Source organism: Amia ocellicauda, unplaced genomic scaffold (genome assembly GCF_036373705.1).
Source record: "Amia ocellicauda isolate fAmiCal2 unplaced genomic scaffold, fAmiCal2.hap1 HAP1_SCAFFOLD_26, whole genome shotgun sequence".
Lineage (NCBI taxonomy): Eukaryota > Metazoa > Chordata > Actinopteri > Amiiformes > Amiidae > Amia > Amia ocellicauda.
The window spans coordinates 1,102,178-1,174,266 of record NW_027102823.1 but is presented as its reverse complement, the minus strand read 5'-3'; the positions used below and the strand labels follow the sequence as shown (position 1 = coordinate 1,174,266).

Sequence of the window (72,089 nt, the reverse complement as noted above, 5' to 3'; positions counted from 1 at the left end):
ACGTAAAAAGCTTGCAGCACCTGGTATTTCTAGGAGGTCTCCCATCCAAGTACTGACCAGGCCCTGCCCCGTTTAGCTTCCGAGATCTGACGAGATCGGGCGCATTCAGGACGGTGTGGCCACAAGCCGAAAGGCCTGGCTGCATGATGTCTCTTAAAGGTTGGCGGGTATTGACGGAACTTCCAGCAAAAAAAAAAAAAAAAAAAAATAGAAAAATGGAGGGAAAAATATCAGTGCAGGAAAGGGTGTTGAAAGTAGCCGGGTACGTGTACAATTCTTCAATTATATCTCCTGCAGACTGAAAGAGAGTATTAAGAGCTACGATAAAGTTACCCAGGAGACGTAAAAGCTTGCAGCACCTGGTATTTCCAGGAGGTCTCACATTCAAGTACTGACCAGGTCCTGCCCCGTTTAGCTTCCGAGATCTGACGATATCATGCGCGTTCAGGACGGTGTGGCCGAAAGCCGAGAGGCCCGGCTGCATGATGTCTCTTTAAGGCTGGCGGGTATTGATGGAACTTCCAGCAAAAAAAAAAAGAAAAAAGAAAAATGGAGGGAAAAATATCAGTGCAGCAAAGGGTTTTGAAAGTAGCCGGGTACGTGTACAATTCTTCAATAATATCTCCTACAGACTGAAAGAGAGTATTAAGAGCTATGATGAAGTTACCCAGGAGACGTAAAAAGCTTGCAGCACCTGGTATTTCCAGGAGGTCACCCATCCAAGTACTGACCAGGCCCTGCCCCGTTAGCTCCCGAGATCTTACGAGATCGGGCGCGTTCAGGACGGTGTGGCCGCAAGCCAAGAGGCCTGGCTGCATGATGTCTCTTAAAGGCTGGCGGGTATTGACGGAACTTCCAGCAAAAAAAAAAAAAAAAAAAAAAAAAATGGAGGGAAAAATATCAGTGCAGCAAAGGGTGTTGAAAGTAGCCGGGTACGTGTACAATACTTCAATTATATCTCCTCCAGACAGAAAGAGAGTATTAAGAGCTACGATGAACTCACCTAAAGGATTATTAGGAACACCATACTAATACTGTGTTTGACCCCCTTTCGCCTTCAGAACTGCTTTAATTCTACGTGGCATTGATTCAACAAGGTGCTGAAAGCATTCTTTAGAAATGTTGGCCCATATTGATAGGATAGCATCTTGCAGTTGATGGAGATTTGTGGGATGCACATCCAGGGCACGAAGCTCCCGTTCCACCACATCCCAAAGATGCTCTATTGGGTTGAGATCTGGTGACTGTGGGGGCCAGTTTAGTACAGTGAACTCATTGTCATGTTCGAGAAACCAATTTGAAATGATTCGACCTTTGTGACATGGTGCATTATCCTGCTGGAAGTAGCCATCAGAGGATGGGTACATGGTGGTCAAAAAGGGATGGACATGGTCAGAAACAATGCTCAGGTAGGCCGTAGCATTTAAACGATGCCCAATTGGCACTAAGGGGCCTAAAGTGTGCCAAGAAGACATCCCCCACACCATTACACCACCACCACCAGCCTGCACAGTGGTAACAAGACATGATGGATCCATGTTCTCATTCTGTTTACGCCAAATTCTGACTCTACCATCTGAATGTCTCACCTCTTTTTCCTATTTGTAGTGGAGATGAGTGGTACCCAGTGGGGTCTTCTGCTGTTGTAGCCCATCCGCCTCAAGGTTGTACGTGTTGTGGCATCACAAATGCTTTGCTGCATACCTCGGTTGTAGCGAGTGGTTATTTCAGTCAAAGTTGCTCTTCTATCAGCTTGAATCGAGTCGGCCCATTCTCCTCTGAGCTCTAGCATCAACAAGGCATTTTCGCCCACAGGACTGCCGCATACTGGATGTTTTTCCCTTTTCACACCATTCTTTGTAAACCCTAGAAATGGTTGTGCGTGAAAATCCCAGTAACTGAGCAGATTGTGAAATACTCAGACCGGCCCGTCTGGCACCAACAACCATGCCACGCTCAAAATTGCTTAAATCACCTTTCATTCCCATTCAGACATTCAGTTTGGAGTTCAGGAGATTGTCTTGACCAGGACCACACCCCTAAATGCATTGAAGCAACTGCCATGTGATTGGTTGATTAGATCATTGCATTAATGTGAAATTGAACAGGTGTTCCTAATAATCCTTTAGGTGAGTGTATATGTATGTATGTGTATGTATGTCCAATTGCTTTGACAATACAAATGAAATGAATTGAGAGAGAGAGAGAGAGAGAGAGAGAGAGAGAGAGAGAGAGGGAGGAATATGAGCTCCTAAAAAACATTTGTTTTTATACATAAGCGGATTTAATTTGTGATTTACAAATGAATATATAGCACTATAAACATACACAGAAGACATGGAATAGAAATTCAGAAGAAAAAGTATTCAAAAAATAATAATTTTAAGAGAAACACAAAAAGAAGAAAGCAGAGAGACAGTTCAGGAAGAAAAGTCAGAAAAGAAAAGCTGAAGACAAGAATTGGAGGTAAGAGACAAATAATTAAACAAAAAAATATGTATTAATAAAATAAATAAGCATTCTCAGTAGTTGACTCAGCCAATGTAAATGCAGAGCTCCGATTTGAATAGAGTGACAGTAGGAGAGAGCCCAACTGCCACTGAGACTGATACAAATCTATCGAACAGCAGTCTGACTGCAGAGCTGCCCTTTGAAATCCGATACCCTGAAGACATTCGCTCTGCACAGGCTAAGAAGGACTACAAACAAGCTGTGATGAGAGCATCTCCTGAGACCCTCATCCTAGACTACACCGGTAAAGGAGAAAACAGGGTCAAGAACAATCTACTGTTCTACAGCGCCTTTCACAAAACCCTGTGCCAGACATACCCCAATAACAACAAGAGTGGCATTAGCAGAGGCAGGCAGATCTCAGTGCTGGTAGAGAAAGACACAGACAGTGTGATGCTCACTTTTAATGTATACCACAACGGGACCATCATGGTGCAGGGCAGCGAGAGCAGCCTGGACCAATTAGCTCTCGGCTTCCACACCTCAAAGCAGCAGACTGAGGTAGAGAAACAAGAGCCAGAGCCGGCCACCCTGCAGTCTGCCCCCAGCCACACGGAGCCAGACAGTGCCCCATCTCCCACAGACTGCCCCCCTGTCTCCCCAAAACTCTCCAGCAACATTAAAACACTAAAGGAATGCCTATCAGTGCTGGAGCTGGAGTTTGCGGAGTTCAGGGAGCAGACCTTGAGCACCCTGGCCCAGACCTCCTTGTGCGATCAGCTCCGGGATGAGATGCACAGACTAAAGATGCAGCACAAGGCTGAGATCCATGAGCTGAGAGCAGCAGTGAGAGACCTGGAGGAGCAGAGCCAAACCCTGAGGACGGAGCTGCGCAGAGCGAGGGAGGAGCTGACCAGGACACCCCAGCACAGCCAGCTAAGGAGCCTGCAGAGCCAGCTGGAGGAGCTAAGAGAGGAGCTACACATCACTGGAGCACAGAGACTGCACTGCACTGACCCCACAACACCTCCAACCCCTGACGCACCCACTGATCCACCCACACTCCCCACCACTCCTGACACACCCACTATCACCAGACCTGCCACTAATACACAACCCCCTGAAACGCCACTCCCCCAAAACACACCCGCTGCCCCCACCACTCCCGACGCAAACCCGGAGTGGCAGGTCAACGCAGAGGTGGTCATTCTGAGCGAATCCAATGGGAAGTTCCTGGTTGAGAGGCGCCTCTTCCCTGGGCGAAAAGTGAAAAAGCTTTGGTGCTCCACAGCACAGAGAGCCCTGGAGCTGCTCTCCAAGAGGAGGCTTTGCCAAGTCAAACACATCCTCATCCACACCGGCACTAACGACCTGAGTGCCCGCAGGGGCGATGTGGCCTCAGCCCTGAGACAGGTAGCAACGAAAGCCACAGAGGAATTCCCAACTGCCAAAATTTCCATCTCCACACTGCTGCCCCGCACAGACGTGCCCCTGCACATCATCCAGGCCATCAACGCAGAAGTGTCCCGAAGATGTGCCCTCCTCCCCAACGTCCACCTGGCACACCACTGAGACATCCAGCCACATCACCTGTATGACCACGTCCACCTCAACAAGACGGGTGTGAGGATCATCTCAAAGGTCCTCAAGGACACAACCCTGGGCCGAAACCCCACACACCCCCACCTCGAGACCAGGAGCAAACCCCCCAGCCCCCGGCCACATCCCCAGCCACCGGCTCCACCCCAGCCCCAGCCCCTGAGACCCCGCGGCCCCATTCCCCACCCCCCCATCCCCAGAGGGCCCGTCCAGCACAGCAGAGCGGACAGCCGGGGACCAGCACAGCCACACAGCCACGCAGCAGCGGCTTCCAGAGCCTGGAGGCCCGATGCTGCCCAGCTGGCCCAGATAAGGCAACTCCTCAGTGTCATCTGTACCACACTGCTGAGTTAACTGAGCCTCAACACACATATATATGGTTGTGGAGATGGAGAGTAAGAAAAAATGTGATTTAATTATTCTGATATTTTGATGCAAAGATAAAATCTGTGAGTGATTATTATGTATATCCATATATAATTATTAATAGTAATATAATATCAGTTGTAGACCACAAATTAAACTTTCTTATGTAGAAGAGACAAGTATAATAAAATATATTAACATGTCCTTTAAAATAAGCAGTTGGAATATGCAGGGTTTACGCTCCTCAACTTTTGGAATGAAGAGCACAGGCCCTGAACTGATCAACACTGTAAATAGTTCAGATGTTTTCATTCTTGTAGAGACTTGGTGCTGTGCAGATATGTCTATACACTGGATGGATACAATGGATACAGGGAGCTGATTGTGCCCTCCTATAAAAAACCCAAAGTCAGGTGTGGCAGGGCCTCGTGGGGGATTATCGTGTGGTACAGGGAGGAGCTCCGAGCAGCCCTATGCCCAGTACAGAGAGGAGACACACACCTGTGGATGAAAATCAGAAAAGACACCCTACAAAATAACACAGATATATACCTATGTGCAATTTATATGCCACCCGCAGACTCCCCCTACTATAATGAGGAAGGCTTTCATGAGCTTCAAAACGAAATCTGCCACTTCCAGACCCTGGGCTCTGTACTGCTGTGTGGCGATCTCAATGCCAGGACTGGCAGAGAGATGGACTACATCAATACAGAGGGGAACACACACCTGTTCGGAGACTCCCCGCTGTGCCACACACACACCTCCACACTGACACAGCCACGACAGCGTGGTAAACAAGAGCAGGAAGCAGGTAGTGCGCCTATGTAAAAGCCTGGGTCTATATATCATCAATGGCAGGACCAGGGGGTACTCTCTGGGGAGATTCACATACTGCTCGGCTCTGGGCAGCAGTGTGGTGGACTACGCCATAACTGACCTGGACCCACAAGCCAACAATGCGTTTATAGTCAGACAACAATCTCCACTATCAGACCACAGCCAAATAACACTTTACCTAAAAAGATCAGCGCAGCCACAAGTCAGAGCCAAACTTCCCACAAAACTGGTCTCCCTGCCACCCAGTTAGAGATGGTCAGAGCCCAGCACAGAGAACTACACAAGAGCCCTGAATAGTGATGAGATTGAAAACATGTTAGACAGATATCAATCCTCACACTATCAAATAAACCAAAACGGAATAAACTCAGCCACCAAAACACTGAATGAAATATTTGAGAGACTGGCTTTAAAATCAAACATTAAAACAATTAAAAACCAAAATATGAAATTGTCTAAAAGAAAAAAAGAACAGTGGTGTGACCAGGAGTGTGAAACTTCTAGGAAACACCTGAGACATCTCTCCAACACTAAACACAGAGAGCCCGACAACCAGGAGGCTCGCCTCAGCTACTGCCAGGCCCTGCGGCACTACAAGCAACTCCTCAGTAAGAAAAAAGACCACTATATGGGCAGAATAAATACCCCAAAAACAAAAAATGAAATACCAATTCAAAATGGAGAAATCTGGAAAACACACTTTGAAAAACTTTACCAAAATGTTGAAAACAATCCAAAGCCAGAACAGGTTAAAATATTAAAAAACCTAAATAAATTGGAAGAAATCATTAAGAATAACCAAAATCCCTTAGATAACCCATTTACAATACAGGAACTAAAACATCAACTCAAAATCCTCAAACCCAGGAAAGCCAGCGGCCCCGACAGCATCAGCCCTGAGATGCTGAAGCACAGCAGCCCGCAGCTGCAGGAGGCTCTGCTCAAACTCTTTAACCTGGTGCTGAGAGCCGGGTGTTTCCCTGAGGTCGGGAATCAAGGATTGATCACCCCGATTTTTAAAAGTGGAGACAAATTAGACCCCAATAACTACTGGGGCAGCTGTGTGAGCAGTAACCTGGGGAAGGTGTTCTGCAGTATCATCAACGCCCAGATACTGGCCTTCCTTACCAAGCACAGTGTCCTGAATAAGAGTCAGATTGGCTTCCTACCAAAACACCGCACAACCGATCATATTTACACTCTACACACCCTCATAAATAAATATACCCAAAACAATAAAGGAAAAATATTTGCCTGTTTTGTAGACTTTAGAAAGGCATTTGACTCAATCTGGCACAAGGGATTATTTTATAAACTTCTACAGAGTGGTGTAGGGGGTAAAGTTTATGACATCATTAAATCAATGTATTCTGAAAACAAATGCGGAGTTCAAATTGGCAACTCAAGAACAGAGTTCTTCACTCAGGGGCGGGGAGTGAGACAGGGCTGCAGTCTGAGTCCAACACTGTTCAACATCTACATCATCGAGTTGGCCACAGTGTTGGAGCAGTCTGACGCCCGCAGCCTAACTCTCCATGACACAGAGATCAAGTTCCTGCTCTATGCAGACGACCTGGTGCTGCTGTCGCCCACAGAGCAGGGGCTTCAGCAGAACCTGGCGCTGCTAGAGCAGTACTGTCAGAAATGGGCCCTGGCAGTCAATCTGGACAAGACCAGAGTTATGGTTTTCCAGAAAAAAGCCCCATCTCAGGGAAACAGGTACCGCTTCACTCTGGGCAGCACTGGATTAGAGCACTGCACCAGATACAACTACCTTGGCCTGACCATCAGTGCGTCAGGGAGCTTCAGCCTGGCTATAAACGCATTAAAAGACAAGGCACGCCGGGCATTTTATGCCATAAAGACACAATTTGGGAAAACAACAATACCAATAACTATTTGGATTAAAATATTAAACTCCATCATCCAACCAATCCTGCTATATGGGAGCGAAGTGTGGGGTCCCCTCATGAACCTCAATAACAGCAATTGGGACAAAAGCCCCATGGAAATATTCCACCTAGAATTTAATAAAAACATCTTACACGTACACAGAAACGCCCCCACGGCTCTGAGGCTCACAGAGCCCGAACACACAATGAGCAAAACAACAACAATTGGGAAAATTGACATGTACCTGAAAAGCAAATACACAAAAGATTAGAGACACGAATTAGAATTACAAAACAAATTGGAATGCTACCGGGCCCTGAATAGAAACATTACATTGGCTGAATACTTAAAAATCCAAAATATAAAAGAGAGACAAAATCTAACTAAATACAGGCTCAGTGACCACAGCCTCGCCATTGAAAAAGGCCGCTACAGAAAATTCTGGGTTGCCAGAGAAGAGCGGCTGTGCAGCCAGTGTGACCTAGGGGAGGTCGAAACACAGGCGCATTTCCTGCTGTCCTGCCCTAAATACACAAAAATCAGGGAGACATACTTTAAAATATTAAAAATGCATATCCCTGAGTTCAGCATGATCCCCGATTGCTGCAAACTCCCCGTCCTGCTGGGAGAGGAGGAGCGCACTGCCTTCTTAGCAGCGCAATATGTATCCACCTGCCACAGCCTGCGAGACAGTGTGTAGACACCAGCCTGTGGCACTCCATTTGCAAAACAAAATAAAAACAGTGATTTTTCTGATGTCATGACACAAATTTTGATACAAACAACAAATATGGTTTATATCCTACTTAATTTTATTTCAATGTGTACTATATTTGTTCCACTGAATCTTGTATTGCAATGTTTTGTCTTGATTGATAGAACATTTGTATCTGCTTTGGCAATATTGTGATAGATCATGCCAATAAAGCACCTTTGAATTGAATTGAAATGAATTGACAGACAGACAGACACACGCACACACACACACACACACACACACACACACACACACAGAGCCAGCCAGCCAGACAGCCAGCCAGCTCAGCCATGACATCACGAGCCTCTCTCAGCTGACTGCTATGACATCACAGAGCACGTACATTCCGTTGCTTGCCGTCTGTCAACCACTCAGTCACTGCCAGCCAGACTGGCTGGCTGGCTGGATGGGGGGGCTGCTTGCTGCTGCTGCGTACCTTAGCAAGCTTATTTGCTTGACCGGCCTTCCTACTCCTCTGCCCACATGCCCACCTATGCCCGATCTGCTGTTCACCTGGATCACAGCTCCGCCCCAACAAGGCAGAGCCCCCCAAGAATGGTACAAACTCACCCACGTTCCCCTCCACAGAAAGCTTTAGCCCAAAATAAGGGACACATTCTGCCCAATATGTCAGCGCCAACCACAGCCTGAGGGACACAGTGACACACGAGCACCGGCTGTAAATATAATGTAAATACTCGTTTGTAATGCATGTCATTGTATTTCAAAAAAGGAATCTGGAAATGGTATACCTATTTTCTTTATTTGTATGTATTAAAGATCACATTTTATTACATTTTCTTTTTCTGTACTTCATTACATCTTATTGTGATTCATAATTCTATTATTTATTTTCCGTGTATATGTATGTATGTATTTATTGTGACAAACCAAGGGGCAGGGTCATACATGGCAGATATGTCAGGCCAGGTCTGCTGCAAGGTGTGTACTCTAGGGTAGAATACCGACCCTAGGCAACTACACTCCCCAGAAACCCTCAGGCAGCCATTCTAGCACCTAATGTGGTCACTTGGTGTTACTTCCTCAATTATTCACCAGGTATATAAGGCGGGCCTGAGAGAGAGAGAAGTGAGAGACAATAGGGTGAGTTATCTGGAAAACAGAGGTAGCTCATAAGGAGAAAGCCAAGACTTATTTATTCCAGACTTTGTTTAAAATAGAATGATTATGTAAGATTAGTTACAACTCCAGTGTGAGTTAGGTTTTGTTTTCAGATTTGTTTTGTTTGAAGTAAACATACAGGCACAGCCCTGTATTTGCAACCTCCTCCCTGGGTCATGACTGGTTTTTACTCCTAAGAAGATCACAGAGAAGACCCGCACATGTGTACAGCCAAGGCGTTTTGTCACATTTGGTGTAGAATGCGGGCAGCACCTCATGAAACCCAGACTGGCTGAGTGAATTTTTTTATCCAAAAAAAAAAAAACTACAGGCTGTAATAGCCCAACAGGAAGCGACCAGGGTGCAGCAGGTGGCTCACCAGGATGCTATGCGGATGCATCAGGAAGCACTGCAGGTCCAGCATGATACAAATAAAATGTTTAGAGAAGAGCAGGAAAAGGTGACTAAAGAGCTGAAAGAGAGTGTTGAAGCACTTGCAACCAGGATTGGGCCACAGGGGGCTGCAACCCATTCCACTCCCCGCACCAATCACTTTCTGCAGAAAATGACAAAACAGGACGATGTTGAGGCCTTCCTTATGACCTTTGAGAGGACAGCAGAGAGAGGGATGGCCAAAAGATTCCTGGGCAGGGCTTGTGGCACCTTATCTGGCAGGGGATGCACAGAAAGCGTACTTTGATCTGGAGCTGAAGGACGCCCAGGACTATGATAAATTGAAAGCGGAGATAATGACCCGATTGGGCGTGACCACCGCAGTGAGGGCACATCGGTTTCAGCAGTGGGCCTACCAACCAGGACAACCAATCCGAACGCAGATGTTTGATCTGATCCATCTGGCCAGGAAATGGCTACAGCCAGAGGTCCATTCATCAGCCGAGGTGGTGGAGGCCATAGTCCTTGACAACTACCAACGCTGTTTGCCCAAGGACGTTCGACGCTGGGTTGGCCAGAATGAGGTGCTGTCCGCTGACACCTTGGTGGCCATTGTAGAGCGGTTCTATACAGCCGGAGCAGCAGAGCATGTACCGGAGGTTAAAAACTCGTTCCCCAGGCCATGACGAACCAGCGGACCGGGTAAGATGGTTCCAAAGTACTCTGGGAAACATGACGCGCTGGATTGGAAGAAAAGAGCAAGACTGGGGGGGGCAAAGGTGGGGCCTAAAGCCGAGACTAAGGGTTATAGGGGGTCACCATCACAACCAATTGTCTGCTACAATTGTGACAAAGTAGGACATATTGCGGCCCACTGCCCAGGTAGAGAGGAACCAATGCAATGTAATGTGTGTGATATGGGGAAAGAGAAACCGGTATTTTATGCCTGCCCTGTTGGGACGGATGTTTTCATAGGCGGAGTACCTAATCCAAAACACATGTGTACAGTGATAGTCGATGAGAAAGAAGTGGCTGCTCTACTCGACTCTGGCAGTATGGTTACACTGGTCACAGAAAAATTAGTAGCGACCAACAAGCTGGATAGACATCAGGAGCTCAGTATCACATGCACACATGGTGACACACGCCCCTATCCCACAGCCCTTGTAAACATACAGACAGAGGCCGGGAAACTAGATTACGAAGTCGGTGTGGTACCCAACATGCCATATGATGTGATACTGGGACGATATTTTCCTAATTTTGGAAAACTAGATAGAAAACATAGTAAATTGGAAATGCACACTGAAAACTGTAAGCCAGAAGTTGCCTCGATCCCACAACTAGAGCTAAAAGTAGACCTGGTTCCAGTTGAGTCGACAGTGAAGGTTTTGGTTGGGGAAAATTAAACTGAAAACATAGGGGTGGAATGTAGTGACGTAGATGACCCTATGGAGGGTGAGGAACCCAGCACTAGCAGGGTGGGTGAGAATCCATTCATAGAGACCCCTGAAGCTGACAATGTAGAAGTGTCAGTGTTAGAGGGACTCCCCACTGATTTTGGCAGCGCACAGGTGCGAGATCTCACTCTACACTATGCTAAAGAAAATGTGAAGGTAGTAAATGGGACCCCTATGACTACTGCAGACCCGCCAACAGCTTATCCTTATTTTATGGTAAAAAATGACCTATTGTACTGTGTAAATAAGATAGGGGTGGACATTGTGGAGCAATTGCTAGTTCCCACCCCATTCAGACGAACAGTTCTCAATCTGGCACATGGGCATATCCTGGGGGGACATCTGGGGATGGACAAAACCAAGGATAGACTCCTGAGGAGGTTTTACTGGCCAGGCGTACATGCAGACGTGACAGAACATTGTAGCTCATGTCCTGAATGTCAACTACATGCTCCTAAACCAGCCTTCAGAAGCCCACTGGTCCCTTTGCCCATCATAGAGACCCCCTTTGCTAGGATAGCTATGGATGTGGTGGGACCTCTCCCGAAATCAGCCAGAGGGCATCAGTATATACTGGTTATTTTGGATTATGCCACCAGGTACCCAGAAGCCATTCCACTGCGGACCATGGCTTCAAAAGGTATTGCAAAAGAGCTAATGTTGATGTGTAGTAGGGTGGGGATACTGAGGGAGATATTAACAGATCAGGGCACACCCTTTATGTCTAAGGTTATGACCGATCTGTGTAAATTGTTGCAGGTTAAGCAGTTGAGAACATCAGTCTACCACCCACAAACAGATGGGTTGGTTGAGAGATTTAATAGGACCCTGAAGTCCATGCTAAGGAAGGTAATCGATAAGGATGGGAAAAATTGGGAATTCATGCTGCCCTACTTGATGTCTGCCATTAGGGAAGTCCCACAGGCTTCCCTGGGCTTTTCGCCTTTTGAACTGTTATATGGGAGGCACCCCAGGGGGATATTAGACATAGCCCGTGAAACGTGGGAACACGAGTCCACTCCTTTCCGGAGTGTAGTCGAGCACATCAATGCTATGCAAGAGAGAATAGCCACAGTCACTCCCATTGTGAGAGAGCACCTAAGGCAGGCACAGGAACACCAACAATTCGCCTATAATCGTCAGGCTACACTGAGGGTGTTCCAGCCTGGTGATAGGGTGTTGGTGTTGGTTCCCACTGTAGAATGTAAATTTCTGGCTACGTGGATGGGACCTTATGAGATTATAGAGCGAATACGGGAAGTGAACTATAAGGTTCAGCAACCCGGCCGCCGACCCCCAGAACAAATATATCATGTCAACTTAATAAAAGCCTGGAAGGACAGGGAAGTGTTGATGTTGACTTACCCCCCTCAGCCACTAGGGACACCGAAGGTGAATATTGCAGCTGCCTTGTCACCTGACCAGTTGAAGGAGGTGAACGACTTGATAATACGTAATAGGGAAGTTTTCTCAGGCATACCGGGGCGTACCCATTTAGTCTCTCACAACATTCTCATTCTCAGCTCCAAGCGGTATTGGATTCAATACATGCAGCAGGCCTGATGGCTAATCCAACCAAATGCAATTTGGGGTTGGAAGAGGCCAAATACTTGGGCTATACAGTAGGGAGGGGTATGGTGAAACCCCAAATATCCAAGGTTGAAGCCATAAACTCTTGGCCTAGGCCTGTCAATAAAAAGCAGGTTAGGGCATTTTTAGGGTTAACTGGGTATTACCGGAGGTTTATTCCCAACTATGCTACCTTAGCGGCCCCTCTGACTGATATGACTAAGGCTACAGAACCCAATATGGTTAGATGGGGTGATACAGCAAACCGGGCTTTCCGGAGCCTACAGGAGGCGCTCTGCCGCAACCCCGTTTTAATGGTACCTGACTTTCAGAAAGAATTTATAGTCCAGACGGACGCCTCTGAGGTGGGGATCGGAGTGGTTTCGTCCCAAAGAATGGGTGATCACGAACACCCGGTGTTGTTCCTTAGCAGAAAGTTGGAATCCAATGAAATAAATTATTTGGTAGTTGAAAAAGAATGTTTGGCAGTGAAGTGGGCTTTGGACAGTCTTCGATACTATTTGTTGGGCAGGCACTTCACCCTGATCACTGACCATGCCCCCCTCACTTGGATGCATCGTTCGAAAGACAGGAATGCCCGTGTGATGAGGTGGTTTTTGAGTCTCCAACATTTTCATTTCACCCTGCAGCACAGGCCAGGGAAGGCCATGGGGAATGTTGATGGGCTGTCCCGGGTGCATGCTTTTTTGCGGCTGTCGCTCGACCTATGGGGTCGCAGCTGGGGGGGAGGATGTGGGACAAACCAAGGGGCAGGGTCATACATGGCAGACATGTCAGGCCAGGTCTGCTGCAAGGTCTGCACTCTAGGGAAGAAAACCGACCCTAGACAACTACACTCCCCAGAAACCCTCAGGCAGCCTAATGTGGTCACTTGGTGCTACTTCCTCAATTATTCACCAAGTATATAAGGCGGAAAGATAGAGTCAAGCTAGAAGGTCAGGCCAGAAGCTAGTTTGATTTCTGTTTGTTATTTACGATGAGAACCTTGGAAACAATGTCAAACGGTATGACCTACGTGCCTGTTCCCTAAAACCATGTGTAGACCTATGGACTCTGTTCTATAATGATATATGTTCTGCTTAGTTAGCCTTTAAGATAACATAGTAATGACTTTCTAGCATGTATGCATGTATGTATGTCCAATTGCTTTGACAATACAAATGAATTGAATTGAGAGGGAGAGAGAGAGAGAGAGAGAGAGAGAGAGAGACAGACAGACTGAAAAACAGACAAACAGACACACACACACACACACAGACATACACACACACACACAGAGCCAGCCAGCCAGCCAGCTCAGCGATGACATCACGAGCCTCTCTCAGCTGACTGCTATGACATCACAGAGCACGTACATTCCGTTGCTTGCCGTCTGACAACCACTCAGTCACCGCCAGCCAGACTGGCTGGCTGGCTGGATGTGGGGGATGCTTGCTGCTGCTGCGTACCTTAGCAAGCTTATTTGCTTGACCGGCCTTCCAACTCCTCTGCCCACATGCCCACCTATGCCCGATCTGCTGTTCACCTGGTCACAGCTCCGCCCCAACAAGGCAGATTCTCCCAAAAATGGTACAAACTGATCCACGTTCCCCTCCACGGAAAGCTTTAGCCCAAAATAAGGGACAAATTCTGTAACAACATAATGGATGCCCACCCAACCTGTGACAAAACTGAGAAAAAAGAAAAACGCCAGTCCTCCTGGGGGAGGGACACACAGCCACCCTGGCTGCCCAATATGTCAGCGCCTACCACAGCCTGAGGGACACAGTGACACACGAGCACCGGCTGTAAATATAATGTAAATACTTGTTTGTTATGCATGTCATTGTATTTCAAAAAAGGAATCTGGAAATAGTAAACCTATTTTCTTTATTTGTATGTATTAAAGATCACATTTTTTTACATTTTCATTTTCTGAACTTCATTACATCTTATTGTGATTCATAATTCTATTATTTATTTTCCGTGTAGATGTATGTATGTATGTATGTATGTATGTATGTATGTATATGTATGTATGTCCAATTGCTTTGACAATACAAATGAATTGAATTGAGAGGGAGAGAGAGAAAGAGAGAGAGAGAGAGAGAGAGAGAGAGAGAGAGGAATATGAGCTCCTAAAAAACTTTTGTTTTTATACATAAGCGGATTTAATTTGTCATTTACAAATGAATATATAGCACTATAAACATACACAGAAGACATGGAATAGAAATTCAGAAGAAAAAGTATTCAAAAAATAATAATTTTAAGAGAAACACAAAAAGAAGAAAGCAGAGAGACAGTTCAGGAAGAAAAGTCAGAAAAGAAAAGCTGAAGACAAGAATTGGAGGTAAGACCTTTCACCTATAGAGACAAATAATTAAACAAAAAAATGTGTATTAATAAAATAAATAAGCATTCTCAGTAGTTGACTCAGCCAATGAAAATGCAGAGCTCCAATTTGAATAGAGTGACAGTAGGAGAGAGCCCAACTGCCACTGAGACTGATACAAATCTATCGAACAGCAGTCTGACTGCAGAGCTGCCTTTTGAAATCCGATACCCTGAAGACATTCGCTCTGCACAGGCTAAGAAGGACTACAAACAAGCTGTGATGAGAGCATCTCCTGAGACCCTCATCCTAGACTACACCGGTAAAGGAGAAAACAGGGTCAAGAACAATCTACTGTTCTACACCGCCTTTCACAAAACCCTGTGCCAGACATACGCCAATAACAACAAGAGGGGCATTAGCAGAGGCAGGCAGATCTCAGTGCTGGTAGAGAAAGACACAGACAGTGTGATGCTCACTTTTAATGTATACCACAAAGGGACCATCATGGTGCAGGACAACGAGAGCAGCCTGGACCAATTAGCTCTCGGCTTCCACACCTCAAAGCAGGAGACTGAGGTAGAGAAACACGAGCCAGAGCCGGCCACCCTGCAGTCTGCCCCCAGCCACACGGAGCCAGACAGTGCCCCATCTCCCACAGACTGCCCCCCTGTCTCCCCAAAACTCTCCAGCAACATTAAAACACTAAAGGAATGCCTATCAGTGCTGGAGCTGAAGTTTGCGGAGTTCAGGGACTAAAGATGCACCACAAGGCTGAGATCCATGAGCTGAGAGCAGCAGTGAGAGACCAGGAGGAGCAGAGCCAAACCCTGAGGACGGAGCTGCACAGAGCGAGGGAGGAGCTGACCAGGACACCCCAGCACAGCCAGCTGAGGAGCCTGCAGAGCCAGCTGGAGAAGCTAAGAGAGGAACACAGAGACTGCACTGCACTGACCCCACAACACCTACAACCCCTGACGCACCCACTGACGCACCCACTGATCCACCCACACTCCCCACCACTCCTGACACCCCCACTATCACCAGACCTGCCACTAATACACAAACCCCTGAAACGCCACTCCCCTAAAACACACCCGCTGCCCCCACCACTCCCGACGCAAAACCCGGAGTGGCAGGTCAACACAGAGGTGGTCATTCTGAGCGACTCCAATGGGAAGTTCCTGGATGAGAGGCGCCTCTTCCCTGGGCGAAAAGTGAAAAAGCTTTGGTGCCCGACAGCACAGAGAGCCCTGGAGCTGCTCTCCAAGAGGAGGCTGTGCCAGGTCAAACACATCCTCATCCACACCGGCACTAACGACCTGAGTGCCCGCAGGGGCGATGTGGCCTCAGCCCTGAGACAGGTGGCAAAGAAAGCCACAGAGGAATTCCAAACTGCCAAAATCACCATCTCCACACTGCTGCCCCGCACAGACGTGCCCCTGCACATCATCCAGGCCATCAACGCAGAAGTATCCCGAAGATGTGCCCTCCTCCCCAACGTCCACCTGGCACACCACTGAGACATCCAGCCACATCACCTGTATGACCACGTCCACCTCAACAAGACGGGTGTGAGGAAGGTCCGTTTTTAGTGTTTCTCTGAACACATCCAAGCTTACCTAGGCGCTACATATTATTTTCAATTACCCGTAATTCTGATCTGTATTTTGGCTTGTTAATAGAAGTTATTGAAGTTGGACTCCTAATTCAAAATAACCAATATGTATCTCAACGTAATTTACTGACAGACATCACTCTTTATCACTTTCACTTTTGAAGGAACTGCTTTGTATTCTGTGTATTGTTTTATTGTAGTGCTGCTTCCTTTCTTGGCCAGGTTTTACTTGCAAAAGTGATTTTATTCTCAATGTAAGCTCAAAGTCAAATAGTTTAAATAAGAAAACAATGTATTGAAATGAGAACATCATGAACCTGTGTAATTGTGCTGAAGGACAAGCACTGAAAGCAGAGAGAATTTTGTGTTTGGCATTGAATAGCCTTAAAGAAAACTATGCCGTTTTTGGAAACTTTCATATTTAAGTTGAATGTAGGCAAAAACATTCCCGTCACTCTGAAGAGAGAATACAGTTTACTGTTCGAATAAGTAGCCCCTGAATTGAAGATAAAAATCAAAAGTGCTGTTCGTAATTAGTTTACACTTTTACATCAGATGTCTTGTTTTTGCGTTCCAAATTGAGGAGTTGTGGCATATAATGTAAATGAAGTTACTTCACTAGTAGTGCGATTTCTACGTTGTGTATGTGTGTTTGTATATATGAACTCATACATTTTTTAAAGATTGTATTTGGAAAACAAATTCAGGTATAGCACGTGTCCCCCTTTTGAATGGGTTCTATATATAACATTTTAAAACGAATGGTTCTGTGTAGAACGCTATGTTTGGGGGTTCTTCATGTAACCCCTTTGAAGGGGTTCTACATAGAACCATAAAGGGATCCACCAGAGCGATTACTCGAGGAACCCTTTATGGTTCTGTGCAGAACAATTTCTTCTAAGAGTGTGGAGTGTCGCCACACAATTTCTCTCAGAGGGCTTTTGACCAATGGCAATCCAATCCTGAATGACGTCACCACTATCCTGTTGTACTTTATGGGAGAGATGTATTAAGTAGTTTATAATGAGAAGAATAACAATAATCACCTGTTTTTCATAGGTTTTGTATCCATGGTCTCCTTCATATTAGGAAAGGAAGTTGATCCATAGCCTACTCAGAGACAACTGAGAGTTGGTCTCTGAGCAGCAGCACAAAGGGGTCGAGTCTCTCAATGTCCGTGTGTTGGAGATATTCCACCATATTGGTCCCAGCCTTTAAAACAATGTTAAAGAAGATGTTAAAGATATTGTAGAAATATATTGCAGAAGAGCAGAACTACAATCACACTTTTTCAATGCTATTGCTGTTTTCTACCTCCCTGGTGAGGTACCAATGCGGGAAGTTTGAGAGAGTATTTCTAAAATGTGTATGATCCAATACACACAGTTATTTAAAAAGCTGACGTCTTGTACATGCTCACCAGAACCAAGCCTAATTAAATAACACATTTAATATTAAATAAGTACATGTGCAGTAGCCACTTGGACAATTACAGATCCCCAGGTCAAAACACAACAGAAAGACATGGAAGATCGTATTTTCAAATCACATCTGTGGCCCCCATAACTGTAATTTGGTATTAGTGGGTCAAAGGATTTATTTGGTTCAAGTGATAATAAGATCATATTTTGAAAACAAACACTACAGGATGTCATATTTAAAATGACTGTGAGTACCTTTCTTTAGTGACGGTTCTGAGGGGGGCAGGGATTAGTTGAGTGTGCTAATTGGAGCTGTGAAGTGTGCAGAGAAAATACAAATGTTTTCTTTTAATATGAAAACAAAGAACTTTTTTTTAACACCGACCTGGGATTGTGTTTCTTTCCAAGTTTCCTTATTGTTTCTGAGAAGAGACTGTTCACTTGCAAAGTGAACTGGACCCGTGTGACTCGCAGGTAAGGAGAGCCCGTGTTGAACTAAGATGGCTACAGTGAGTTTTCCTGGACAAAGCTCGGGCAAAGGATAGCGCAGAGTGCACCTGCACCTGAGATTGTGTTGAGAAGCTTTGTGATAAGAGCAGGTAAAGAGGGAAAAGAAACACAAGTATTTTCTTTGTTTGAAGAACACATTTTGTTTTAACTGAAACGGGACTACAACTTTTGAAAGGGAAATAGTTGCTAGTGCACTGTATTTTTATTGAGTTTATTAGAAGAAAAAAGCTTATATTTTGGACAGAACGAACTCGTTTGGCATGCAACTAGCAGCAAACGATGTGAAGCAAACAAAACAGTTAGCAAGTTAGCAAGTTAGCAAGTTACAGTCTGTCCTAGGTCCGGGGGTGCTTATGGTTGTTTATGGGTTCCCTTACCTTAGCCAGTGTCATGTACGGGTGTCCGTACCTTACTGGAGTGTTTGTTTTTATTATAATATATATACATAATATAATATATAATAATGTAATATTTCAGATAAATCGTCACAGTGAGTGACACCAGCATTATTGGTTTTTTGAGAAATAAAAAAACAGAATGTAGAGAAGAAAATGTTGGAAGGAAGTTGGGAGAAAGACTGGTCTCCGAAGGAGCACCGGGACTGGTGGAAGCAACAACAACCAGATAAGACAGAGAAAGGAATTGTGATATTGTGTCAGGTTGGTGAGAATCAAGAAAAGAAAATAACAGAAATGGAAGATCATCATAAACAGTAATGTGAATTGAGAAAAGAAGTTGTGAAAAATACGATAGAATTAATAGAACTACAAGGCAAATTAGAAGGGCAAGAAAAGTGGTCAGAAAAGGTGAAGGTGTAGGTGCACGATGTGCTGCCGTGTTAGGAGCGCGTCGCGACACAGATCACTCCGAGGACGACAGGCCCGATTGGGATGATTTAGATCGCAAAGCATGGGAATATGAAAAAGGAGGTTTTGCTAGCGCTCCTCCCCCATATAATCCGGAATATAAATCAATCACTGATTTTGGTTATAATAATACATTGTATCCAGATCTGACCGCTCTGAAAACGGTCCCAGCTGCACCCATGCAAGTCAAAACTAGACAGAGTAAAGAGGAAGGTCAATCAATAGTCTATACGACTAAAACCCATGTCCCCTTCTCCCCAGGAGAAAAAGAAATGATATGGGCGTCCCTCCCAAAATTAAAACCAAACCAGGGTAACACAACTTTTTGGGATATTCTAGATGAAAAGATGGTTATTCACCTCCTTCACCCGCACGATGTACACATCATCGTGAAGGCTAAATGTCCGCCCAACATTTGGATACAGTTACTACGAGAATATCAGACCGGGGAGTGGGCTAATGTAGCCTCTACAGATGAGGAGGAAATAACAGAACTTTTTCACAATGGATCAAGAAAACTGAGATAGTGAAATAATGAAATAATCGAGTGGGATTATTTGACATTTTATTCTAAATAATCATAAGCTTAAATAATAAGTTATAAGGGCTGTTTGAGACACTGCAGGGTCAATAAAACATGCCACAGATCGGATATCTGAATTATCTTTAGATATCAATGTGTATGTGCTTTGTGTGTTTATGAATATGTATAGTTTGAAGGTGATATAAGGTAAATGTCTATGTTTTGGCAATCATTTTAGAATTATATTTAAAAATGTAACAACAGATTTATCATATTCATGAGGATCTTTGGCTCTATACAGAGTGCCTCAAGCATCAGAAATCAGAAAGAAAGACTATTATAAGAAAAGTAATCCAAAATATACATTGAATAAACAGATGGATAATAATAGTAATACATAAATAGTCATGGTGTCTCCACAAGAAGAACCAGAATTTGTTTGTTAAACATCATGTTATGGACAAGCTCTGTCAAAAGTCAAATTCAAGGAAACGAAAGGCTAGAAGAGAGCCTGGTGCAGCCCTGACAGCCTGTGAAAGCAGGAGAATGTAAACAGTCTGGTGACATGTTACAGTCTTTCAGAAAATGTTTGGTTATTGGTGCCTAGCATATAATACCTGAAATGAAAGTCAAAGTAGACCATGGTTTTAAGATGAGTGATGTAGGAAAAGGGTAAGATACCGCAGAAGTATAAGATTACAACTATAGAATAAGTAAGCTCAAGTAATATAAAATGCTTTACAGGAGAAAAGTAAGAATGGAAAGGAAGAGTAAAAGAGAAGGTGTCCTAGGATTATGGGAATCATTATTGAGATCAATGGCCTATTGGCTAATATTTTGTTAGGTACATATATGACTTCAATAAACGAATAATGGAGTGACATCTGTATAAATATAAATAAAACATATTGATAAAAAAACCTGAATACATTTCTTGTAAGAAATTAAGAATAGGAGAAAGAATAGCTGTTAGAATGCAGAGCAATGTTAACCAATGTTGAAGAGCGTTTGAGTAAGTTGACGAGGGTCTGAGTAAGTTGATAAGGCTTGGGAAGCAGGAAAAGGCGAGTTTGATGTGTGTGAGACAAATGTGCTGCCACTTTTAGCACAGAGAGCTTCTGATGGTGATTGAATGAAACGTGGGAAAATAAATAAACTTGATGTAGGATAAATGAATAAATAATTGAATGAGATATGAGCCGCAGAGACCTCCCACATTGGAAAGTGGACTACAGCAGATAATCCTCTCCTCTCCCAGGGCAGGGTGATTAAGTGGGGACGCGTGTGAAGAGTGCAGGTGGACCCAGGTGAGTTGTGAAAGAAAGAAGAAACAAAAATAATAAGGCACGCGTGCAAACAATCAAAATAATACTAAGTGAATAACAAATTAAACAATAAAGTGAAAGATAATCAACACACAAAATAATGGCAATATAGAACCAAACAAAATACACAAGCCATATTGCATAAAGTGAAGTGAAATATAAATATAATAAGTAATGGTGATTAAGGAGCTAATTAACACCGTCCGTGACATTTACATTGGTTGGGTGTGTGGATACCAGTAATAATTTTTGTTTTATTGAAATACAAAATAATTCTATTTTTCCGAAGTGCTGAACTTTAATACAGTCTAGAAAGATTAATATTTTTTGTCTTGGGCTATATTATTATTACCATAGTTTTTCTATTGTATAAGTATCTTGGAGTAGAGGCATAGGTGGGCATGTGGGCAGAGGAGTAGGAAGGCCGGTCAAGCAAATAAGCTTGCTAAGGTACGCAGCAGCAGCAAGCAGCCCCCACATCCAGCCAGCCAGCCAGTCTGGCTGGCAGTGACTGAGTGGTTGACAGACGGCAAGCAACGGAATGTACGTGCTCTGTGATGTCATAGCAGTCAGCTGAGAGAGGCTCGTGATGTCATCGCTGAGCTGGCTGGCTGGCTGGCTGGCTGGCGGACTGGCTGGCTCTGTGTGTGTGTGTGTTTGTGTGTGTGTCTGTTTTTCTGTTTGTCAGTCTGTCTGTCTGTCTCTCTCTCTCTCTCTCTCCCTCTCAATTCATTTGTATTGTCAAAAGCAATTGGACATACATACATTCATACATATATATATATATATATATATATACATACATACATACATGCTAGAAAGTCATTACTATGTTATCTTAAAGGCTAACTAAGCAGAACATATATCATTATCGAACAGAGTTCATAGGTCTATACATGGTATTAGGGAACAGGCACGTAGGTCATTCTGTTTGACATTGTCTCCAAGGTTCTCATTGTAAATAACAAAGAGAAATCAAACTACCTTATGGCCTCCTGACCTTCTAGCTTGACCTTATCTTTCTTAAGTATACAAGAGAGAAAAACAGTTGTGAGAAAAGAATTTCTAACTTTCCTTCCACACATACATACATACATACATACATACATACAAACCAGAGGCATGCAAAAAAATATAAAGAGGAAGAAAATGTTGTATAGCACATTCAAAAGGGATGGTGATGAAACAAAATACATAGAATATGTTGAGCTGCAAAGAGATCTTAAGAAAGGGATCAGGAAAGCAAAGAGGGAAATAGAAAGAAACATAGCTCTTGGAGCTACAACCAATGCAATGAGCTTTTTTCAAAATTACAACAGCAAGCGGTCAATTAAGGAGGAGGTGAAACAGATAAAGGGCAAAAATGGAGGTATCTTGGAAAACGAACAAGATGTGGCAAATATTCTAAATGAGTATTTCACAGAGGTTTGTACAAAAGAAAAAACAGATGACATGCCACAGGTTGACAATCAATCCAGTCAAACCCTAAGAGAGATCAGGATAAATGAGGAGGAGGTACTAAAGGGACTAGCAGAATTAAAATCAAACAAATCACCTGGGCCAGATGGGATATTTCCAACAGTACTTAAAGAAATGAGGGAAATTATGTATAGGCCGTTAACTCGATTATTTCAAATGACACTTAGAACAGGGGATGTTCCCACTGACTGGAAGACAGCAAATTTCATACCAATCCACAAGAAAGGGGACAAAACTGAGCCAGGAAATTACAGACCAATCAGTCTCACCTGCATCACCTGTAAAATGTTGGAAAAAATGATTAGACAGAAAATAGAGGAGCATCTCAATGAAAACCATATTCTTGGAGATAGTCAACATGGGTTTAGACGAGGCAGATCATGTCTTACTAACTTAATACATTTTTTTGAACATGCAACTGCAGCTGTAGATCACGTGAAAGCATATGATATGATATACTTAGATTTCCAAAAAGCTTTTGATAAGGTTCCACACCAAAGACTGATCCTCAAATTGGAAGCTGTAGGCATTCAGGGTCATGTAAGTAGATGGATTATGAACTGGTTGATGTATAGGAAACAGATTAGAGGAGTCACTTCTAACTGGAGTGAGGTTGTTAGTGGAGTTCCACAGGGATCAGTACTAGGGCCTTTGCTTTTTCTAATCTATATTAATGATCTGGACTCTGGGATACTTAGCAACCTTGTCAAATTTGCAGATGATACTAAAATAGGTGGCTTAGCAGATACAATCTTGGCAGCACATGCTATTCAGAGGAACTTAGATAAATTCAGTTGTGGGCTGACACCTGGCAAATGAAATTCAATGTGGACAAGTGCAAGGTAATACATGCAGTAAAACAAAAATGTCCACTATAATTACACTATGGGAGGTACAGATCTAGATGAAGTAATGCATGAGAAAGACCTAGGAATCTATGTGGATTCACTTTCTCCATCCAAACAATGTGGGGAAGCAATACAAAAGGCATACAGAATGCTAGGGTATATCGTCAAAAGTGTAGAATTTAAGTAATGTTAAGACTGTACAATGCGCTAGACCTCATCTGGAATACTGTGTACAGTTCTGGGCACCACACTTCAAGAAGGATATTGCTGCTTTAGAGACAGTTCAGAGGAGAGCAACCAGACTTATTCCAGGTCTGAAGGGAAAGTCCTACTCGGAGAGACTGAGGGAACTGAACCTTTTCACCCTGGAACAGAGGAGATTACGTGGGGACTTGATCCAAGTCTTCAAAATCATGAAAGGTTCCTCAAACCAGAGGAGCTTTTCCAGATCAGCAGGGACACACGCACCAGGGGACAACAAATGGAAATTGGGCTTCAAGGCATTCAAGATGGAAAGTGGTAGAAGCTGAAAGTTTGGGAACATTTAAAAATAGACTGGATAGGATCCATGGATCACTTAGATATTAATGGACACCAAACGAGCATGATGGGTCGAATGGCCTCCTCTCGTGTGTAAACTTTCTTATGTTCTTATGTTCCTATGTTCTTATGAATGTTCCCTAAGCATGTTTCAAATGTTCCCTAATTTATGTTACAAATGTGCCTTAGCACCTCTCTCTCTCTCTCTCTCTCTCTCTCTCTCTCTCTCTCTGTCTCAATTCAGTGCATTTGTATTGTCAAAGCAATTGGACATGCATACATACATACATACATATATATGGAAAATAAACAATATGTGTACATCTCTGCATTAATGGTGCCCTAACAGATGTGCAAGTTACATGACAGACAGACAGACAGACACTCACACACACTTTCACACACACACACACACACACTTTCACAGACAGACAGACAGACAGACACACACACACACACACACACACACTTGTATACCTGACACGTATAGAAGACTGGATAGGGAGATATAAATAGCAATGGGGAGACTCTTGTACTTGGTGTGGCTCTATCCATATAGTGGGGCCAGCAGCCACTTAGCAGGTGTAGCAATAGAAGCTCAGCCTGGGGAGACTGGATTTAGCATTTCCTCTCCATTTTGATAAGTATCCATAATCATTTCTGCAAAATACTTCTATGATACCTATGTATGTTTTTTACTTGTACTATATTATACTATCAAGTATCAGTGTACACATACAATGTGACCTGTTACATTAATACAGAGGCCACGGAAGGCCAGATCAGTAATAGCCACTGTCCCCTGATATTACACTTTTTTACAATCACTTTGGCACTCATTTCAGAACCTTGATGTCATTTTTCAAAACTCTAGACACAAAACTCACACCCGATGATCAAAATGCACATTTTTCAATTGCTTGGATACAATACACATCAACCTTAGATCATTTGTTCATTGAACTAAAATGATACAACTTAACGTCAAAGTATTACCATTTCAAAATGCAATTCACACATTACATCTGAGATCACTGTCTATTCATTTCATTACAAAGATCTAACTATCAATTGATACAGCTGCTCAAAATGATAAGTGACTGTTGCATTACTCTTAATTCATAGTTTTATGGAAACTGACGAACAGTATTCCATGTTTCGATCATGAAAGTTTCAGGATAATGAGATCCATTGACACCAATAACCGAGGAGCATGAACCAGTTGGACTACATTATCTATGGATGTAATATTTCATCATCATTCATCATCATGTAGCACTTTTCCACACCATGTTTTCAGTGTGGAAGGAAAGTTAGAAATTCTTTCTCTAATACCTGTTTTTCTCTCTTGTATACTTAAGAAAGATAAGGTCAAGCTAGAAGGTCAGGCCAGTAGGTAGTTTGATTTCTGCTTGTTATTTACGATGAGAATCTTGGAGACAATGTCAAACAGTATGATTGAAGTGCCTGCTCCCTAATCCATGTGTTGATCTATGAACTCTGTCCTATAATGATATAAATTCTGCTTAGCTAACTTTTAAGATAACATAGTAATGACTTTCTGATTATAACCAGCTCTTTGATTTTTGTGTATAAAAGCTCTGACTGTTAAAATGAAGGCAGAGCGACTTTGGGATCTTCTTGAGTCACTGTTCCTCTCCACGCTGCGTGTATTAAAGGCATTGCAACTAACGCTCCAACCTGGTTGAAGATGATTGTTCTTCCACATCAGATTTGACATTACTGTATGTATGCAGGCCCTTGTAATTGCTTTTCCAATACTGCCAACTGGTTATTGATGATTGATTTCACATTGTGGTACGAGTATCGAGTGAAATGAGTGCTATCCACCCCAGCAACACAGTGATAACATGGAGCCGGCAAGTCATCCAGGTCACAATAGAGGTCAAGTAGTGGGAGGAGGAAGACGTGGTGGTCAAAGGAATGGAAGGGGACATGCACCCCTTCTGAGAGGTGGTCGTGGGCCTCATCATAGAGGAGGGCTTAGGCCTCACCAGAGAGGCAGCCATGGGCCTCATTTGAGAGGTGTTGGGGGAACGTGGTAGAGGACAAGGCCACGGACCAGACAGCGGCAGCAACAGCAAATAGTGTCCAGTGAAATCCGAGAAATAGTTGTAGAACATGTTGTAAATCATGGCATGACCATGACTGAGGCAGCTACAATGATTCAATCAAACCTCAGAATCAACTCAGGATCAACTGTGGCCTCAATCATCAGAAATGTCCGTACTGAGAAGCGGCAAGTCTTCAGCATGCACTAAACATTAGGCTACTCTCAATTGTCAAATGACTGTATACTGCATACCAATGTGTAGCACAGAGTATAGTGTGCCTTTTGAAAGAAATGCAGACAGAGTGAAGCAGCTGATGACTGAGTATGTTCAGGTATGTTCAGTTTCAAGATGCCTCTTGTGAAAAATGGTTGTGAGAACCTGAACCTGAACACAGGGCTGATGGAAATTTAGAAGTACAGTAATCAATCCTTTGTTTTGCTTTTTACACTAAGCCAGGTGAGGAACACTGCAGTTGACATTTTACTGTAGTTTTGTTCTTTTTTGTAGCTAATTATTGTTGCATGGATTCAAAGAAACCTATGGTGTGATTTGATTGTATTGCATCAATACATTTCAGATTTTGTTCAATGATTCCACTGTGTCTGTAGTATTCTCTCTACTAGTCCTTTTACAGTGATGTATTTATGTGTAGTACCATAATGAAACATGTATCACATATTTTGTACTACAATATTTAATGATTGTACGAACAACTACACAGTGAAACTATCGGTATCTTCTGTGTTACTATGTTACTATGGTATTTCATGATAAATGAGTTATTTGAACCAACAAGTCTGCAAGTGCTAGGTTTCTTTAAAGATATGAATGCACAATGCAATGTTTTGAACATTGGACAGCCTGTGTTACAAGTGATGACCGTTTTGAGTTTTGTGTCTAGAGTTTTGAAAAATGACATCAAGGTTCTGAAATTAGTGACAAAGTGATTGTAAAAAACTGTATATTCATCCTATTTAATGTGCTCTTTTAAAATGTACTTTTCTTTTTTATGTTGCCATTTCTGTTCTACCAATGTTTCAGTTGTTAGCCAAAGATTGACAGAGTACATCTCATACACACAGGCCAGACAGCAAGGATTTCTTTTTGAAATTCAATTACAAATGCTGCATGAACTCATCAATACGATTAGAGCTCCTGAAAGCAATATAACTAACTCACTCTACAGCATCTCATTAGCAGTGAAAAGAAACCAAGAAAGTTGGGACAGTCGACTGTTTACCACTATGTAACATCACCTTTTCTTTTAATAACACTTATTAAGCACTTGGGCACTGAAGACACCACTTGGTTAAGTTTAGCAAGCGGGATTTTCCCCCATTCATCCATTATGCATTTCCTCAGCTGCGCAACTGCACAGGGCCTTCGTTGTCTTAATTTGCACTTCATAGTGCGCCACACATTCTCAATTCGGAGACAGGTCAGGACTGCAGGCAGGCCATGCTAGCACCCGCACTCTCTGCCTATGCAACCATGCGCTTGAAATCTGGGCAGAATGTGGTTTGGCGTTATCCTGCTGAAAAATGCAGGTACGTCCCTGGAAAAGACGATGTCTGGATGGCAGCATATGTTGCTCCAAAATGTGTACATCTCTTTCTGCAAAAATGGTGCCCTCACAGATGTGCGAGTTACATGACAGACACTCATACACACTGTCACACCCATACACACACAAACACACACTTTCACAGACAGACACACGCACACACTCACACACACACACACACTTTCACAGACAGACAGACAGACACACACACTTTCACACACAATCACTTTCACAGACAGACACACACACACACTTTCACACAGAGACAGACACACACACACTTACATACATACATACATACATACATACAGTGAGGGAAAAAAGTATTTGATCCCCTGCTGATTTTGTACGTTTGCCCACTGACAAAGAAATGATCAGTCTATAATTTTAATGGTAGGTGTATTTTAGCAGTGAGAGACAGAATAACAACAAGAAAATCCAGAAAAACGCATTTCAAAAAAGTTATAAATTGATTTGCATGTTAATGAGGGAAATAAGTATTTGATCCCCTATCAATCAGCAAGATTTCTGGCTCCCAGGTGTCTTTCATACAGGTAACGAGCTGAGATTAGGAGCACTCTCTTAAAGGGAGTGCTCCTAATCTCAGCTCGTTACCTGTATAAAAGACACTTGTCCACAGAAGCAATCAATCAATCAGATTCCAAACTCTCCACCATGGCCAAAGAGCTGTCCAAGGATGTCAGGGACAAGATTGTAGACCTACACAAGGCTGGAATGGGCTACAAGACCATCACCAAGCAGCTTGGTGAGAAGGTGACAACAGTTGGTGCGATTATTTGCAAATGGAAGAAACACAAAATAACTGTCAGTCTCCCTCAGTCTGGGGCTCCATGCAAGATCTCACCTCGTGGAGTTTCAATGATCATGAGAACGGTGAGGAATCAGCCCAGAACTACATGGGAGGATCTTGTTAATGATCTCAAGGTAGCTGGGACCATAGTCACCAAGAAAACAATTGGTAACACACTATGCCGTGAAGGACTGAAATCCTGCAGCGCCCGCAAGGTCCCACTGCTCAAGAAAGCACATGTACAGACCCGTCTGAAGTTTGCCAATGAACATCTGAATGATTCAGAGGAGAACTGGGTGAAAGTGGTCTCAGATGAGACCAAAATCAAGCTCTTTGCCATCAACTCAACTCGCCGTGTTTGGAGGAGGAGGAATGACCCCAAGAACACCATTCCCACCATCAAACATGGAGGTGGAAACATTATGCTTTGGGGCTGTTTTTCTGCTAAGGGGACAGGACAACTGCACCGCATCAAAGGGACGATGGACGGGGCCATGTACCGTCAAATCATGGGTGAGAACCCTAAGCCAGGGCATTGAAAATGGGTCAAATACTTATTTCCCTCATTAACATGCAAATCAATTTATAACTTTTTTGAAATGCGTTTTTCTGGATTTTCTTGTTGTTATTCTGTCTCTCACTGCTAAAATACACCTACCATTAAAATTATAGACTGATCATTTCTTTGTCAGTGGACAAACGTACAAAATCAGCAGGGGATCAATTACTTTTTTCCCCCACTGTACATACATATATATGGAAAAGAAACATTACAAGTATAAATCACAATAAGATGTAATAAAATACAGATAAACAAAGTGTAATAAAATGTGATCTGTTTGAAAATGCAGGGACGTCACTGGAAAAGATGATGTCTGGATGGCAGCATATGTTGCTCCAAAATGTGTACATCTCTTCTGCAAAAATGGTGCCCTCACAGATGTGCGAGTTACATGACAGACAGACAGACAGACACTCACACACACTGTCACACACACACACACACTTTCACAGAGAGACATATACACACACACACACACACACACACACACACACACTTTCACACAGAGACAGGCACACACACGTACAGACACACACACTAACTTTCACACAGAGACAGACACACACACACACACACACACATACATACATACATATGGAAAAGAAACAATACTTTTATAAATCACAATAAGATGTAATAAAGTACAGAAAAACTAAATGTAAGAAAATGTGATCTTTAATACACACAAATATGTATGGCTGGTCGGATGCGTCTTGGACTCGGGTTCCTCTTCATTACGTATAACGCTTTTGCCTTTTGCTAAAGCTTTCCGTGGAGGGGATCGTGGGTGAGTTTGTACCATTCTTGGGGGGCTCTGCCTTGTTGGGGCGGAGCTGTGATCCAGGTGAACAGCAGATCGGGCATAGGTGGGCATGTGGGCAGAGGAGTAGGAAGGCCGGTCAAGCAAATAAGCTTGCTAAGGTACGCAGCAGCAGCAAGCAGCCCCCCCATCCAGCCAGCCAGCCAGTCTGGCTGGCAGTGACTGAGTGGTTGACAGACGGCAAGCAACGGAATGTACGTGCTCTGTGATGTCATAGCAGTCAGCTGAGAGAGGCTCGTGATGTCATCGCTGAGCTGGCTGGCTGGCTGGCTCTGTGTGTGTGTGTGTCTGTGTCTGTCTGTTTTTCTGTTTGTCAGTCTGTCTGTCTGTCTCTCTCTCTCTCTCTCTCTCTCTCTCTCTCTCTCTCTCCCTCTCAATTCAATTCATTTGTATTGTCAAAGCAATTGGACATACATACATACATACATACATACATACATATATGTAGCGTAAGGTACACTTATACATTTCAATTAAAGAAGTGAATTCATAGTATCACCTTATCACGAATCCTGGAGTCTTGTAGAACTCAATTTCTGTAATAATTGGACGCAGACACCAATTCCAAAGATATAAATTGTCAAATTTATTTAAAAACAAAGACTAAATGTAGCACTACACTAATTATACAAAAGGGAAAAACTAATTAAAATTCAACTCTAGATCAACAAATCAAAGACAAATCACTTCCGTGACCAAATCAAAGACCATGGGATCCCATAGGATAACACACAAATCGTTAAACAAAAAAGGTTATAAACACATTGACTACAATACCGGTTAGTAATTCTAGGAATCACTAAGAAACAGTTGAAAGTGCTAAATTGCAGTTTCAGAAGATGAAAAAAAACTGTAACTGATGGGATATGTAGTACTTTATACTCGAGTGGTCTATGCGATTACACCCTGTTGGTGTTATTAAGAACGCCAAGTACCAGAATGCAGAGCGGGACTGTTTTTTGTGCCGTGACTTGTCGGGGGAAAAAGGCGCAGAAAAAACGGACGAGAAGGTGAAGGTAGTATGGCGGTGATGCACGCGTTGGTGAAGTGGGAAAGCGGGGTCGACAAAGACTCTTACAGCGTGATTCCCACTGCTTGCTTTCGCAATTTTGATTTATTCAGCATTGCTGATGATGACGAAGAGACGACTCGAAACTTCAGAGCAGAGTGGAGAGACACGAACAAACCTCCAAAAGGTGGATGGCCTGTCCATGAAGCGCAGATCATTATGACTGGTAACAATGTTTATTTAAAAAAAAAAACATTAAAGTCTTTACATGCTATTTGATATATACAATCACAGTATATTTGAAATGAATGTTTAAGTTATTAATGTGTTGTACTTCTAACATACTCTTATAACATGGTAGGTGGTGGTGAGGGCGCTAAAAACTCGTCATACTTGACTGGCATTTGTAAGAACGATTTATTGTGTGTTGTGCTTTACAATAAAATCCCCCAAATCACAAAATAAATTAAACCAGATATAATTTAACTTCAGTTTTGATTCAGTGTTGGCTGTTCATCTTAATTTGTATGGTCAAAGCACAGTATTTTTATGACAAATAAATATAATCCCCAAATATCTGTGGACATAATGCAGGGTTTTATTTATTTTATTTTTATTTTAGGAAAAGAAGGCGAACTAAGAAGAAAACTTAATGACCTAACAAAAATGCCCTGTCCTAAAATGAAGACAGTACCTAAACCAAACAAAAAACTTCAAATTTCAGATGATAGTGACCTTGATGAACCACAGTTACCGGTGAGATAATTACTGCAAATATTAAATAAATGTATTGCAGGATTGTTTTTTTTTAATCATATTCATATATATATATATTTTCATTTTAAACTCTTTTCCTCTCTGAATACAGCACAAAATAAGAAAGAAAACCGATGGAGCTTCAAGAATTAGATCCCGTCATATTCTACAGACATTTAAAGAGTCCAGTGAAGTTGAGCTACAGCAAAAAGTTAAGCAGCTCGAAAAGGAAAACACAAGACTTAAAAATGAAAACCAATGTCTTCGAAACCGTATGGTTGATGGTAAGTTTTTTTATTTATAGCAAATAATTCCTTACCTTGATAAATGTTATTCTTCAGTAATTTAGATTCCAGAGTAATGTATTATAGTTGATCATACTGAAGTAATCTAGAACCACAATACAGACTCTTAATGTGCACTGTCTAATAGTTTAATAATACTGATTATTAAATAAAGTTTTTCAACATAACTTCATAATCCTACATTAATGACTATATGCATTACATTAGACCTGGTAATTCTTGTATTTTATCTTTTTTATTTTTTTCGTAGCTAATGTTAATGACCCACAAAAAGGTCAGTTTGCCAATAACATAGAGCAAGTCTCTCAAGTATAATTGCAGGCATTGATGGTTTTGTTTTCACTTTGTATTAAATATATTACTAGAAATGATTATCATTTAATACTAAGGTTTTTTTCTCCAGAGATTCCAGACCTTTTGGACAATCTGAAAAAAATTGTAACAAAAGCCACATTTATCAGCAATGAAGACAAAAGTGTGTCACCATCAAGTGGTTCTGACAGCCCCACAGCAAATTGTTCTGAATCTGACAAAGAATCACCAAAACAGGTATAACACTCTTGGTCTACAATATTACAAAGACAAGGTAAAAATATATATATTGAAAACAAATATTGGTTGTAAACAATCTAATGATGCTACATTATCAGTTATATTCATAGTTATAGTTGATAATAAGAATGTAATTGAATTATGGGTGTCACAGATTCACTGACTTTATTATGTCTGTAAATTAATAAACTTAGAATTGAGACATACTGTGGTCTTTAATAACACATTTCTGTAACAAAATCACAGCCTTTCTGATAATGTATTCCACTTAACATAATATAAGAATAGTTTGGGGATAAACTTGTTTTTTATTTACCATTGTCTTTTAGGTGGAAAAGTTCCCAGGCACTGGAGTTTACATTGACAAACTGTCCTGGATCCTTGCAGAGAGGTGCAGCACGAATACGTCATATGCAAGAACCCTGACGGTTGCTGTCTTTGACTTTCCAACATTACTAAAGAGCAATCTTCGTGGTGGTGGCAGCAAGAGAGATCCAACTTCGGAGACATTAAGATCCTCATTGATGTTATTGAGGATCATATACAGCTGCCTTCGGAAGGACACGACGTGTTTCAGTTGCGGGGCTTTGCAGCCCAGCGGGACCCTCTTAATGCCGGACATCAGCTGCCCGAGCCGGTGCGGATGAACGGATGGACGTTAGACAGCGTTACCTTCCGGGCAGGAGCAGCGAGCGGCAACACCGGGGTGAAAGTGTCGTCTAACACTGTGCCATTAGCCACTAGCTGATTGAGCAGATCAGTGGTTTTTAAGAAGATAACAATGGCAGCAGACTTGATATTTTCACACCCTGCTACCTCCCCAACCGCTAACACACACTGCTCTAGGGGGCAGAACTGCACCGGAGCGATCTTGACTCCATGGCGTCGGGTCAGTTTTTCAAAAGACGCATTCAGGGGGTCCGACCCCCCGACCCGGGAAGAACTACCGGTACTCCCCCCTCCCCTCCCCTGTTCCCCCACAATAAGAAAAGCACTGAAAACAGAAGACAAAATAAACAAACTGAAAAAAGTAAAGCAACAAAAAAACGCAGCCAAAGGACAGAGCTCTCAGCAGCACTCCCGCTCACTGCAGACCCCTCCCACACACTCCCAGCTGAGAGAGAGAGAGAGAGAGAGAGAGAGAGAGAGAGAGTTAGTGTCTGTCTGTCTCTCTCTCTCTCTGTAGATGCATCATAGGGAACATATGTAACAATCTCTCTTTTTGTTTACCAAAAATGAGAATGAACGTATTTCAAGTGGGTGTTGCCTTGGTTGGAAACGTTTTAAGATTATTTATGAAGTGTAAAGTGGATTTGTCTCAGTTCTCCGTAGTTTTCAATGTATGTGCCATTCAGTAGCGTTCATGTTACAGATGTGCCCTATGCAGTGGTAGGGTCAATAAAATGTCAGTAAAACTTTATTTTAGCAATTATGGAGGGGAAGAACTGCAAATAGCGGGTCCCCACTAATTATCTAACTTACCAACAACGTTTAAAATTAGGTCTTGCGAAGCTGCCAAATAATGCTGTATAATCGTATGTGTCTTCATACACCGGCTGCTATAGTCTGATAGCTTTGATTATATATATATATATTTTCTCGTGAACCACAAATGCTATTTGCTTGATTTTTACAGAGTATGTTATAAATACCATTCTTATGAAGCCTGACAAATTGTATGCTGTAATTATGAATATTTTCAAATCATTTGTTTGTTTTTCCTAACATGTTACAAATGTTCCCTATGTGAAAGATGCATTATATCTTAATAACGTCTAAACAATTAAAGATATACAGATTATTATTTTTGGTAAAGTTATAATACATTGCTATTAACTATGTGTGTCAGTAAATGTTTAAATTTCCTAAAGGATTTTTATTGATCTTGCAAAATAAGTGTTTAGGGAACATTTGTAACATAGAGGTGGGTTAGCCACCGAGTAAGGGCAGCGGCTCCGGCTCCAGCACCGGCACCATGTCGCTGGAAAAGCGCTAAGTGAGCTCACAGTGAGCTCAGTGTAATGTCTGCTCTGGTGAGCTCACCTTGTGACCTAGTCGTGAGTTCACGTCTTCACTGGGTAGTCCTTGACAACTTAATTGACTCAAATCTTGGGCTTAATTGGTCAAAATGACCATTGGTTGAAGGTACTCAGGGACTGATGTGTAGAGAGACTTATTAAACCTGCAGGATTGTGGTTTTCCCAGATCAGAATTAACCAGATCACCACAAAGGAACATGGTAGGTGCTATTGCAACACAGATTACACAAATACATTGAAATCCAAGTTTGCAGTGGTCCTTGGGCCATTGTGTGGTGATCCAGATCACTTCAGCAGGAATTTTGCAGTGGTCTGGACTACAACTCTCTCTCTCTCTCTCTCTCTCTCTCTCTCTCTCTCTCTCAATTCAGTGCATTTGAATTGTCAAAGCAATTGGACATGCATACATACATACATACATATACACTCACCTAAAGGATTATTAGGAACACCTGTTCAATTTCTCATTAATGCAATTATCTAATCAACCAATCACATGGCAGTTGCTTCAATGCATTTAGGGGTGTGGTCCTGGTCAAGACAATCTCCTGAACTCCAAACTGAATGTCTGAATGGGAATGAAAGGTGATTTAAGCAATTTTGAGCGTGGCATGGTTGTTGGTGCCAGACGGGCCGGTCTGAGTATTTCACAATCTGCTCAGTTACTGGGATTTTCACGCACAACCATTTCTAGGGTTTACAAAGAATGGTGTGAAAAGGGAAAAACATCCAGTATGCGGCAGTCCTGTGGGCGAAAATGCCTTGTTGATGCTAGAGCTCAGAGGAGAATGGGCCGACTCGATTCAAGCTGATAGAAGAGCAACTTTGACTGAAATAACCACTCGCTACAACCGAGGTATGCAGCAAAGCATTTGTGATGCCACAACACGTACAACCTTGAGGCGGATGGGCTACAACAGCAGAAGACCCCACTGGGTACCACTCATCTCCACTACAAATAGGAAAAAGAGGCTACAATTTGCACAAGCTCACCAAAATTGGACAGTTGAAGACTGGAAAAATGTTGCCTGGTCTGATGAGTCTCGATTTCAGAGTCAGAATTTGGCGTAAACAGAATGAGAACATGGATCCATCATGCCTTGTTACCACTGTGCAGGCTGGTGGTGGTGGTGTAATGGTGTGGGGGATGTTTTCTTGGCACACTTTAGGCCCCTTAGTGCCAATTGGGCATCGTTTAAATGCCACGGCCCGTTGTTTCTGACCATGTCCATCCCTTTATGACCACCATGTACCCATCCTCTGATGGCTACTTCCAGCAGGATAATGCACCATGTCACAAAGGTCGAATCATTTCAAATTGGTTTCTTGAACATGACAATGAGTTCACTGTACTAAACTGGCCCCCACAGTCACCAGATCTCAACCCAATAGAGCATCTTTGGGATGTGGTGTGTAACGTTATGTTGGGTGTATTTGGATAAGAGTATTTGGGCTCTGAGCTGAAGCACGGATCTAAAGAAGACCTCTCCCCCCCAAAGTTATCAGATTTCCTTAGCTCATCAGCTTGGAACTGGTTTGCATCAAAGTGACAGTTTTGGGGAGGATGGCACCGAGAAGAGGCCAAATAGTTTGTTATTCTGCTATGAGATGTCTGGAGAAAGGGGCCTGTGGGTGATAAAAACTCTTTGAAGTGGATGAGAGCCGAAATCCCGACATAGAGCTACGAACCCAGGCCAACCGGCATTTCCAAAAGATGGCATAGATTGACATCAGTCATAAATCCAAAGTCACAAAAGATTAAGTCTGTTTTAGTTACTTGTGATAAATTGTTGATATCCTAAGCGTTGGCATTAGAGTCATTAGGTGATTAATCGAGTACTGTTCTGTTGGGTTGTTACTGAATAGCCAAAACAATGATTACCCAAATGTCCCCATGTGAAGCATTGATTGTTAAGGTACCAGGAACAGAGATTCCTGAATTCCTTGGACGCCTAGGCAGTTTGGACTTTGAAGTAGAGTCGCGTCGAACTCAGTTGGTAAACGACACTACGACGCAACTCGAAAAAGAGTCGATAGAGGTGATGAAAGTTATGGCTAGCTTAGCACTTGCGAGCTCAAGGGTAGTGAACTGGATCATAAGCAAGTTTGAAAAACTGAAAAAGCTAGGAGAAAAGTATGCTAAAGCGAAAGCAGAAAGAGCCAAACGGCATGGAATGGTTTTAGAATTTGAAGGAAAGCTAGATACTTGTGGAAAACAAGTCATTGTGTTGAATGCTGAAAAAGAGGACTTAATTGAACAGAGAGAGCAATTAGGAAATGATTTAAGACAATGTCAAGTTGAATTGGAAACAACTCTGATCCAAGTAAAAGGTCTGCAAAATGACAGATGTAAAGCGGTTGAAAATGAAAGGATAGTTTTGAAGGACCGGGATGTTTTGGAAATGCGTCTTTGCAAAACAGTCAGGGAGAAAGATTTGGGCACTGTAAAAATGGAGATACTCGAAGGCGAGGTCATACATTTAAAAAGGGACAGTGAAGAAATGAGGAGAGTAAATCAGGTGCTTAGGGGAGAACTCAAATCAACTGAAGTTGAAAATGAGCGTCTCAAGCAACAAATAGGGGCCCTGAAAGCTGCCTCTTGGTGGGCTGCAAAGCTGACACCTGACAGCATAAAGGAACAGCCGGAACCGGCCAATGCACGGAGTCGCACACCATCTCCACATTTAGGCCCCGGGTTGCCTCGTCCTGATCGTACCCCTCCCTGTAGTCTTTCTCCACCCAGGGTAAGAAGCTCGTCGCACAGACGAACTTCCTCTCCCGAGAGTCCAGACCGAAAGGTTAACATGCGCCAGTTGAGAGAACTGGCTAAAGATTGTGAAACCTTTAACCCAGCAGACAAGGAAGGAAATGTGGAAGCGTATATTAAGGACATTAAGTATGCTTTGAGTTTCTATCCTGAGGCTACGGAGAAGGAAAAGGTTCTCCTAATCCGCAAAACTACCTCTCGCCAAGTCCATTCTTGGATGGAGAGGCAAGGGTCCATGGTCTGCGATAGGTTTCAACGCTTGTGCAGAGCATTAGTTAGGGACTATTCCAGGTTCATTGATCCAGTGGCAGCAGTGACTGCCGCACACCAGATCAAACAGGGTAAGCATGAGTCCCCCCGTGATTACTATGAAAAGCTTAGGAAAACCTATTTTGCGGGTCAAGATCGACCCGGGGCCGAGGAAGAGGTGAGCTTTAAAGGGTTGTTTGTTGCTAATTTGTTCCCAACGATTAAGGAAATGATCATATTACATGCAGACGCAACGTATATGAACATAGCTGAAATTCGAAAAAATGGCACAGAAAGCTTGGGAAAGCAAGTACAATAGCACTTCTGATCGTAAAGATTCAAGCACCCAAGTACTGGCAAGGCGCTCTGAGAGCCCTATTTCTCCACTGGAGTTAGAGGGGACAGAGATTCAAAGAAGGAAAGAACCTCCCAAGGATGGAATCCAAGACACCCAGGCTTACAATAAAAAAAAGAAATCTGCTCCTAGCCTAGGTGGGTTAACTCAGTCTCTGAGCAATGTTGCAGTTTCTGAGCTACTGCTACGCTTAGCTCTGCTCCCTTTGCCCCCTCTTCCCAAACTGGAAGTTAGTAGCCAGGGTAAAGGGCCGGACTCGCCACCTAAGGAATGACTAGCTCTGGAACCACCCCCTGTCCCCGCCTCTGTGTTTTTGATTGGATGTGAGGAACAGCAGGGGGGTTTCTCTGACACATCAGCCCACTGGGACCTCCCAGTGGGGGAAGTTGCCTGCAGGCAAGCTGAACCTTTGGTGATGTTACTGGGTGATCTGACACAGAGAGGCAGAGCCAAGCAAGTTTACATAGAAGTGACCATTGAGAATGTGTGGGAGTGAGGAGCCTTGTTGGACACTGGGGCTGAAATTTGTTTAATGTCTGCCACCACAATGGGCAACCTGAAACAAATTATGGAAACCTCAGACCAACGACTGAAAGTGGAAGCTTGTAGTGTGAACATTACAAGTTACACAGAGACTAAGGCACAGCTCACTCAAAAGGCATTGTTAGAGTTCACCTTTGGGAAGATTAAGTTGGTTCATCCAGTTTATATTTCCAAATTTGAAACAGAGAAGTTGATCATTGGTCAGGATCTATTGAACAGGTTGTGGGCTCAAGTTGAATCACCAAAGCCGGTGGAATTGAATGACAGATATGATACAGCCACCAAGGTACAACTTCCCAATGAGACCATTTTTTGTGCATGTCCCTAAAGGGGGCACCGGCTTACCATGTAAGCCAACCATTCGAACCCAGGTCCCTACCAACTATTATAGACATAGTGAAGGTCAGGTGCCTGAATAACACCTGAATTCCCAGTCACCTCCCTCTGTTAATCAACTTCCACCTATTGGTTACCGTCAGTAACCATACTCAATACTGAGTAATACCAATTGTTTTTTTGTTTTAATGTACTTGTGTTATAATATGTAACCTGTATATGTGCTAGTATAGGATTGTCAATTTGATTGGAATACATTCTGCTTAAATAATGAACTATTAGTTTGTTTTCTTTGATTTCTCGGGGTCATGAATGGTGAAGTCCACTGTTGAATTCTGTTACATAACTTTGAGATAAATGCTTAACGTCTTATTTTGTCTTGAAGGGGATAACGTCCCAGTCGACCTCAGTCCCATTCAAGAAAGGGGGTATGTAGCGTTATGTTGGGTGTATTTGGATAAGAGTATTTGGGCTCTGAGCTGAAGCACGGATCTAAAGAAGACCTCTCCCCCCCAAAGTTATCAGATTTCCTTAGCTCATCAGCTTGGAACTGGTTTGCATCAAAGTGACAGTTTTGGGGAGGATGGCACCGAGAAGAGGCCAAATAGTTTGTTATTCTGCTATGAGATGTCTGGAGAAAGGGGCCTGTAGGTGATAAAAACTCTTTGAAGTGGATGAGAGCCGAAATCCCGACATAGAGCTACGAACCCAGGCCAACCGGCATTTCCAAAAGATGGCATGGATTGACATCAGTCATAAATCAAGCCCCCCTCCAATAGGACACTGGGGGCTGAAACCGAAATCCAATCTCAAGAACTCAGGAACCAATCACCTATTGATCTGACAGACTATAAAGGACAAACACGGCCTTTCTTTCTCTCTCTCTCTCACCTGAACCAGTAACTCGCTGCCACAGCTCAACCTGTAGCTCTGTTGCCCGAACCGGAACCAGAAACCAACCAAGTCTTTGCCGGCAACAGAAGAGTTAAACTGGGAGAAGGAGATTGAGCCGTACAAAGAATTCTTTTAAAGGACTTTATTAAATAAAGAACTTTACAGACTGCGCTGCCCGCCTGTGCCCACCTGATCAGTGGAGTTTTACAGCTGGACAAATGACTAAGTCGACTGAATACGAAAGTGTCAGTCATTTAAATAGCTATTTGAGTTTTAAGAAACTTGACCCTTGGAACAAACAGGGCCCTGCTTTCCTCAAAGACTTTGTCTTCAAGTAACTACGGTGGAACCCTGCTTACAAAGAAGATTTTGTGCACAACCTTGGAGCCTTCAAACCAGTGGAAAATCTGTTTGGAAACGACTCTACTTTCGCGAAACCCCAACTTCCAGGTGCATCGACTGAGTGGAAGTTCTTGGACAAAGCCGAACCGGACTTCCTTTGTTCCAAACCACACGGACCTCGTGCCGTGTGCTGTTATCTGAGCCCGAAGGCAGAGAGGCCTCTCTGCGACGAAGTTCAGATAAGTTTAACAGTTTGGAGTTCATGATTCATGACATTTGAGAAATCAATTAGAAATGTTAATCTGTGATTCATAACTCTAGAATGTGTAATATCATTTAGTTTTCTTAAATATAAATGTGTGTTGCATTCAACTGTTTTGTTGATAATTTTAGAAATAAAATCTGTCAACGCCGAGAAATATCTTCTCATTCCTGTTTAACTGTTTAGTCTGAAATTGACACAAGTTAATAGACACCAGATTATAGGTGGCCCTGCCTATCCTTAATCATTGAATAATAATCAGTTAAGGGAAATTGTGGTAACAAGTAATGATAGGATCTTTCTCTCCACCTAAACGTTAATGAGACTGATATATATATAACGAGAAGTTACCTGACATAAATACTAACCTGCGTAGTTATTTAATGTCTGACTAATAATACTAACAAGAGACTCACCTTCATCTTACTAACTGGTATTGTAGTCAATGTGTTTATAACCTCTTTTGTTTAACGATTTGTGTTATCATATGCGATCCCATGGTCTTTGATTTGGTCACGGAAGTGATTTGTCTTTGATTTGTTGATATAGAGTTGAATTTTAATTAGTTTTTCCCTTTTGTATAATTAGTGTAGTGCTACATTTAGTCTTTGTTTTGAATAAATTTGACAATTTATATCTTTGGAATTGGTGTCTGCGTCCAATTATTACAGAAATTGAGTTCTACAAGATTCCAGGATTCGTGATAAGGTGATACTATAAATTCACTTCTTTAATTGAAATTTATAAGTGTACCTTACGCTACAGGTGGAACGGGAGCTTCGTGCCCTGGATGTGCATCCCACAAATCTCCATCAACTGCAAGATGCTATCCTATCAATATGGGCCAACATTTCTAAAGAATGCTTTCAGCACCTTGTTGAATCAATGCCACGTAGAATTAAGGCAGTTCTGAAGGCGAAAGGGGGTCAAACACAGTATTAGTATGGTGTTCCTAATAATCCTTTAGGTGAGTGTATATGGAAAAGGAACAATATGTGTACATCTCTGCATATGGTGCCCTAACAGATGTGCAAGTTACATGACAGACAGACACTCACACACACTTTCAAAGACAGACAGACAGACAGACACTCACACACACTTTCACACACTCACTTTCACAGACAGACAGACACAGACACAGACACACTCACTTTCACACAGAGACAGGCACATTTTCACACAGAGACAGACACACAAACACACACAAACAGACACAGACACACATACTTTGACAGACAGACAGACAGACACATGCATATTATGGGTCTTTGTTGGGTAGTGAAATGGGTAGCATCAGTCGCAGTGTGGGTAATGTCAGGGAGCCAATCATAGTCCCCGTTATTTGCATATCGTGGCGCAAAGCATTCTGGGAAAAGCAACTAAACACGTTTAGTCATGTATTTGTCCATAGTTTACACATGAGATGAAAGAGACAGTATGACGTATTGAGCACCTGGGATTCCTCATGTGTATGTGAGGGGCAGAGGAACCGGATCCCAAGTGTGCGTCCCAGGTGCTATAGGTTTCAAAGCATGCAGGGGAAAAGGCACCCCACCCTGACACCTATAGAAGACTGGATAGGGAGATATAAATAGCAATAGGGAGACTCTTGTACTTGGTGTGGCTCTATCCATATAGTGGGGCCAGCAGCCACTTAGCAGGTGCAGCAATAGAAGCTCAGCCTGGGGAGACTGGATTTAGCATTTCCTCTCCATTTTGATAACTATCCATAATCATTTCTGCAAAATACTTCTATGATACCTATGTATGTTTTTTACTTGTACTATATTATACTATCAAGTATCAGTGTACACATACAATGTGACCTGTTACATTAATACAGAGGCCACGGAAGGCCAGATCACTAATAGCCACTGTCCCCTGATATTACACTTTTTTACAATCACTTTGGCACTCATTTCAGAACCTTGATGTCATTTTTCAAAACTCTAGACACTAAACTCACACCCGATGATCAAAATGCACATTTTTCAAAACTCTAACACTTTTTTACAATTGCTTGGATACAATACACATCAACCTCAGATCATTTGTTCATTGAACTAAAATGACACAACTTAACATCAAAGTATTACCATTTCAAAATGCAATTCACACATTACATCTGAGATCACTGTCTATTCATTTCATTACAAAGATCTAACTATCAATTGATACAGCTGCTCAAAATGATAAGTGACTGTTGCATTACTCTTAATGCATAGTTTTATGGAAACTGACAAACAGTATTCCATGTTTCGATCATGAAAGTTTCAGGATAATGAGATCCATTGACATCAATAACCGAGGAGCATGGTTTCTTAGGGTTACCATAGACTTGACTGTGTCTTCTTGTTTGTGAAGGAACAGGACTGTGTTTTCCTGTCTGGGTTCCCGCAGGCTTAAGTGTGTTTGTAAACTGCAGCGTAGGTTTGACCTACTATTAGAAAAAAAAAAAAAAAGGAGCGCTAATTAATTGTTCAATATCTGATACGCCGGTGATAATATAAAATAACATGTTTATAGTTTATAGAAGTTTATAGTGTTTATGGTAAATGAAGAAAAGTCATTAAGTTATATACAAGTTCTATAAATGCAAACATTGAAAAGCATGTTTGTTGTTATTCCTATATAGGATTTAGTATTATTTGTGTTTTCTTGTTTTTTGCTATGTTTTCTCCCCTGTCGTTTATTGTTATTTTGCGGGCTTGCACGCCTTGGTTGTTGTGTACAAAACGATACATAGAAAATGGGAAAACGTGTTACTGTGTGGGAACAGCTCTAGTAAGACGGGCGACCCGCCACTTAAAGGTACACATGTAAGGTACATGTATGATAACTATGGAGTGAAGCGGTGCGTTTGACTGGACAATAGGTGACAGAAAATTAAGGTTTCCAGAAGATGGGACTTTTGATTCAGATAGACTTGAGCACCTAAAAACGGTTTTGCAAAATTAAAAAAATATATATATATGTTTTTCAGTATAAATGACAGTCCTCAAGATACTGAAGGAAAATTACTAGATAAGTAATAAATAAGGGTAGTTTGAGACACTGCAGGTCAATATAACATGCCAACCAAAACCATGGTATCTGAATTTACTATGGATATAAATTAATATGTGTCTCTTTGTATGTTTGTACGTTTTCAGTTTGCGCAAGGTAAATGTCCATATTTTGACTTTTTCATGTACTGTATAGTCCAGAATATGACTAAGAGAGTCATAAGTCACAAATAGTTACAGAATGATAGCTAAAAAACGCCAGTTAAATATGTTGTAATAACAGACCTACAAGAAAGTCAGCATTTAACTGTACACAGAATGCTATTGCAAACAGAAATAATAATACAAAATTAAGTTATTTAAATAGGTCTTACGAATACAGAAGTTAAAAGTAACATGTTAGAAATGGAATTAGAGCCAAATTTAGAAATAGGAATCCGAGGCAACCACAAACATTCGGTGAAGGTTTCTTACATATTGATAAATAGATAACCAGATACTCCAGGAAATTAACGATGTGCTCATTTGGAAGCTATGAGTTCCACAATGAAGAGTTTTTAAATCCCTAGAAATAGATCCCTAAATACAATGTGTAGGTAAGAAATTAACTATTGATCAGTTCAATCTGGATTCGGGAACAGCTCTTCTGAACCTGTACTGGTGTAGATTGGACTTCAATAGGAGGAAGTGACACAATAAAGACATGAGCCGCGCAGGAGGACAGTCTTAGTGCCCACGCAGGTTCTTAGTTGGGGAAATCATTGACTGGACACATTTTTTGAAAATGTGCTTTCCTGAAGTACCTGGACATCATTATTGAGATCAATGAAAAGGCTTATTTTCCAAAGATTAAATACATTCATTAACTACAATAATGTAGTGAAATGTATATAAATAGTAATAATACAAATCGATCAAATATAACTTGCATTTTCCTGTAAGAAATTAGGAATAGGAGAAAGAACAGCTGTTGGGATGCAGTGCGATGTTATCCAAAATTGAAAGCGGTTGAGAAAGGAGAGTTTGTTCTGTGTGAGACAAATGTACTGCCACGAGAGACTCTGATGGTGATTGACTGGAATATGAGGGAAAATAATGAAGTTACTACAGGTATAACTAAAGGTGTAACATAACTAATTTAATGAAACATAGTCATGGCAAGTTATAAAACTGTTTGGAAATAGTCCTTTCACAAACAGAAATACCCTATCAATTAGGAAGAGGGGGGCAGGGGGCAAGGGCCGTATGTGCTCCTCTGCTCCCCCTGTTCGCCTGAGCAGACAAGCAGCCTGAGATGAGAGAGAGAGAGAGAGAGAGAGAGAGAGAGAGAGAGAGAGAGAGAGAAGTCAGAGACAAGGCAGAGACTGTAAGTACGTGTAAGGGTTCATAACTTATTACAAACAGAGCAAGAGTGTAATGAATGGTAATTTACACTGCTTGTATTAATAATGATAATAATATTGATGTTGATACAGACGAATACGTCACATACTAGATGACAACCGCATAAAACTAATAATAATGAAAATAGGAATAATAGGAGTATGGAAATAATTTCAAATTATGGTTTATTGGTAAAAAATGAATTGAGAAACAAAGATTAATAACTGCCATCATTTACCCAACTACTATTAACTATGGTGTTGAAGGAGCTGCTGTAATAGTTATTGTAATGGTCTCAGGTATTTAAGTTAGATAAAAGGACAAAGATAAGCACATTGTTTTGAAACTTTGACAACTCCACACAAAAAGAGTATCTACACTAGGAAGTAAAGCTGATTCAATAAACACAGGAGATATGATGCTGCTGACGACAGCTGAGTGCTGTACTGAAATAATTTGATAAATGAGATAAATTGGAATCAAGATTATTATTATTTTGAATTGTCCCTTTACTAGAAACCTTATAGATTGTGCGAATGTCAACTAATGTGATAGAGATGCCTTTTATAAGGACGATCTCTGATGTTGTGTGAACCACACATTGTGTCTTCAGACTGATTTATTCCACATGGCAGATATGCATATTATGAATCGTGTCCTGAAGGAACCGATGTCTGACCCATATGGAGAAGATGCTGGTGTTCTTGTTGAGACACAGTAGGCCAAGGGCGCGGCTTTAAAGACAGCCTCACAGCAACTTGAACAGACCAATGCTGAGGTCCACTACGCTGAAGTGATGCTTGACTCAGTGGAGAAATAAGTTAAAATACTATAATTAAAGGTTTTCCAGATTATAGGAATCTACAATATATTGTGAAACTGCTCAGATGACGTCCGCAGTAGCACATATTCTTCTATTGATAGTTTAATTTATAATGTACTATTAGTGGAGATGTCACATTATTCAAATGAATAGAATGACAGCCATGAAGTCAGAATCAGTCCATTGCCCTTCACTTAAGATTTGTACAATGTATAATGTTTATAAATCAAAACGCAACAAATATATGTACAATACAGTTTACAAACTGAATTTGTAAAAAAGAATGTTTTGCTGACTTTTGTATTCTCTTTGAAGCAACAAAATGTATGTGTTATCTATGTCGTAACTAGGGTTTGACTTTTATGACCTGGGGCTGGATGAAATTTAATTTGAGATGCACTGTAAAAGCTCCAGGAAATTGCAACTGGCCACTGCACCTTCCATAAGAGAGCTCAAACATTTGCTAATGCATTGGTCTAATATATGCAAACAAACAGGACTCAAACGTCCAGATCCCCTTCCTATAGTCCTAATGACAATGAAATCGTCAGCAAATTGAGAAAAACAGGTCTTTCTCCGTGTGAGATTATTATGGGATGACTTATGAGACTCTCCATCACTCCTCCATTGTCTGTAAGGGAAATGGACATCCACTCGATGGATGATGCTATGTTGTCTTTTTGTATGGGACTAACACGTGCTTTCGAAGCTGTCCATTCACAGATGAAAGCCGCCCAGACTGAACCATCCCAGCAGGTTTACCACCCCTTCCAGCAAGATGACTGTGTATATCAAAGCACACAAGAGAAAGTCCTCCCAACAGCCCAGGTGGACAGGGCCCTACCAGGTGCTCCTGACCACCCACACAGCTGTGAAGTGCCTAGGAACGACGACATGGATCCACTCCTCACACTGCAAACTTGCCAATCGAGGCGATCAGCACAACCCTGGTGGAGAACAGAGGGATAAAGGAATTGTTCTTCCACATCAGATTTGACATTACTGTATGTATGCAGGCCCTTGTAATTGCTTTTCCAATACTGCCAACTGGTTATTGATGATTGATTTCACATTGTGGTACGAGTATCGAGTGAAATGCGTGCTATCCACCTCAACAACACAGCGATAACATGGAGCCGGCAGGTGATCCAGGTCACAATAGAGGTCAAGCAGTGGGAGGAGGAAGACGTGGTGGTCAAAGGTGTAGCGTAAGGTACACTTATAAAATTCAATTAAAGAAGTGAATTTATAGTATCACCTTATCACGAATCCTGGAATCTTGTAGAACTCATTTTCTGTAATAATTGGATGCAGACACCAATTCCAAAGATATAAATTGTCAAATTTATTCAAAAACAAAGACTAAATGTAGCACTACACTAATTATACAAAAGGGAAAAACTAATTAAAATTCAACTCTAGATCAACAAATCAAAGACAAATCACTTCCGTGACCAAATCAAAGACCATGGGATCGCATATGATAACACACAAATCATTAAACAAAAAAGGTTATAAACACATTGACTACAATACCAGTTAGTAAGACGAAGGTGAGTCTCTCATTAGTATTGTTAGTCAGACATTCAATAACTATGCAGGTTAGTATTTATGTCAGGTAACTTCTCGTTATATATATATATATATCAGTCTCATTAACGTTTAGGTGGAGAGAAAGATCCTATCATTACTTGTTACCACAATTTCCCTTAACTGATTATTATTCAATGATTAAGGATAGGCAGGGCCACCTATAATCTGGTGTCTATTAACTTGTGTCAATTTCAGACTAAACAGTTAAACAGGAATGAGAAGATATTTCTCGGCGTTGACAGATTTTATTTCTAAAATTATCAACAAAACAGTTGAATGCAACACACATTTATATTTAAGAAAACTAAATGATATTACACATTCTAGAGTTATGAATCACAGATTAACATTTCTAATTGATTTCTCAAATGTCATGAATCACAAACTCCAAACTGTTAAACTTATGTGAACTTCGTCGCAGAGAGGCCTCTCTGGCTTCGGGCTCAGATAACAGCACACGGCACGAGGTCCGTGTGGTTTGGAACAAAGGCAGTCCGGTTCGGCTTTGTCCAAGAACTTCCACTCAGTCGATGCACCTGGAAGTTGGGGTTTCGCGAATGTAGAGTCTTTTCCAAACAGATTTTCCACTGGTTTGAAGGCTCCAAGGTTGTGCACAAAATCTTCTTTGTAAGCAGGGTTCCACCGTAGTTACTTGAAGACAAAGTCTTTGAGGAAAGCAGGGCCCTGTTCGTTCCAAGGGTCAAGTTTCTTAAGACTCAAATAGCTATTTAAATGACTTTCGTATTCAGTCGACTTAGTCAATTGTCCAGCTGGATGGCTGGGCACAGGCGGGCAGCGCAGTCTGTAAAGTTCTTTATTTAATAAAGTCCTTTAAAAGAATTCTTCGTACGGCTCAATCTCCTTCTCCCAGTTTAACCCTTCTGTTGCTGGTAAAGACTTAGTTGGTTTCTGGTTCCGGTTCTGGCAACAGAGATACAAGTTGAGCTGTGGCAGCGAGTTACTGGTTTAGGTGAGAGAGAGAGAGAGATGCCGTGCGTTACCCTTTATACGCCTGTCAGATCAATAGGTGATTGGTTCTTTAGTTTGTGAGATTGGATTTCGGCTTCAGCCCCCAGTGTCCTATTGGAGGGGGGCTTGATTTATGACTGATGTCAATCCATGCCATCTTTTGGAAATGCCGGTTGGCACGGGTTCGTAGCTCTGTGTCGGGATTTCGGCTCTCGTCCATTTCAAAGAGTTTTTATTTCCTACAGGCCCCCTTCCCCAGACATCTCACAGCAGGGATTCCAAGCTATTTGGCCCATTCTTGGTGCCATCCTCCCAAGACTGTCACTTTGATGTAAACCAGTTCACATGCTGATGAGTTAAGGAAATCTGATAAATTTGGGGGGGAGAGGTCTTCTTTAGATCAGTGCTTCAGCTCAGAGCTAAAATGCTCTTATCAGAATACACCCAACATAACGCTACACTGGTTAATTCTGTTCTGGGAAAACCACAATCCTGCAGGTTTAATAAGTCTCTCTACACATCAGTCCCTGAGTACCTTCAACCAATGGTCATTTTGACCAATTAAGCCCAAGAATTGAGTCAATTAAGTTGTCAAGGACTACCCAGTGAAGACGTGAACTCACGACTAGGTCACACTGTGAGCTCACCAGAGCAGACATTACACTGAGCTCACTGTGAGCTCACTTAGCGCTTTTCCAGCGACATGGTGCCGGTGCTGGAGCCGGAGCTGCTGCTCGGCCTGGGATCCAGCTGATCTTTTTTGAACCGGCCCGCTTTTCCACCGGTTTTGACGTCACTGGATGTGGGCGTTCCCAAGCATGGAGTAGAAGTGGAGAAACACAGCAATAGTAATCAGCACCGAGGCGACTGCGTCTTTAAACCCCATTTAACATCACAATCAAACTCATTCCGCGTCTATGGCAAATCGTAACCCTAATGTTACAAATGTTCCCTAAATATGTGTTTTGCAGAATACACAAGCAAACGTTATGGAATATCAGCATTTTATCGACACACATGATAGAACTTATTGTTCTTTAACATTGATGAGAATAATTAACATGAATAAACTTACTGCTGAAGATGTAACCCTTACCCAGTGGCTAACCCTAACTATGTTACAAATGTTCCCTAAACACTTATTTTGCAGGATCAATAAAAAATTGTTAGGATTTTTTAAACTTTTACTGACACACATAGTTAATAGCAATGTGTTATAACTTTACCGAAAATAATAATCTGTATATCTTTAATTGTTTAGACGTTATTAAGATATAATGCATCTTTCACATAGGGAACATTTGTAACATGTTAGGAAAAACAAACAAATGATTTGAAAATATTCATAATTACAGCATACAATTTGTCAGGCTTCATAAGAATGGTATTTATAACATACTCTGTAAAAATCAAGCAAATAGCATTTGTGGTTCACGAGAAAATATATATATATATATATATATAATCAAAGCTATCAGACTATAGCAGCCGGTGTATGAAGACACATACGATTATACAGCATTATTTGGCAGCTTCGCAAGACCTAATTTTAAACGTTGTTGGTAAGTTAGATAATTAGTGGGGACCCGCTATTTGCAGTTCTTCCCCTCCATAATTGCTAAAATAAAGTTTTACTGACATTTTATTGACCCTACCACTGCATAGGGCACATCTGTAACATGAACGCTACTGAATGGCACATACATTGAAAACTACGGAGAACTGAGACAAATCCACTTTACACTTCATAAATAATCTTAAAACGTTTCCAACCAAGGCAACACCCACTTGAAATACGTTCACTCTCATTTTTGGTAAACAAAAAGAGAGATTGTTACATATGTTCCCTATGATGCATCTACAGAGAGAGAGAGACAGACAGACACTAACTCTCTCTCTCTCTCTCTCTCTCTCTCTCTCTCTCTCTCTCTCTCTCTCAGCTGGGAGTGTGTGGGAGGGGTCTGCAGTGAGCGGGAGTGCTGCTGAGAGCTCTGTCCTTTGGCTGCGTTTTTTTGTTGCTTTACTTTTTTCAGTTTGTTTATTTTGTCTTCTGTTTTCAGTGCTTTTCTTATTGTGGGGGAACAGGGGAGGGGAGGGGGGAGTACCGGTAGTTCTTCCCGGGTCGGGGGGTCGGACCCCCTGAATGCGTCTTTTGAAAAACTGACCCGACGCCATGGAGTCAAGATCGCTCCGGTGCAGTTCTGCCCCCTAGAGCAGTGTGTGTTAGCGGTTGGGGAGGTAGCAGGGTGTGAAAATATCAAGTCTGCTGCCATTGTTATCTTCTTAAAAACCACTGATCTGCTCAATCAGCTAGTGGCTAATGGCACAGTGTTAGACGACACTTTCACCCCGGTGTTGCCGCTCGCTGCTCCTGCCCGGAAGGTAACGCTGTCTAACGTCCCTCCGTTCATCCGCACCGGCTCGGGCAGCTGATGTCCGGCATTAAGAGGGTCCCGCTGGGCTGCAAAGCCCCGCAACTGAAACACGTCGTGTCCTTCCGAAGGCAGCTGTATATGATCCTCAATAACATCAATGAGGATCTTAATGTCTCCGAAGTTGGATCTCTCTTGCTGCCACCACCACGAAGATTGCTCTTTAGTAATGTTGGAAAGTCAAAGACAGCAACCGTCAGGGTTCTTGCATATGACGTATTCGTGCTGCACCTCTCTGCAAGGATCCAGGACAGTTTGTCAATGTAAACTCCAGTGCCTGGGAACTTTTCCACCTAAAAGACAATGGTAAATAAAAAACAAGTTTATCCCCAAACTATTCTTATATTATGTTAAGTGGAATACATTATCAGAAAGGCTGTGATTTTGTTACAGAAATGTGTTATTAAAGACCACAGTATGTCTCAATTCTAAGTTTATTAATTTACAGACATAATAAAGTCAGTGAATCTGTGACACCCATAATTCAATTACATTCTTATTATCAACTATAACTATGAATATAACTGATAATGTAGCATCATTAGATTGTTTACAACCAATATTTGTTTTCAATATATATATTTTTACCTTGTCTTTGTAATATTGTAGACCAAGAGTGTTATACCTGTTTTGGTGATTCTTTGTCAGATTCAGAACAATTTGCTGTGGGGCTGTCAGAACCACTTGATGGTGACACACTTTTGTCTTCATTGCTGATAAATGTGGCTTTTGTTACAATTTTTTTCAGATTGTCCAAAAGGTCTGGAATCTCTGGAGAAAAAAACCTTAGTATTAAATGATAATCATTTCTAGTAATATATTTAATGCAAAGTGAAAACAAAACCATCAATGCCTGCAATTATACTTGAGAGACTTGCTCTATGTTATTGGCAAACTGACCTTTTTGTGGGTCATTAACATTAGCTACAAAAAAAATTAAAAAGATAAAATACAAGAATTTCCAGGTCTAATGTAATGCATATAGTCATTAATGTAGGATTATGAAGTTATGTTGAAAAACTTTATTTAATAATCAGTATTATTAAACTATTAGACAGTGCACATTAAGAGTCTGTATTGTGGTTCTAGATTACTTCAGTATGATCAACTATAATACATTACTCTGGAATCTAAATTACTGAAGAATAACATTTATCAAGGTAAGGAATTATTTGCTATAAATAAAAAAACTTACTATCAACCATACGGTTTCGAAGACATTGGTTTTCATTTTTAAGTCTTGTGTTTTCCTTTTCGAGCTGCTTAACGTTTTGCTGTAGCTCAACTTCACTGGACTCTTTAAATGTCTGTAGAATATGACGGGATCTAATTCTTGAAGCTCCATCGGTTTTCTTTCTTATTTTGTGCTGTATTCAGAGAGGAAAAGAGTTTAAAATGAAAATATATATATATATATATATATATGAATATGATTAAAAAAAAACAATCCTGCAATACATTTATTTAATATTTGCAGTAATTATCTCACCGGTAACTGTGGTTCATCAAGGTCACTATCATCTGAAATTTGAAGTTTTTTGTTTGGTTTAGGTACTCTCTTCATTTTAGGACAGGGCATTTTTGTTAGGTCATTAAGTTTTCTTCTTAGTTCGCCTTCTTTTCCTAAAATAAAAATAAAATAAATAAAACCCTGCATTATGTCCACAGATATTTGGGGATTATATTTATTTGTCATAAAAATACTGTGCTTTGACCATACAAATTAAGATGAACAGCCAACACTGAATCAAAACTGAAGTTAAATTATATCTGGTTTAATTTATTTTGTGATTTGGGGGATTTTATTGTAAAGCACAACACACAATAAATCGTTCTTACAAATGCCAGTCAAGTATGACGAGTTTTTAGCGCCCTCACCACCACCTACCATGTTATAAGAGTTTGTTAGACGTACAACACATTAATAACTTAAACATTCATTTCAAATATACTGTGATTGTATATATCAAATAGCATGTAAAGACTTTAATGTTTTTTTTTTTTAAATAAACATTGTTACCAGTCATAATGATCTGCGCTTCATGGACAGGCCATCCACCTTTTGGAGGTTTGTTCGTGTCTCTCCACTCTGCTCTGAAGTTTCGAGTCGTCTCTTCGTCATCATCAGCAATGCTGAATAAATCAAAATTGCGAAAGCAAGCAGTGGGAATCACGCTGTAAGAGTCTTTGTCGACCCCGCTTTCCCACTTCACCAACGCGTGCATCACCGCCATACTACCTTCACCTTCTCGTCCGTTTTTTCTGCGCGTTTTTCCCCCGACAAGTCACGGCACAAAAAACAGTCCCGCTCTGCATTCTGGTACTTGGCGCTCTTAATAACACCAACAGGGTGTAATCGCATAGACCACTCGAGTATAAAGTACTACATATCCCATCTGTTACAGTTTTTTTTCTTCTTCTGAAACTGCAAGCGCACTACATAAAGTTTGGCAAATGAAGAAATTTGGATGATGAGTTTACAATCTTATAAACAGTATTTAAGTAAACCTAGATATGCAATTCCAAAAAGAACAGCATCGAGATGGAGAAACAGGATACAAAAATAATAATACAATGTTTATACTTTTTGTATTTTAATTACAGTATGTAATTATTGCCTTTTGATTTACATTTACAGAAAAAGAACGGCGGCAAACGTGGACTACCCAACAAGAAGCAACAAAGTTACTAAAATATCAGATTCTCAGGTAAGCTTCATGCAGCCATACATGTATAATTATAAAATCAATCCAAAAAATAGACCTTGTTTACCCTACAACTGATTTGAGTGTTAATTCTATTTAAGATATAAAAAAATATTTTGTTTTCTGAACTAATAATCTGTGAACATTCTATTATCTCTATAATTTTAATTAATACATTTATTTTATTATTGGTGGAACATTATATTTTTCAGCTCAGATGATTTCACGTACCATCAATTTTTCTGTTAATAAATGTGCAAAAACAAATCAGATGGATAGGCCCCTACATATGAACATTAAGTTAAAGGCCTAGAGTGAGTGTTCTTCACTTCCAGTCATGGCGGGCCACAATCCAGCTCTTTGTAACTCATCAACAACCAAAGACCTGGGAAAAGGGTTAAATGGCTTCAGTTAAGCCAATTAGGTAATTAAGAGCTCAACTGGAAAAAAAACAGCAGGCATAGGGGTACTTTAGGACCACAGTCACTGATATAACCTACAATGTTGTTGTAATGAAAATCAGCAGACAGTGGGCCTCCTCCAGGACTAAGGTTGAGAAGCACTGGTCTTGAAGACCACAATAACAATCGACCTCAAGGGCTAGGGATATTCGAGGTGATGCTAAACCAGTCCTGAATGTTTAAATATAATGTTATTTTCTTGTAGTGTGCCGTTGCTGTTAATGCAACCAGTTATATTGAGCCATCAAATACAGAAGCTGACGAAAGACATCAACATGTAAATTTAGTTGTAAATTTAAAGTGTGTGTGAAAAGTATTTTGTATATGGAGATTAACCCATAGTTTCACAGATAAATTGTGGACCAGTGATATTCAGGATCTTCAAAACAAGTCCTGAATGCTCAAACTTAACACTTCTTTTTTTAGAGTGTCGTTGCTGTCAATCCAGCCAGTGATGTGGAGCCATCAGATACAGAAGCTGATGAAAAACAACATGTAAATTTCCTAAATTAATATGGTGCATCAAAATACTTATTTAGCACTTTCAACTGTTTCTTTGTGATTCCTAAAATTACTTTACAGGCTGGGGCTGGGGGAAGACACTGCGCCCGCCTGGAGAAGCCTGTACAAGCCCCCCTCAATAAGAGAGCTGGCAATCTGCAGTGGAGGGTGTTACACACCATTATTGCTGTCAATTCTTTTATTACTGTTCTTAACCCTGCTGTGTCCGACGCCTGCCCATTCTGTGCTCAGAGAGAGACCGTGTTTCACTGTTTCAGCACTTGCTCTCGGTTGTCACCCATTTTTAGTCTTTTAACTCGTCTTTTTACTGATCTTAACCTGATTTTTAACACAAAGGTTTTTATTTTAGGGGCGCGATACACCAGAAGGACCAAACGCCGAGAAAGATATTTCTCGGCGTTGACAGATTTTATTTCTAAAATTATCAACAAAACAGTTTAATGCAACTCACATTTATATTTAAGAAAACTAAATGATATTACACATTCTAGAGTTATGAATCACAGATTAACATTTCTAATTGATTTCTCAAATGTCATGAATCACAAACTCCAAACTGTTAAACTTATGTGAACTTCGTCGCAGAGAGGCCTCTCTGGCTTCGGGCTCAGATAACAGCACACGGCACGAGGTCCGTGTGGTTTGGAACAAAGGCAGTCCGGTTCGGCTTTGTCCAAGAACTTCCACTCAGTCGATGCACCTGGAAGTTGGGGTTTCGCGAATGTAGAGTCTTTTCCAAACAGATTTTCCATTGGTTTGAAGGCTCCAAGGTTGTGCACAAAATCTTCTTTGTAAGCATGGTTCCACCGTAGTTACTTGAAGACGAAGTCTTTGAGGAAAGCAGGGCCCTGTTTGTTCCAAGGGTCAAGTTTCTTAAGACTCAAATAGCTATTTAAGTGACTGACACTTTCGTATTCAGTCGACTTAGTCAATTGTCCAGCTGTAAAACTCCACTGATCAGGTGGGTCTGTAAAGTTATTTATTTAATAAAGTCCTTTAAAAGAATTCTTCGTACGGCTCAATCTCCTTCTCCCAGTTTAACTCTTCTGTTGCCGGCAAAGACTTGGTTGGTTTCTGATTCCGGTTCTGGCAACAGAGCTACAGGTTGAGCTGTGGCAGCGAGTTTCTGGTTCAGGTGAGAGAGAGAGAGAGAGAAAGACTGTCCGCTGTTCCTTATAGTCTGTCAGATCAGTAGGTGATTGGTCCCTGAGTTCTTGAGATTGGATTTCGGTTTCAGCCCCCAGTGTCCTATTGGAGGGAGGCTTTATTTATGACTGATGTCAATCCATGCCATCTTTTGGAAATGCCGGTTGGCCTGGGTTCGTAGCTCTATGTCGGGATTTCGGCTCTCATCCACTTCAAAGAGTTTTTATCACCTACAGGCCCCTTTCTCCAGACATCTCATAGCAGAATTCCAAACTATTTGGCCTCTTCTCGGTGCCATCCTCCCCAAAACTGTCACTTTGATGCAAACCAGTTCCAAGCTGATGAGCTAAGGAAATCTGATAACTTTGGGGGGGGAGAGGTCTTCTTTAGATCAGTGCTTCAGCTCAGAGCCCAAATGCTCTTATCCAAATACACCCAACATAACGCTACATATGTATGTATGTATGTATATATGTGTAGAAGGAAAATTAGAAATTATTTTCTTACACCTGTTTTTCTCTCTTGTATACTTAAGAAAGATACGGTCAAGCTAGAAGGTCAGCCCAGAAGATAGTTTGATTTCTGTTTGTTACTTACGATGAGAACCTTGGAGACATTGTCAAACGGTATGACCTACGTGCCTGTTCCCTAAAACCATGTGTTGACCTATGAACTCTGTTCTATAATGATATATGTTCTGCTTAGTTAGCCTTTAAGATAACATTGTAATGACTTTCTAGCATGTATGGATGTATGTATGTATGTATGTATATATATATATATATGTATGTATGTATGTCCAATTGCTTTGACAATACAAATGAATTGAATTGAGAGGAAGAGAGAGAGAGAGAGAGAGAAAGAGAGAGAGAGAGACAGACAGACAGACAGACAGACAGACAGACAGCTCAGCGATGACATCACGAGCCTCTCTCAGCTGACTGCTATGACATCACAGAGCACGTACATTCCGTTGCTTGTCGTCTGTCAACCACTCAGTCACTGCTAGCCAGACTGTCCCTAAGACAAAGTGTACAATACTTCAATTATATCTCCTCCAGACAGATAAAGAGTATTAAGAGCTACGATGAAGTTACCCAGGAGACGTAAAAAGCTTGCATCACCTGGTATTTCCTGGAGGTCACCCATCCAAGTACTAACCAGGCCCTGGCCCGTTTAGTTTCCAAGGTCTGACGAGATCGGGCACGTTCAGGACGGTGTGGCCGCAAGCCGAGATGCCTGGCTGCATGATGTCTCTTAAAGGCTGGCGGGTATTGACGGAATTTCCAGCAAAAAAAAATAAATAAAAAAATAAAAAAATGGAGGGAAAAATAACAGTGCAGCAAAGGGTGTTGACAGTTGCCGGGTACGTGTACATTTCTTCAATTGTATCTTCTCCTGACAGAATGAGAGTATTAAGAGCTACGATGAAGTTACCCAGGAGACGTAAAAAGCTTGCAGTACCTAGTTTTTCCAGGAGGTCACCAATCCAAGTACTGACCAGGTCCTGCCACGTTTTGCTTCCTAGATCTGACAAGATCGGGCGCGTTCAGGACGGTGTGGCCGCAAGCCAAAAAGCCTGTTTGCATGATGTCTCTTAAAGGCTGGCGGGTATTGACGGAACTTCCAGCAAAAAAAAGAAAAATGGAGGGAAAAATACCAGTGCAGCAAAGGGTGTTGAAAGTAGCCGGGTACGTGTACAATTCTTCAATTATATCTCCTCCAGACTGAAAGAGAGTATTACGAGCTACGATGAAGTTACCCAAGAGACGTATAAAGCTTGCAGCACCTGGTATTTCCAGGAGGTCACCCATCCAAGTACTGACCAGGACCTGCCCCGTTCAGCTTACGCGATCTGACGAGATCGAGCGCGTTCAGGACGGTGTGGACACAAGCCGAGAGGCCTGGCTGCATGATGTCTCTTAATGGTTGGCGGGTATTGACGGAACTTCCAGCAAAAAAAAAAAAAAAGAAAAACGGAGGGAAAAATATCAGTGCAGCAAAGGATGTTGAAAGTAGCCAGGTACGTGTACAATACTTCAATTATATCTCCTCCAGACAGAAAGAGAGTATTAAGAGCTACGATGAACTCACCTAAAGGATTATTAGGAACACCATACTAATACTGTGTTTGACCCCCTTTCGCCTTCAGAACTGCTTTAATTCTACGTGGCATTGATTCAACAAGGTGCTGAAAGCATTCTTTAGAAATGTTGGCCCATATTGATAGGATAGCATCTTGCAGTTGATGGAGATTTGTGTGATGCACATCCAGGGCACGAAGCTCCCGTTCCACCACATCCCAAAGATGCTCTATTGGGTTGAGATCTGGTGACTGTGGGGGCCAGTTTAGTACAGTGAACTCATTGTCATGTTCGAGAAACCAATTTGAAATGATTCGACCTTTGTGACATGGTGCATTATCCTGCTGGAAGTAGCCATCAGAGGATGGGTACATGGTGGTCAAAAAGGGATGGACATGGTCAGAAACAATGCTCAGGTAGGCCGTAGCATTTAAACGATGCCCAATTGGCACTAAGGGGCCTAAAGTGTGCCAAGAAGACATCCCCCACACCATTACACCACCACCACCAGCCTGCACAGTGGTAACAAGACATGATGGATCCATGTTCTCATTCTGTTTACGCCAAATTCTGACTCTACCATCTGAATGTCTCACCTCTTTTTCCTATTTGTAGTGGAGATGAGTGGTACCCGGTGGGGTCTTCTGCTGTTGTAGCCCATCCGCCTCAAGGTTGTACGTGTTGTGGCTTCACAAATGCTTTGCTGCATACCTCGTTTGTAACGAGTGGTTATTTCAGTCAAAGTTGCTCTTCTATCAGCTTGAATCAGTCGGCCCATTCTCCTCTGACCTCTAGCATCAACAAGGCATTTTCGCCCACAGGACTGCCGCATACTGGATGTTTTTCCCTTTTCACACCATTCTTTGTAAACCCTAGAAATGGTTGTGCGTGAAAATCCCAGTAACTGAGCAGATTGTGAAATACTCAGACCGGCCCGTCTGGCACCAACAACCATGCCACGCTCAAAATTGCTTAAATCACCTTTCATTCCCATTCAGACATTCAGTTTGGAGTTCAGGAGATTGTCTTGACCAGGACCACACCCCTAAATGCATTGAAGCAACTGCCATGTGATTGGTTGATTAGATAATTGCATTAATGAGAAATTGAACAGGTGTTCCTAATAATCCTTTAGGTGAGTGTATATGTATGTATGTGTATGTATGTCCAATTGCTTTGACAATACAAATGAAATGAATTGAGAGAGAGAGAGAGAGAGAGAGAGAGAGAGAGAGAGAGAGAGAGAGGAATATGAGCTCCTAAAAAACATTTGTTTTTATACATAAGCGGATTTAATTTGTGATTTACAAATGAATATATAGCACTATAAACATACACAGAAGACATGGAATAGAAATTCAGAAGAAAAAGTATTCAAAAAATAATAATTGTAAGAGAAACACAAAAAGAAGAAAGCAGAGAGACAGTTCAGGAAGAAAAGTCAGAAAAGAAAAGCTGAAGACAAGAATTGGAGGTAAGAGACAAATAATTAAACAAAAAAATATGTATTAATAAAATAAATAAGCATTCTCAGTAGTTGACTCAGCCAATGAAAATGCAGAGCTCCGATTTGAATAGAGTGACAGTAGGAGAGAGCCCAACTGCCACTGAGACTAATACAAATCTATCGAACAGCAGTCTGACTGCAGAGCTGCCTTTTGAAATCCGATACCCTGAAGACATTCGCTCTGCACAGGCTAAGAAGGACTACAAACAAGCTGTGATGAGAGCATCTCCTGAGACCCTCATCCTAGACTACACCGGTAAAGGAGAAAACAGGGTCAAGAACAATCTACTGTTCTACACCGCCTTTCACAAAACCCTGTGCCAGACATACCCCAATAACAACAAGAGGGGCATTAGCAGAGGCAGGCAGATCTCAGTGCTGGTAGAGAAAGACACAGACAGTGTGATGCTCACTTTTAATGTATACCACAACGGGACCATCATGGTGCAGGGCAGCGAGAGCAGCCTGGACCAATTAGCTCTCGGCTTCCACACCTCAAAGCAGCAGACTGAGGTAGAGAAACAAGAGCCAGAGCCGGCCACCCTGCAGTCTGCCCCCAGCCACACGGAGCCAGACAGTGCCCCATCTCCCACAGACTGCCCCCCTGTCTCCCCAAAACTCTCCAGCAACATTAAAACACTAAAGGAATGCCTATCAGTGCTGGAGCTGGAGTTTGCGGAGTTCAGGGAGCAGACCTTGAGCACCCTGGCCCAGACCTCCTTGTGCGATCAGCTCCGGGATGAGATGCACAGACTAAAGATGCAGCACAAGGCTGAGATCCATGAGCTGAGAGCAGCAGTGAGAGACCTGGAGGAGCAGAGCCAAACCCTGAGGACGGAGCTGCGCAGAGCGAGGGAGGAGCTGACCAGGACACCCCAGCACAGCCAGCTAAGGAGCCTGCAGAGCCAGCTGGAGGAGCTAAGAGAGGAGCTACACATCACTGGAGCACAGAGACTGCACTGCACTGACCCCACAACACCTCCAACCCCTGACGCACCCACTGATCCACCCACACTCCCCACCACTCCTGACACACCCACTATCACCAGACCTGCCACTAATACACAACCCCCTGAAACGCCACTCCCCCAAAACACACCCGCTGCCCCCACCACTCCCGACGCAAACCCGGAGTGGCAGGTCAACGCAGAGGTGGTCATTCTGAGCGAATCCAATGGGAAGTTCCTGGTTGAGAGGCGCCTCTTCCCTGGGCGAAAAGTGAAAAAGCTTTGGTGCTCCACAGCACAGAGAGCCCTGGAGCTGCTCTCCAAGAGGAGGCTTTGCCAAGTCAAACACATCCTCATCCACACCGGCACTAACGACCTGAGTGCCCGCAGGGGCGATGTGGCCTCAGCCCTGAGACAGGTAGCAACGAAAGCCACAGAGGAATTCCCAACTGCCAAAATTTCCATCTCCACACTGCTGCCCCGCACAGACGTGCCCCTGCACATCATCCAGGCCATCAACGCAGAAGTGTCCCGAAGATGTGCCCTCCTCCCCAACGTCCACCTGGCACACCACTGAGACATCCAGCCACATCACCTGTATGACCACGTCCACCTCAACAAGACGGGTGTGAGGATCATCTCAAAGGTCCTCAAGGACACAACCCTGGGCCGAAACCCCACACACCCCCACCTCGAGACCAGGAGCAAACCCCCCAGCCCCCGGCCACATCCCCAGCCACCGGCTCCACCCCAGCCCCAGCCCCTGAGACCCCGCGGCCCCATTCCCCACCCCCCCATCCCCAGAGGGCCCGTCCAGCACAGCAGAGCGGACAGCCGGGGACCAGCACAGCCACACAGCCACGCAGCAGCGGCTTCCAGAGCCTGGAGGCCCGATGCTGCCCAGCTGGCCCAGATAAGGCAACTCCTCAGTGTCATCTGTACCACACTGCTGAGTTAACTGAGCCTCAACACACATATATATGGTTGTGGAGATGGAGAGTAAGAAAAAATGTGATTTAATTATTCTGATATTTTGATGCAAAGATAAAATCTTTGTGTGATTATTATGTATATCCATATATAATTATTAATAGTAATATAATATCAGTTGTAGACCACAAATTAAACTTTCTTATGTAGAAGAGACAAGTATAATAAAATATATTAACATGTCCTTTAAAATAAGCAGTTGGAATATGCAGGGTTTACGCTCCTCAACTTTTGGAATGAAGAGCACAGGCCCTGAACTGATCAACACTGTAAATAGTTCAGATGTTTTCATTCTTGTAGAGACTTGGTGCTGTGCAGATATGTCTATACACTGGATGGATACAATGGATACAGGGAGCTGATTGTGCCCTCCTATAAAAAACCCAAAGTCAGGTGTGGCAGGGCCTCGTGGGGGATTATCGTGTGGTACAGGGAGGAGCTCCGAGCAGCCCTATGCCCAGTACAGAGAGGAGACACACACCTGTGGATGAAAATCAGAAAAGACACCCTACAAAATAACACAGATATATACCTATGTGCAATTTATATGCCACCCGCAGACTCCCCCTACTATAATGAGGAAGGCTTTCATGAGCTTCAAAACGAAATCTGCCACTTCCAGACCCTGGGCTCTGTACTGCTGTGTGGCGATCTCAATGCCAGGACTGGCAGAGAGATGGACTACATCAATACAGAGGGGAACACACACCTGTTCGGAGACTCCCCGCTGTGCCACACACACACCTCCACACTGACACAGCCACGACAGCGTGGTAAACAAGAGCAGGAAGCAGGTAGTGCGCCTATGTAAAAGCCTGGGTCTATATATCATCAATGGCAGGACCAGGGGGTACTCTCTGGGGAGATTCACATACTGCTCGGCTCTGGGCAGCAGTGTGGTGGACTACGCCATAACTGACCTGGACCCACAAGCCAACAATGCGTTTATAGTCAGACAACAATCTCCACTATCAGACCACAGCCAAATAACACTTTACCTAAAAAGATCAGCGCAGCCACAAGTCAGAGCCAAACTTCCCACAAAACTGGTCTCCCTGCCACCCAGTTAGAGATGGTCAGAGCCCAGCACAGAGAACTACACAAGAGCCCTGAATAGTGATGAGATTGAAAACATGTTAGACAGATATCAATCCTCACACTATCAAATAAACCAAAACGGAATAAACTCAGCCACCAAAACACTGAATGAAATATTTGAGAGACTGGCTTTAAAATCAAACATTAAAACAATTAAAAACCAAAATATGAAATCGTCTAAAAGAAAAAAAGAACAGTGGTGTGACCAGGAGTGTGAAACTTCTAGGAAACACCTGAGACATCTCTCCAACACTAAACACAGAGAGCCCGACAACCAGGAGGCTCGCCTCAGCTACTGCCAGGCCCTGCGGCACTACAAGCAACTCCTCAGTAAGAAAAAAGACCACTATATGGGCAGAATAAATACCCCAAAAACAAAAAATGAAATACCAATTCAAAATGGAGAAATCTGGAAAACACACTTTGAAAAACTTTACCAAAATGTTGAAAACAATCCAAAGCCAGAACAGGTTAAAATATTAAAAAACCTAAATAAATTGGAAGAAATCATTAAGAATAACCAAAATCCCTTAGATAACCCATTTACAATACAGGAACTAAAACATCAACTCAAAATCCTCAAACCCAGGAAAGCCAGCGGCCCCGACAGCATCAGCCCTGAGATGCTGAAGCACAGCAGCCCGCAGCTGCAGGAGGCTCTGCTCAAACTCTTTAACCTGGTGCTGAGAGCCGGGTGTTTCCCTGAGGTCGGGAATCAAGGATTGATCACCCCGATTTTTAAAAGTGGAGACAAATTAGACCCCAATAACTACTGGGGCAGCTGTGTGAGCAGTAACCTGGGGAAGGTGTTCTGCAGTATCATCAACGCCCAGATACTGGCCTTCCTTACCAAGCACAGTGTCCTGAATAAGAGTCAGATTGGCTTCCTACCAAAACACCGCACAACCGATCATATTTACACTCTACACACCATCATAAATAAATATACCCAAAACAATAAAGGAAAAATATTTGCCTGTTTTGTAGACTTTAGAAAGGCATTTGACTCAATCTGGCACAAGGGATTATTTTATAAACTTCTACAGAGTGGTGTAGGGGGTAAAGTTTATGACATCATTAAATCAATGTATTCTGAAAACAAATGCGGAGTTCAAATTGGCAACTCAAGAACAGAGTTCTTCACTCAGGGGCGGGGAGTGAGACAGGGCTGCAGTCTGAGTCCAACACTGTTCAACATCTACATCATCGAGTTGGCCACAGTGTTGGAGCAGTCTGACGCCCGCAGCCTAACTCTCCATGACACAGAGATCAAGTTCCTGCTCTACGCAGACGACCTGGTGCTGCTGTCGCCCACAGAGCAGGGGCTTCAGCAGAACCTGGCGCTGCTAGAGCAGTACTGTCAGAAATGGGCCCTGGCAGTCAATCTGGACAAGACCAGAGTTATGGTTTTCCAGAAAAAAGCCCCATCTCAGGGAAACAGGTACCGCTTCACTCTGGGCAGCACTGGATTAGAGCACTGCACCAGATACAACTACCTTGGCCTGACCATCAGTGCGTCAGGGAGCTTCAGCCTGGCTATAAACGCATTAAAAGACAAGGCACGCCGGGCATTTTATGCCATAAAGACACAATTTGGGAAAACAACAATACCAATAACTATTTGGATTAAAATATTAAACTCCATCATCCAACCAATCCTGCTATATGGGAGCGAAGTGTGGGGTCCCCTCATGAACCTCAATAACAACAATTGGGACAAAAGCCCCATGGAAATATTCCACCTAGAATTTAATAAAAACATCTTACACGTACACAGAAACGCCCCCACGGCTCTGAGGCTCACAGAGCCCGAACACACAATGACCAAAACAACAACAATTGGGAAAATTGACATGTACCTGAAAAGCAAATACACAAAAGATTAGAGACACGAATTAGAATTACAAAACAAATTGGAATGCTACCGGGCCCTGAATAGAAACATTACATTGGCTGAATACTTAAAAATCCAAAATATAAAAGAGAGACAAAATCTAACTAAATACAGGCTCAGTGACCACAGCCTCGCCATTGAAAAAGGCCGCTACAGAAAATTCTGGGTTGCCAGAGAAGAGCGGCTGTGCAGCCAGTGTGACCTAGGGGAGGTCGAAACACAGGCGCATTTCCTGCTGTCCTGCCCTAAATACACAAAAATCAGGGAGACATACTTTAAAATATTAAAAATGCATATCCCTGAGTTCAGCATGATCCCCGATTGCTGCAAACTCCCCGTCCTGCTGGGAGAGGAGGAGCGCACTGCCTTCTTAGCAGCGCAATATGTATCCACCTGCCACAGCCTGCGAGACAGTGTGTAGACACCAGCCTGTGGCACTCCATTTGCAAAACAAAATAAAAACAGTGATTTTTCTGATGTCATGACACAAATTTTGATACAAACAACAAATATGGTTTATATCCTACTTAATTTTATTTCAATGTGTACTATATTTGTTCCACTGAATCTTGTATTGCAATGTTTTGTCTTGATTGATAGAACATTTGTATCTGCTTTGGCAATATTGTGATAGATCATGCCAATAAAGCACCTTTGAATTGAATTGAAATGAATTGACAGACAGACAGACACACGCACACACACACACACACACACACACACACACACACAGAGCCAGCCAGCCAGACAGCCAGCCAGCTCAGCCATGACATCACGAGCCTCTCTCAGCTGACTGCTATGACATCACAGAGCACGTACATTCCGTTGCTTGCCGTCTGTCAACCACTCAGTCACTGCCAGCCAGACTGGCTGGCTGGCTGGATGGGGGGGCTGCTTGCTGCTGCTGCGTATCTTAGCAAGCTAATTTGCCTGACCGGCCTTCCTACTCCTATGCCCAAATGCCCACCTAAGCCCGATCTACTGTTCACCTGGATCACAGCTCCGCCCCAACAAGGCAGATCCTCCCAAAAATGGTACAAACTGATCCACGTTCCCCTCCACGGAAAGCTTTAGCCCAAAATAAGGGACACATTCTGTAACAACATAACGAATGCCCACCCAACCTGTGACAAAACTGAGAAAAAAGAAAAACGCTCAGTCCTCCTGGTGGAGGGACACACAGCCACCCTGGCTGCCCAATATGTCAGCGCCTACCACAGCCTGAGGGACACAGTGACACACGAGCACCGGCTGTAAATATAATGTAAATACTCGTTTGTAATGCATGTCATTGTATTTCAAAAAGGAATCTGGAAATAGTAAACCTATTTTCTTTATTTGAATGTATTAAAGATCACATTTTATTACATTTTCTTTTTCTGTACTTCATTACATTATATTGAGATTCATAATTCTATTATTTATTTTCTGTATGTATGTATGTATGTATGTATTATTGTATGGAAGGAAAGTTAGAAATTATTTTCTCAAACCTGTTTTGCTCTCTTGTATACTTAAGAAAGATAAGGTCAAGCTAGAAGGTCAGGCGGCCATAAGGTAGTTTGATTTCTGTTTGTTATTTACGATGAGAACCTTGGAGACAATGTCAAACAGTATGACCTACGTGCCTGTTCCTTAAAACCATGTGTAGATCTATGAACTCTGTTCTATAATGAAATATGTTCTGCTTAGTTAGCCTTTAAGATAACATAGTAATGATTTTCTAGCATGTATGTATGTATGTATGTATGTCCAATTGCTTTGACAATACAAATGAATTGAATTGAGAGGGAGAGAGAGAGAGAGAGAGAGAGAGAGACAGACAGACAGACAGACTGACAAACACAAACAGACACACACACACACACACACACACACACACACACACACACACAGCCAGCCAGCCAGCCAGCCAGCCAGCTCAGCGATGACATCACAAGCCTCTCTCAGCTGACTGCTATGACATCACAGAGCATGAACATTCCGTTGCTTGCCGTCTGTCAACCACTCAGTCACTGCCAGCCAGACTGGCTGGCTGGCTGGATGGGGGGGCTGCTTGCTGCTGCTGTGTAACTTAGCAAGCTTATTTGCTTGACCGGCCTTCCTACTCCTCTGCCCACATGCCCACCTATGCCCGATCTGCTGTTCACCTGGATCACAGCTCCGCCCCAACAAGGCAGATCCTCCCAAAAATGGTACAAACTGATCCACGTTCCCCTCCACAGAAAGCTTTAGCCCAAAATAAGGGACACATTCTGCCCAATATGTCAGCGCCTACCACAGCCTGAGGGACACAGTGACACACGAGCACCGGCTGTAAATATAATGTAAATACTCGTTTGTAATGCATGTCATTGTATTTCAAAAAGGAATCTGGAAATAGTAAACCTATTTTCTTTATTTGAATGTATTAAAGATCACATTTTATTACATTTTCTTTTTCTGTACTTCATTACATTATATTGAGATTCATAATTCTATTATTTATTTTCCGTGTATATGTATGTATGTATGTATTGTGACAAACCAAGGGGCAGGGTCATACATGGCAGATATGTCAGGCCAGGTCTGCTGCAAGGTGTGTACTCTAGGGTAGAATACCGACCCTAGGCAACTACACTCCCCAGAAACCCTCAGGCAGCCATTCTAGCACCTAATGTGGTCACTTGGTGTTACTTCCTCAATTATTCACCAGGTATATAAGGCGGGCCTGAGAGAGAGAGAAGTGAGAGACAATAGGGTGAGTTATCTGGAAAACAGAGGTAGCTCATAAGGAGAAAGCCAAGACTTATTTATTCCAGACTTTGTTTAAAATAGAATGATTATGTAAGATTAGTTACAACTCCAGTGTGAGTTAGGTTTTGTTTTCAGATTTGTTTTGTTTGAAGTAAACATACAGGCACAGCCCTGTATTTGCAACCTCCTCCCTGGGTCATGACTGGTTTTTACTCCTAAGAAGATCACAGAGAAGACCCGCACATGTGTACAGCCAAGGCGTTTTGTCACATTTGGTGTAGAATGCGGGCAGCACCTCATGAAACCTAGACTGGCTGAGTGAATTTTTTTATCCAAAAAAATAAAACTACAGGCTGTAATAGCCCAACAGGAAGCGACCAGGGTGCAGCAGGTGGCTCACCAGGATGCTATGCGGATGCATCAGGAAGCACTGCAGGTCCAGCATGATACAAATAAAATGTTTAGAGAAGAGCAGGAAAAGGTGACTAAAGAGCTGAAAGAGAGTGTTGAAGCACTTGCAACCAGGATTGGGCCACAGGGGGCTGCAACCCATTCCACTCCCCGCACCAATCACTTTCTGCAGAAAATGACAAAACAGGACGATGTTGAGGCCTTCCTTATGACCTTTGAGAGGACAGCAGAGAGAGGGATGGCCAAAAGATTCCTGGGCAGGGCTTGTGGCACCTTATCTGGCAGGGGATGCACAGAAAGCGTACTTTGATCTGGAGCTGAAGGACGCCCAGGACTATGATAAATTGAAAGCGGAGATAATGACCCGATTGGGCGTGACCACCGCAGTGAGGGCACATCGGTTTCAGCAGTGGGCCTACCAACCAGGACAACCAATCCGAACGCAGATGTTTGATCTGATCCATCTGGCCAGGAAATGGCTACAGCCAGAGGTCCATTCATCAGCCGATGTGGTGGAGGCCATAGTCCTTGAGAACTACCAACGCTGTTTGCCCAAGGACGTTCGACGCTGGGTTGGCCAGAATGAGGTGCTGTCCGCTGACACCTTGGTGGCCATTGTAGAGCGGTTCTATACAGCCGGAGCAGCAGAGCATGTACCGGAGGTTAAAAACTCGTTCCCCAGGCCATGACGAACCAGCGGACCGGGTAAGATGGTTCCAAAGTACTCTGGGAAACATGACGCGCTGGGTTGGAAGAAAAGAGCAAGACTGGGGGGGGCAAAGGTGGGGCCTAAAGCCGAGACTAAGGGTTATAGGGGGTCACCATCACAACCAATTGTCTGCTACAATTGTGACAAAGTAGGACATATTGCGGCCCACTGCCCAGGTAGAGAGGAACCAATGCAATGTAATGTGTGTGATATGGGGAAAGAGAAACCGGTATTTTATGCCTGCCCTGTTGGGACGGATGTTTTCATAGGCGGAGTACCTAATCCAAAACACATGTGTACAGTGATAGTCGATGAGAAAGAAGTGGCTGCTCTACTCGACTCTGGCAGTATGGTTACACTGGTCACAGAAAAATTAGTAGCGACCAACAAGCTGGATAGACATCAGGAGCTCAGTATCACATGCACACATGGTGACACACGCCCCTATCCCACAGCCCTTGTAAACATACAGACAGAGGCCGGGAAACTAGATTACGAAGTCGGTGTGGTACCCAACATGCCATATGATGTGATACTGGGACGATATTTTCCTAATTTTGGAAAACTAGATAGAAAACATAGTAAATTGGAAATGCACACTGAAAACTGTAAGCCAGAAGTTGCCTCGATCCCACAACTAGAGCTAAAAGTAGACCTGGTTCCAGTTGAGTCGACAGTGAAGGTTTTGGTTGGGGAAAATTAAACTGAAAACATAGGGGTGGAATGTAGTGACGTAGATGACCCTATGGAGGGTGAGGAACCCAGCACTAGCAGGGTGGGTGAGAATCCATTCATAGAGACCCCTGAAGCTGACAATGTAGAAGTGTCAGTGTTAGAGGGACTCCCCACTGATTTTGGCAGCGCACAGGTGCGAGATCTCACTCTACACTATGCTAAAGAAAATGTGAAGGTAGTAAATGGGACCCCTATGACTACTGCAGACCCGCCAACAGCTTATCCTTATTTTATGGTAAAAAATGACCTATTGTACCGTGTAAATAAGATAGGGGTGGACATTGTGGAGCAATTGCTAGTTCCCACCCCATTCAGACGAACAGTTCTCAATCTGGCACATGGGCATATCCTGGGGGGACATCTGGGGATGGACAAAACCAAGGATAGACTCCTGAGGAGGTTTTACTGGCCAGGCGTACATGCAGACGTGACAGAACATTGTAGCTCATGTCCTGAATGTCAACTACATGCTCCTAAACCAGCCTTCAGAAGCCCACTGGTCCCTTTGCCCATCATAGAGACCCCCTTTGCTAGGATAGCTATGGATGTGGTGGGACCTCTCCCGAAATCAGCCAGAGGGCATCAGTATATACTGGTTATTTTGGATTATGCCACCAGGTACCCAGAAGCCATTCCACTGCGGACCATGGCTTCAAAAGGTATTGCAAAAGAGCTAATGTTGATGTGTAGTAGGGTGGGGATACCGAGGGAGATATTAACAGATCAGGGCACACCCTTTATGTCTAAGGTTATGACCGATCTGTGTAAATTGTTGCAGGTTAAGCAGTTGAGAACATCAGTCTACCACCCACAAACAGATGGGTTGGTTGAGAGATTTAATAGGACCCTGAAGTCCATGCTAAGAAAGGTAATCGATAAGGATGGGAAAAATTGGGAATTCATGCTGCCCTACTTGATGTCTGCCATTAGGGAAGTCCCACAGGCTTCCCTGGGCTTTTCGCCTTTTGAACTGTTATATGGGAGGCACCCCAGGGGGATATTAGACATAGCCCGTGAAACGTGGGAACACGAGTCCACTCCTTTCCGGAGTGTAGTCGAGCACATCAATGCTATGCAAGAGAGAATAGCCACAGTCACTCCCATTGTGAGAGAGCACCTAAGGCAGGCACAGGAACACCAACAATTCGCCTATAATCGTCAGGCTACACTGAGGGTGTTCCAGCCTGGTGATAGGGTGTTGGTGTTGGTTCCCACTGTAGAATGTAAATTTCTGGCTACGTGGATGGGACCTTATGAGATTATAGAGCGAATACGGGAAGTGAACTATAAGGTTCAGCAACCCGGCCGCCGACCCCCAGAACAAATATATCATGTCAACTTAATAAAAGCCTGGAAGGACAGGGAAGTGTTGATGTTGACTTACCCCCCTCAGCCACTAGGGACACCGAAGGTGAATATTGCAGCTGCCTTGTCACCTGACCAGTTGAAGGAGGTGAACGACTTGATAATACGTAATAGGGAAGTTTTCTCAGGCATACCGGGGCGTACCCATTTAGTCTCTCACAACATTGTGTCTCTCCCAGGAAAGAAGGTAAATATGAGGCCTTACAGGGTACCAGAAGCTCGCAGGAACACTATTAGAAATGAGGTTAAGGAAATGCTGGAGGCAGGGGTTATTGAAGAATCCCACAGTGAGTGGTCCAGCCCTATAGTCATGGTTTCCAAACCTGATGGCTCCTGGAGATTCTGTAATGATTTTAGAAAGGTTAATGAAATTTCAAAGTTTGATGCATACCCAATGCCCCGAGTAGATGAATTGTTAGAGAATATTGGGAATGCTCGCTATATTTCAACTATTGACTTAGCCAAGGGCTACTGGCAGATTCCCTTGACCCCAGGTGCCAAAGAAAAAACAGCCTTTGCAACCCCAGATGGTCTGTTTCACTACACAGTGATGCCCTTTGGCCTGCATGGTGCTCCTGCCACCTTTCAAAGGTTGATGGACCACATACTTAGACCACACAGGACGTATGCGGCAGCATATTTAGATGATGTGGTCATTCACAGTCCAGATTGGGAATCACATTTGTCTCAGCTCCAAGCGGTATTGGATTCAATACATGCAGCAGGCCTGATGGCTAATCCAACCAAATGCAATTTGGGGTTGGAAGAGGCCAAATACTTGGGCTATACAGTAGGGAGGGGTATGGTGAAACCCCAAATATCCAAGGTTGAAGCCATAAACTCTTGGCCTAGGCCTGTCAATAAAAAGCAGGTTAGGGCATTTTTAGGGTTAACTGGGTATTACCGGAGGTTTATTCCCAACTATGCTACCTTAGCGGCCCCTCTGACTGATATGACTAAGGCTACAGAACCCAATATGGTTAGATGGGGTGATACAGCAAACCGGGCTTTCCGGAGCCTACAGGAGGCGCTCTGCCGCAACCCCGTTTTAATGGTACCTGACTTTCAGAAAGAATTTATAGTCCAGACGGACGCCTCTGAGGTGGGGATCGGAGTGGTTTTGTCCCAAAGAATGGGTGATCACGAACACCCGGTGTTGTTCCTTAGCAGAAAGTTGGAATCCAATGAAATAAATTATTTGGTAGTTGAAGAAGAATGTTTGGCAGTGAAGTGGGCTTTGGACAGTCTTCGATACTATTTGTTGGGCAGGCACTTCACCCTGATCACTGACCATGCCCCCCTCACTTGGATGCATCGTTCGAAAGACAGGAATGCCCGTGTGATGAGGTGGTTTTTGAGTCTCCAACATTTTCATTTCACCCTGCAGCACAGGCCAGGGAAGGCCATGGGGAATGTTGATGGGCTGTCCCGGGTGCATGCTTTTTTGCGGCTGTCGCTCGACCTATGGGGTCGCAGCTGGGGGGGAGGATGTGGGACAAACCAAGGGGCAGGGTCATACATGGCAGACATGTCAGGCCAGGTCTGCTGCAAGGTCTGCACTCTAGGGAAGAAAACCGACCCTAGACAACTACACTCCCCAGAAACCCTCAGGCAGCCTAATGTGGTCACTTGGTGCTACTTCCTCAATTATTCACCAAGTATATAAGGCGGAAAGATAGAGTCAAGCTAGAAAGTCAGGCCAGAAGCTAGTTTGATTTCTGTTTGTTATTTACGATGAGAACCTTGGAAACAATGTCAAACGGTATGACCTACGTGCCTGTTCCCTAAAACCATGTGTAGACCTATGGACTCTGTTCTATAATGATATATGTTCTGCTTAGTTAGCCTTTAAGATAACATAGTAATGACTTTCTAGCATGTATGCATGTATGTATGTATATATATATATATATATATATATATGTATGTATGAATGTATGTATGTCCAATTGCTTTGACAATACAAATGAATTGAATTGAGAGGGAGAGAGAGAGAGAGAGAGAGAGAGAGAGAGAGAGAGAGAGAGAGAGAGAGAGAGAGACAGACAGACTGAAAAACAGACAAACAGACACACACACACACACACAGACATACACACACACACACAGAGCCAGTCAGCCAGCCAGCTCAGCGATGACATCACGAGCCTCTCTCAGCTGACTGCTATGACATCACAGAGCACGTACATTCCGTTGCTTGCCGTCTGACAACCACTCAGTCACTGCCAGCCAGACTGGCTGGCTGGCTGGATGTGGGGGATGCTTGCTGCTGCTGCGTACCTTAGCAAGCTTATTTGCTTGACCGGCCTTCCAACTCCTCTGCCCACATGCCCACCTATGCCCGATCTGCTGTTCACCTGGTCACAGCTCCGCCCCAACAAGGCAGATTCTCCCAAAAATGGTACAAACTGATCC

At 42.8% G+C, this 72,089-nt stretch overlaps 2 non-coding genes and 5 pseudogenes across 2 annotated transcripts; 1 reads left to right on the top strand and 6 right to left on the bottom strand.

Moving 5' to 3' along the window:
* Positions 1-8: 8 nt before the first annotated feature.
* Positions 9-127, bottom strand: LOC136726721 (5S ribosomal RNA). Its single transcript, XR_010808227.1, has one exon. It is a non-coding gene; the product is annotated as a 5S ribosomal RNA (ribosomal RNA).
* A 220-nt stretch (positions 128-347) lies between these two features.
* LOC136726826 (uncharacterized) lies at positions 348-466 on the bottom strand (annotated as a pseudogene).
* Positions 467-682: 216 nt separating this feature from the next.
* On the bottom strand, positions 683-800 carry LOC136727103 (uncharacterized; annotated as a pseudogene).
* A 28,842-nt stretch (positions 801-29,642) lies between these two features.
* Positions 29,643-29,757, top strand: LOC136726870 (U5 spliceosomal RNA). The gene has a single exon (XR_010808251.1). It is a non-coding gene; the product is annotated as a U5 spliceosomal RNA (small nuclear RNA).
* A 26,553-nt stretch (positions 29,758-56,310) lies between these two features.
* LOC136727155 (uncharacterized) lies at positions 56,311-56,429 on the bottom strand (annotated as a pseudogene).
* A 221-nt stretch (positions 56,430-56,650) lies between these two features.
* LOC136726836 (uncharacterized) lies at positions 56,651-56,769 on the bottom strand (annotated as a pseudogene).
* A 206-nt stretch (positions 56,770-56,975) lies between these two features.
* On the bottom strand, positions 56,976-57,094 carry LOC136726690 (uncharacterized; annotated as a pseudogene).
* Positions 57,095-72,089: the final 14,995 nt, after the last annotated feature.